The sequence below is a fragment of the Phragmites australis genome, chromosome 8 (assembly GCF_958298935.1).
Source record: "Phragmites australis chromosome 8, lpPhrAust1.1, whole genome shotgun sequence".
Lineage (NCBI taxonomy): Eukaryota > Viridiplantae > Streptophyta > Magnoliopsida > Poales > Poaceae > Phragmites > Phragmites australis.
Genome location: NC_084928.1, coordinates 24,251,624 through 24,323,712, shown reverse-complemented (window position 1 = coordinate 24,323,712; position 72,089 = coordinate 24,251,624). Strand labels below are relative to the sequence as shown.

Sequence of the window (72,089 nt, the reverse complement as noted above, 5' to 3'; positions counted from 1 at the left end):
GTGGTATTAGTGGCACATAAGTCACGTCTAATACACGTTAGATCCCCACAGAGGATATGCGCCTGGTCGCTAAGTCTTTTCCGATCACGGTTCTTAAGTTACGAAGTCACAAAGATAAGGCCTCAAGCTCGATGAGCCACCAAGCCACTAAAACGAGGTCTCACCACTAACCTCTTTTCCGGTCACTTGTACGTTGTCTTCACTTCGTAGCTTTAGTCACCAAGACAAGGGCATCCGTGTCACCGTATAATCTTCTTGCCGCTGCTCCACACCAAATCGAAGGGTCAACAAGCTTCACTACTACAAAACTATTTTTAGAGGTAGGTCATAACTCATTTGCACAGGCGTTTAGCCAACCCACCTGCGATCAAAGGCCTATGAAAATGGATGATTTCCACATGCGCAAAAGAGACCGCCTGTGAAAACTTATTATCACAGATGGTTCACTTAAGAAACTGTCTGTGATAATCTGTTTACACAGACGGTTCTCTTAAGTAACCGTCTGTGTAAATTAATTATCACAGGCAATTTCTTAAATGAACCGTCTATGAAAATAGCTTTTCACAGGCGGTTCTCTTAAGTAACCACCTGTAGATAGGTAGATTTACATAGGCGGGCGATATAGGGATCATATATTTTATTCTCTCTAGATTTCAATACATTTTCAAGGCAAATTCCAAATAACAAATTTCAATAACATTTGAATCAACACAAGTCTAATATTCAACATAAATACAAAATTATTGACAATTACAATATTTTTACATTACAAGCCAAATATTCAACACAAGTATTTTTTCATCTCCCACTCACAAAGCCTCGGATGGCTAGCCAATTCACCCCTGAGATCAAAGAATCTTCCACTCTTGTGGATGACTTCATGCATGATGAACCGGCACATATCACGTTGGACGTTTTGAGTATCTTCGTCTTTGATAGAGGTGTGGGTAGGTTCGATCATCCGTGTCTGAAATGAAAACACAACTTATAGAGCTAAAATACTACGGCGGAACGAAGCGTGCATGTCCTTAAAATCCACCATGAGATAGGAGCCTGCGCTTAGGAAAATGTTAGCGGAGATAGAAGCAGTTATTATGAAGAACCCTGCGCGACATTCCCTCATGTATCATTTGTGGAATCTCCTCATCTCCCATGGATCTTCTTGGAGTTGAAAACAATGGCATAAATGGCTTGCCATTCTCATATTTCTCAGGAACATCTAGTGTAGGTAAGAAATCCAACTGATGGGTACTTAATATTTTACCGGTCTCTTTCGCGAGATTTCCCTTTGATGGAGATTCCGGAGCGAATGATGCCTTTTCTTTGGAGGACAGAAGCCACCTCTCCGTCGGAGATGTTAGAGTCTTTTCATATGGGGTAACCATGATAGGGACTATCCGGTGAGATCATCATTTATCTCTTCTGAGGTAAAGCACTCTGGTGTGTACAATCTGGTTTCAACTCAAATTTCCTTTCTCCTGAAAAATGCTCTAGTGTCTTCTTCATGTATTACATCTATGGGACCTACTAACATATATTCTTGACAAAGATGTTAGTCCAATTAATTATGTTTTCATTAATCACTAAAATCACATATATAATCTAATCTACGGACGGCGAGGCTGTTGCGAGGGACTTTTCCACGGTGATGGTGAAGATGGGGAACATACCTCCGCCACCGTGGATGCCAATGGAGGTGAGGCTCCACTTCAGTATGGTCAACTATTGATGATATGATGGCAAATGCAATCGAATCGTGTTGGCTTCAGTTAATACATGTGTAATGCCATTTACGTAAATTAAAAAGTTGTCCAAAATTAATTTTTGTTATCAAATTATTTCGTTCTTCTATGTGTTTCTTTGCCCATGTTGTACATTTGCTATTCAATTTGTAATTGTTGGGGGAATGATACCACATCGGTCCCTGTTCGTTGACTTCGATGACAACAATCAATCATAAAGGCAAAGTAATAAGGCTAACGTCAACATAGAAATGTTTTCCCTTATGCTCTGTAGGAGTTAAGCTCGAGAGGGTACAACAAAGCCAAGAGGGCGAAGCCCGAACATGTGGAACGAACAGCGGAAGCCATAGTGAAAGAAATGAAGCCCGAAGGTAAGGATTAAATGACGAAGGGACGCGACGAGACCTGAAGGACAAAGGGTACGATGAATCCTTGAGGATATAGGGAGATGTCACAAGGAAACTCAGCGGTAAAGCGAAGACTCCTGGGAAGGAGCCAATGAGTTAGCCAAAACCCGACAAAGAGGTAGCTAGAGGGAGACCGCTAGCAGCCCCAACAGAGGGATCGTTGTCGTCCCTTCAGGACACGTGTCAGTATTAGGTTGCATAGGGCACCATAGGTGGGAAATGATTGTAATACCCTAGGAATATTCCAGGATATTCCTTATTGTTAAAAGGAATATTCCTGTGGATAACTGGTACAAATGTAATGATAATAGGAATGGTTGACGTATGTCTATAAATATCTCTATTTACCCGATGTAACAAAGAGATGAACAATTATTATAGTTACAATTACGAGTATTATTTAGTGTGTTGTGATTACGACCCCAACATTTAGCGTCGTCTGTGGGGATCAAACCCATGACCATGTGGTGATCTCATGCCACCAAAGACTAGAATAAAAGCACAAGGATCTGCAGATGCTGATGGAGACTCGAGGCACCCTTGCAGCTAGGAGGAGCCATGGTGACTGAGGGAGCCAGGGCTTTGATCGAGGCCCCTGGGGTCAATATACCTCGGGTCGGTATGGCTATCAAAGTCGGAACAGGGGCGTCTCGGGTGATCACTCAGGGCACCCAGGAGGGACGGATAGCTACGTCGGATGTCCCAGAGCATCACCAGGTTCCACCGCACGCCCTAGAGGACCATGGAGCAGGAACTCATGAAGGAAACACTGTGCAATACAAGAATCAAGTGGACAAGGCCAACTAGCAAATCCAAGAGCTATGTGGGGAACACAGGTCCTTCCGTCAGTCCATTGGTGAAGCTGAACATATGGAACGAAGGGCGGAAGCGATAGTGAAAGAAATGAAGCCCGAAGGTAAGGATTGAAGGACGAAGGGACATGACAAGAGCTGAAGGACAAAGGGTACGATGAAGCCTTGAGGACAGAAGGCGACATCACAAGGAAACTCAGCTGTAAAGAGAAGACTCCTGGGAAGGAGCCAATGGGTTAGCCAAAACCCGACCAAGAGGTAGTCGGAGGGAGACCGCTAGCAGCCCCAACAGAGGGCTCGTTGTGGTCCCTTGAAGAGACATGTCAGGATTAGGTTGCATAGGGCACCATAGGTGGGAAATGGTTGTAATACCCTAGGAATATTTTAGGATATTCCTTATTGTTGAAAGGAATATTCCTGTGGATAACTGGTACAAATGTAATGATAATTGGAGTGGTTGTGGTATGTCTATTGTTGGGATCGAAGTCCCGGACAAGGTGGGCCTTCGAATGCGGAGATATTGAAGGTTCCTCAAAGTGACACGTGCTGGAGGCGAAACAGTTTCGATTACCCCTTCCGGTTACACTGTGGCTCTATTTATAGCCTGTACCCGACGACCACGGGTTCCGTTTACATATCTTACCCCCTAACCTGCTACATTCCCGGAATATCTGGGGGCATTATGGTACAAATGAGCATGATCGCATAATTACAGCAGTACACAGGACGACCGTAGTCGGGCCCACTGTGTCGATCTGGGTCATCCCTTCGAAGGGCGCTGAAGCCTTCTTCTCCCGGGCGCATGCTGGGCAGCCCTCGCCTCCCGGTGAAGGTCAGCTCACACCTTCGCCTGCTCCAAAAGATGTGGGATGCGAACCAGGGCTTCGCCCGCCAGTTGAAGGTCGTGAGCCTTCGTCTTCACCGGTTCGGGAACTTGAAGATGCAAGGGCGCCTGCACCCTTCGACCAACTTCGCTCTATGATTTCCGCGGCTGACAGACGAACTCCTGCAACAGAAGCACGATAGCTATCACGCAACATCTCTAGTAGACTTCGCAGTTCCCTTCGAGTTAGGGGTGGCGGGAGATGATCCCCAACAGTAGCCCCCTACTGGCAAGGTTTATCTTCGATAGGCCGAGCCTATAGCCTTCAAGATATCTCAATGCCATCCCCCTTCGGCCTGTCGAAGTATACTGGATTCAATGCACGCCATTAATTTTAGCTGTTGTATATCATATTAATTTTTTTTTTCAAACTGCTCCTTAGTAGCTACCTAACGATCTCTATAACTGCCTGCATTTAATGTTCTTGGTGGATGCCTAAGCATGGTTTTCGGTGCCGGTTCAATTTTTGATGCGGGAAATTGTAACCGCCGCCGCCTCGCCCTATAAATATCGGGCCGCTGTCAAATTTTTTTTTACCGTGCCCTTGCTAAAGCTGTCGCTCTCGCACGAAGTCGAGTATAGTTTTTTGAACGCCTTAGACAAAGCCCCCAGTTGTCATCCTGCTGTTGAAGGCATTCCTTGGACTAGATGGCCCCGAAGCTTAGATCCTCCCGACCGAAGACCTACTGGATTGGCCAATCCAAAGTGGACGGCGAAGTTCTGGCCGGTCTTGTCAGAGAAGGTTTAATCAGCGATGTTTCGAAGGTCCGGCTTCCCGGCCAACAAGAGATACCGGAACCAGCTGATGATGAGGTTGTTGTGTTTGTGCACTATTTCGGTCCGGCCTTCGCCTTCCTTGCGACGAGATGGTGATTAAAGTATTAAAACTGTTCGAAGTCTATTTGCATCAATTGACCCCTAACGCCATAGTGAGAATGGGTCTCTTCGCCTGGGCCACTCGCTCGGAGGGTGTTAAGGCGTCCACCAGGGCCTTCGCCGCCGCGCACCGACTGCACCACCAACCGAAGCTGGTCTTTGCTCGCGGAGTGCAGAGCGAGGCCCACTATTGGTGCTTGAACTTCGCATATCGCGCTGGCTTGTCTACACCCGTCGTGGTGTACAAGAAAAAGTGGTCTAGCGACTAGACCAAGTGGTGGTTCTACCACAAAGTGGAGGCCGAAGAATATCTTGTATCTAGATGCGAAGAAGTTAGGGGAAACCGCACGCCAGATGTGCGGCTGAAATCATCGTAGCAAACGGCCCTTGAGGCCTTCGTCAGGTGCGTGAAGTATCTTTTGACTCGTGACTTGGTAGAGGAGTTCGTAGCTGCCGGAGTCTGGCCCTTGAGCCGTGGCTGGGTTATTCCAGAATTTGGGGACAAAAGGCCCGAGGGGCTCTGCCGGCTCCATCCTACTGTCCGCGGCTTCGCAGGTACTCCCTTGTCCGTACATTTTTACATAATTTGAATGTCCTTGCCTAACGGTTATGATTTTTTCCAGATTTGTCAGTGGCTGAGGTAGAGGCCAAGGCTATAATGTTGGTCGGCAAGATCACACCGGGCGAAGCGTAGCTCTGTGCCGACCAGGGCCTTACCTAAAGACTGAATAGAGTCTTCGAGTATCGAGGTCTATCATATTCTGAACGACCAAAGGTCACCGCCGTGCTGCAAAGTGGAGCGGGGGGCTCCCCAGCAGCAGACACGAGCGAAGAGGCCACCGCTGGCCCTTCGACGAAGAGGAAGCACTCCGAGCTATCGCCGAAGGGAGGCCGGACTAAGAAAGCTGTTGCCCTCTGGAAAAGGCCGCACAAAGCCACACCTGAGGTTTTTCACACAGAAACATCTCTGGAGGGTTCTGCTGCCTCGTGCGACATGGCCCGGTGGGAGAGTTCTGAAGGCGCGCAGGAGGGCCAGGCGCCAAAATCATTGTTTTGCTCTCGCGTCGATCTCCCAACATTAATACTGAGCGATGACGAGGAGTTGACAGAGGCGGGGGCGATACCCGAGGCCGCCACTCAGGAGGAGCCCGAAACCGAGGGTGCCGACAACATAGAAGTACTCATCGCCCTCATCGCCTTCGAGCTCATCTTCTGAGACCAAAGAGTCGACGCCGAGTGTGCCCCGCCGCGGCGGGAAGGGTTTGATGGGCCTCGGCGGGCTGCTTGATGCGAAGGCCATTGCGCCTGAGGCGTTGCGGCCTGCCGCTTTTGAGCCAAGTGCTGGGGAGGTTAGTGATGCGAAGAAGATGTTTTGTACCTTCGTCCTCCCCGAACTCAAAATTCCGCTCGCCCAAAAGTCCACAAACGAGTTGCTCGATGCCTCTGATGTGGCTATTGCGAAGGTATATCATTTATTTTCTTACATTATTATACTTGGTATTTTGCTGACTTGTATTCGACACTGCAGGTTTTGCTTCTATCGCGGGCTCAGCGCAAGCAGGATGAGAAATCCGAAGCCCGGGCCCGAAGCGCACACGCGCAGATTGACTTGCTGCAAAAACGGGTAGAGAAAGCTGAAGGCCAAAAACGTGAGCTGTCGTGGTGAGCGAAGGATGCAGAATTGCGACTGGAACAACTTGAAAGGGAGCTTAGCACCCTTCGCTCGGAGAAGCAGATTGCCGATAGCGAAGTAAGCTGCCTTCGCCAGAACCTACAGTCCACCGAGGCGCAAGTGTGCGACTTGCAGGCACTTTACGCGTCAGAGAAGGAGAAAGCGCAGCGGCTGCAATCTGAATTAAGCGAGGCGAAGGCTTTTTAACGATGATGCCCTTAATGTCATTAGGGAGCTTGAGCCGAAGGCGGTCGCCACGTGCGAAGCAATCAGTCATACCTTCGAAGGTATTGGCACCTCGGCGACTCCCCCATCAATAGAACTTGTTGGGCTGGGGGGACTTATAAGTTGGATCAACGAAACCAGTGGAAGCCTCCTTCCTGCCGCGCAACTTTACGGCGACTTCTGCGTGATGGTTTGTGCCCGAAGTCTCATGCAGTCTGTCGAGATGACGGGTTGTGACCATCATACTGCTCTCCAGAGGCCTTCCTTCAGTACCTGGCGGATCTGTCGACTTCGGCCGTTACGAAGGCGTCGAAGAGCCCGCTCGATCATTCACCACCAATTATTGGTGCAAGCACGGCCGTGAGCTCGCTCTTCAAGAAGCCGAAATGAATCGACAAAGGGTACGCTGAGTTAACTTTTGCTTTATCTGGTCGAAGATTATAAATAAATTATGTGTAATAATAATAATTTTTTTCAGGCCAAGGCGAGGGATGACCCCTCGTCGAAACCAACAACCACGATAGCCGAAGATACTGGGAAGGTGGGCTGACTCAGCGCGAAGGGTCGTCTTGTTTTTTTTTTCGCTTTTATGATTGACGATGTAACACATTGGTTGTGTAATATATTTTATGTTTATATTGAACGGAATCTGCGCCGTGTAGCGAGGGGAGACGTCGAAGGCACATCGGCGCTCCTTGAGCCAAAGATTGAGCCTCAGGACGAAGAGCCAGTTTTGCACCGACCGCAATTTTGCTATCGCCGTGGTCCCTCTTCGCAAGTAGTGAGGTGCAATGGTGGTGATGACGATATCCCTATGTCACCGTCATATTGTACTCAAGTTGGGGCCCATCCGGCCCCAACGACGCATTTTCATGCCAGCGAAGGCATTGCTTTTCAATTTTCTCTCAGTCATTGGTATAAGGATTTTGCTGATCCAGATGTTGATGACGATGTGGAATAAATTGGTTTTGTATTATGACTTGTTCTTTTGTTACACTTTTAGTGACATGGCACCCAAAGCGTTTTCTGCGATTCGAGACGTTCCGAATCTTGTTGGTAGGGTCTTCAGATTGGACGTACTGAGCAACGCCACTGCCCCGACTTTCGCCGTAGTTTCCTACGATTGCGTAGGACTTTTATGTTATTTTATTTATTTATTTATTTTTTTAAAACGCCGTCCCCCCCCCCCCCCCGCCCCCTGACTTTTAGTCGCAGGTAACTTCGGCCTGTAGGGATTTGGTTCCTTTTGAGTTCGCCGCGGGGGCAGGCACTCTTAGCCCCCGACTTTTAGTTTCAAAGGTTTGATTTTCCTTCATCTCGGGGGCGGGCGCTCTTTACCCCCGAGTTTTTCGCGAAGTGCACTGCCGTTTCGTTGGTCAGGCGATACCTTGTTTTTCCTCCCGAAGGTATGTTTTTCCTTCAGTGCGGGGGCAAGCACTCTTAGCCCCCAACTTTTCGCGAAGTGCGCTGCCGTTTCGTCGGTTCAGTGACACTTTGTTTTTTCTCCCAAAGGTATTTTTTTCCTTCGGTGCGGGGGCAGGCACTCTTAGTCCCCGACTTTTCGCGAAGTGCGCTGCCGTTTCGTCGATCCAACGACACTTTGTTTTTACTCCCGAAGGTATGTTTTTCCTTCGGTGCGGGGGCAGGCACTCTTAGCCCCCGACTTTTCGCGAAGTGCGCTGCCGTTTCGTCGGTTCAGCGACACTTCATTTTTTCTCCCGAAGGTATTTTTTTCCTTCGGTGCGGGGGCAAGCACTCTTAGCCCCTGGCTTTTCGCGAAGTGCGCTGCCGTTTTGTCGGTCCAATGACACTTCATTTTTACTCCCGAAGGTATGTTTTTCCTTCGGTGCGGGGGCAGGCACTCTTAGCCCCTGACTTTTCGCGAAGTGCACTGCCGTTTCGTCGGTTCAGCGACACTTCGTTTTTTCTCCTGAATGTAGTTTTTCCTTCGGTGCGGGGGCAGGCACTCTTAGCCCCCGACTTTTCGCGAAGTGCGCTGCCGTTTCGTCGGTCCAACGACACTTCGTTTTTACTCCCGAAGGTATGTTTTCCCTTCGGTGCGGGGGTAGGCACTCTTAGCCCCCGACTTTCTCGCGAAGTGCGCTGCCATTTCGTCGGTCCAGCGACAGTTCATTTTTCCTCCTGAAGGTATGTTTTTCCTTCGGTGTGGGGGCAGGCACTCTTAGCCCCCGAGTGGTTTTTGTAATCTCGTAAAGGTCGCAAGTGTACGTCTGTTTTCTTACACTTCGCACTGTGTTCTCGTCGTCCATTGGTGCACCAATCTATCTCTAGGTTAGCGCACTTCAACGATAAACTACTAGTACTCGAGACAAGCAACATTTTTTGGGGGTGCTACTATCAATGTTTACATGGGTTCCTACCTCGTTAAAAACCTCACCCCCTAGTGAAGGGGTCCCTCTGTGAGGAAAAGAGTGCAGTACCCTTACAATGTGATTACAAGAAATACTACGAAAGAAAAATTACATTGGAGTCTCAGACTTAGTTGCCGACTTTGAGGAGTAGAACTTGCGAAGATTTTCTGCGTTCCAAGTGTGTGGAAGCTCCTCACCTTCTATATTAGCTAGATGATATGAGCCAGGTCTCAAAGATCTTTTAACTATGAAAGGGCCATCCCATTTACTCTGAAGTTTTCCAATTGATGTTGTTGTACCGAACCTTCGCAGCACCAAGTCTCCGGGGGCGAAGGTCTTTTCGGATATATTTCTATCTCTCCATTTTCTTATCTCTTGTTGATAACTGGCCAGATTTTCTACGGCTTGCAATCTTACTTCTTCAAGGGCATCTTTCGATGATAGTTCTTCGCATTGCTCTGGTTCTTTCCTGACCCTGAATGATTTGGTTTTGCATTCCTCTGGAGTCATGGCCTCTTCGCCGAAGAGAAGGCGAAATGGCGTGTATCCAGTTGGTCTTGCAACCGTTGTTCTTAATGACCATAGTACCTTGGGCAGTTCTTCAACCCACTTTCCTTTTGGCAATCTGTGAAGACGCTTCGCGACCCCCGCGAAGATGATGCCATTTGCTCTCTTAACTGCCCCATTAGATTGTGGGTGGTATACTGATGCAAAAATTTCTTTTATCCCCAGACCATTGCAGGAATCCCTAAAACCCGCACTATCAAACTGAGTGCCATTGTCCATGGTTACTTCGCTTGGGACCCCGAAGAGGCATACAATATTTTGCCATAGGAATTTCTGTATGTTTCTTGGTGTTATGCTCACAAGTGGCATTGCCTCTACCCATTTTGAGAAGTACTCTACTGCCACCACCGCATACCGCAAATTCCCTGGAGCTGGCAGCAGCTGCCCAACAATGTCAATTCCCCATCGCCGTAATGGCCAGATCGGCAGAATGAGTTGTGTCTTCGTCGTCGGTCTATTTGATCCCTTCACCCAGAATTGACATTGTTGGCAACTTCGGACCAGTTGATCCGCATCGTTTACAGCAGTTGGCCAATAGAAGCCCTGCCTGTATGCTTTTCCGACCAAAGCCCTTGTTCTGATATGAGAACTGCATAACCCGATGTGAATTTCTCTTAACAGTTTTTGGCCTTCTTTCTGAGATATGCATCGCAAGAATGGTGCACAGACCCCTGCTTTGTACAAATTGTCTTCCATAACTTTGTAATTTCTGACCCTCTGAGCCATGCGCTTTGCTCCGACCTAATCTTCGATGTCTCTCTAACCGCGAAGATATGCCAGTATTGGAGAACGCCAGTCTTCGCTTTCGACTGTCACAACCAGTCACATTTGGTTCAAATTGTCTTCAAGGGCCGGTTCAGTCAGCTTCTGATAGAAAACATCCAGAGGCATAGGCAAGTTCTGCGAAGCCGCTTTCTCTAGCTCATCTGCTTCGGTGTTATCATTTCTTGATACACTCTTGACTGTGAATCCGAGGAAGTATTTTTCCATTCTTTGCACCACTGCTTTGTACTTAATCAGCTCTGGTTCCTTTGCCTGGAATGTTTTTTCAATTTGACTTGCTACGACCTTCGAGTCTGTTTTGACAAGTAGTCTCCGGGCCTCCAAAGCCTTCGCCTTGCGAAGTACCAGGAGGACTGCTTCGTATTCCTCCGTATTGTTTGTGGAGCAGACTCTAACCTGGCGGCGTATCGTAGCTTCGTTCCCGAAGGTGAAAACATTATTGCCGAAACTCCTGCTCCTGTAGCTTCCCAAGCTCCATCATAATACGCAGTCCAGACAAGTTCTGGTGGTTCATCATCTCAGGCCTCGGTTAAGGGTGTCCATTCCGCCACGAAGTCTGCCAGTACTTGCGATTTTAATGATGTTTGTGCCACAAAAACGATCATGAATGGAGTGATCTCTGTTGCCCACTTCGCTATTCTTCCAATGGCTTCTTTGTTTTTGAACATGTCACGAAGGGGTAAGGAAGTTGGTACTGTAATCTTGTGAGATGTGACATAGTGGCGAAGCTTGCGGGATGCCATTACTAGTGCATACGCTACTTTTTCCAACTCTATGTATTAATTTTTTGGGGCTGCTAGGGCTTCGGATACATAATATACCGGTGCTTGGCGCAGCCTATTGTCTTCGAGTTTTTCCTGTACAAGTACAGTGCTGACTGTCGAGGGGGATGCCGCTATGTATAACAGCAAATCTGCACTGGATCCAGGCTGGTCAGTGCTGTAAGCTTCGTCAAGTAGATTTTTAACTCATCGAAGGCTGCTTGCTGCTCCGCACCCCATTTGAAAGGGTCAGAACTTTTTAACACCTTGAAGAATGGTAAACTTCGCTCGGCGGACTTTGCAATGAACCTGTTCAATGCTGCTAGCCTTCCTGCCAAGCGTTGGACTTGCTTTCTGTTCTATGGCGGTTTCATATCTAAAATTTCTTGTATCTTCTAAGGATCCACTTCGATGCTTCTTTTCGACACTAAAAACCCTAGGAGTCTTCCGGATTGCACTCCGAAGACACATTTTTCTGGGTTTAACTTTAAACCTGCTCTTCGCAGATTGTCGAAGGTTTCCCGGAGGTCTTCGATGTGTTGGCTCCTCCTGGTACTCTTTACCACTATGTCATGAACGTAGGCCAATACATTTTTTCCCAGCTACGGCTTTAATACAGCCTGCACCAACCTCGTGAAGGTTGCTCCAGCGTTTCGGAGTCCAAAAGGCATCCTTATGAAGCAGTATGTTCCAAAGGAGGTTCTGAAACTCGTTTTGTCTTCGTCTTCCTTCGCCATCCATATCTGATGGTACCCTGCATAAGCATCTAGGAAGCTTAGTATCTCGCAACCGGCCGCAGAGTCTACCAGCTGGTCAATTCTAGGCAGTGGGAAGTCATCCTTGGGACAAGCTTTATTTAAGTCTATGAAGTCGATGCACATTCTCCACTTTCCATTGCCTTTTCTTACTAACACAGGGTTGGCTAGCCACTCTGAGTGCATTACTTCGCGTATGACTCCGGCATCGAGCAGTTTTTCTACTTCAGCCTTCGCTGCTTCCTCTCTTTCGCCCGAAGCTATTCTAAGCTTCTGCTTCCTTGGCTTCACTTTGGGGTCCACATTTAGGTTGTGCTGAATGATTTTCCAACTTACTCCTTGCAGGTCCCTGGGAGACCAAGCGAAGACGTCGTTGTTGTCGCGAAGGAACATTACAAGTTGTTGCTGATCCTCTGCCGGAGCCTCTGCTCCTATAGTGACCTTTTTATCTTCTTTTTCATGATTTAGCTGTACTATTCTGGTAGCCCCTTCTGGTGCAGCCTTCGCTGCTTTCCCTATCTTTGGCTGGTTGCGGCTTGCTTCGCGACCCATCGAAGGGTCTGTTATGTTGTGGACATTTCTTCTTCCTGGAGCTATTCCCACTTCGATTCGCCTAGCCACTCGCTGATCTCCCAACACCTTTATGACTCCTTCCGGGCCAGGCATCTTCATGCACAAATATGTGACTGAGGGAGCCAGGGCTTTGATCGATGCCCCTAGGGTCAATATACCTCGGGTCGGTATGGCTATCGAAGGCGGAACAGGGGGTCTGGGGTGAATGCTCTGGGAACCCAGGATAGACGGATAGCTACGCCGGATGTCCCAGAGCATAACCAGGTTCCACCGCACGCCCCAGAGGACCATGGAGCAGGAACTCATGAAGGCAACATTGTGCAGTACAAGAATCAGGTGGACGAGGCCAACAAGCAAATCCAAGAGGTACGTGGGCAACATAGGTCCCTCCGTCAGTCCATCTCCTAATAGGGGCCATTGGAGGGACTCAGCAATAGCAGGGACCCGAGGCTAGCTGATGACCGAGGGTCGGAGGAACCTCATCGGCTGCAGATGGTAGATCAAGCTTCTCCGCTATCCACGAGCTTGCAAATACGATTGTGGCCCCCGGGGTTCAAGATGCCCCGGCTGCACCTGTACAGCAGTGAGACTGACCCCAAGGAGTTCATGATGAGTTTTTAGGCCGCGATAGAGTCCATGGGAAGAGAAAATGCCACTATATCTAAGGCTTTTGTTGTATCCATTAAGGGAATTGCATTTTCGTGGTACACCTCTCTCGGGGCGAGGATGATGTTTTCCTAGGAGCTTCTTTAGGAGGCACTTTTCTCTCACTTCCAGGGCAACAACGAGGCCTTGGTCACCATCGGAGATCCGTTTGCAGTAAAACAGAAGGAGGGCGAGAGATTGAAGGAATTCACTTGGCGTTTTGTTCGAGTGAAGTGCCAAGCGAAGGGCCTTAGTGACGATAAAGAAAAAGATGTCACACGACAAGGCCCTTCAGCTAGGGGCCTTGGCCTCAAGCCTGGCGCGGAAGCCGGTCAAGGATGCGGATGAGCTATTCACTAAGATGGAAGAATATTCGAGGGCCGAAGAGGACGAGCTTCGGAGGCATGCCGATAGGTTGGCCTCTAAGACCCGAAGCTACAGGACAAGCGACGAGGAAGCATATCATGGGAAGGGTAATGTAGGGCATTTGAGGGAAACCCACTGGTCCTTAGACAAGCATAAGGCTCATCACCATCACTTTCATCTGCCAAGGGGCCACTAGCTGGGGGTGCTCAACATCGAGGAGAGCTAGGAGAGAAACAGGCAAAGAGGCAGGGGCTCAATGAGGATTTGGGGCTACGGTTTTGGGCGCCCCCACCGCTATACTGCACGGTACATGGCAAAGACGCGGGCTACACAACCAAGTTGTGCCCTCATGTACGGTCCCAAGATTATTAAAGTACACCCCCACTTGTAATTTTTAATAGCTAGTTTGCCCAATTAATCCTTCCTTCCTCTGCCTTCCTCGTGACCTCATTAGCGTTCCCTCCAAGAGGCACAAGCAAGCAATGCATGCAGACTAGAGACCATGTCAACAACAGTCGCATGATTCGATCGCGTGTGCATGCGCACAGAAGCGGCAGGTACGCGCACGAATGCGTCCGGGGAAGCCAGCAGTGCCCGCGCACACGCACACACACAACGGCACAAGCTAGCTATATATAAGCATGCTTCCATTCCATGCTTCATCAAACTCATCGATCCACTACAACTTATCGCGCGCCCTTCCCTGTTTCCAATGACCCGTTGCTACACTACCCGTTCAACGGGCATTGCAGTGCTCCAGGGCAAACACAATGCACACGTATCTTGTAATGATAACCTACATTGGCCGTCTAGGTTGGCATGGGACTATTTGATGGGCTCAGATGTAAGACTCCTTTCCTCCTGGGCTATAAGTGGAAGGGAGTCCGCCTTGAGTCCGCCTTGGGAGAGAAGGCCAAAAACACAAAGAAGAAACCATACTCAATGAGAAGAGTACAAAGGATGTAGGGCTTTTACACCAAGGGGGGCTTGAACTTGGATAAACTCTGGTGTTCTTAGATTGGCACAAGTATATCCCCCAGAACACAGATCACGCACCTGTCGTCTGATACACCCGAAATCACTATTAGGGATTAACCCCTGATACCTGAGTTATTGTTTTATTTTTGCATCAGCTAGCTCATGATATTTGTTGCCCTAAATTATACATATTTGTTAAAATTGATATTTTTGGCCCCTAAATACACATTTTAGCAGAAGGAACATCTACTTTTCTTTTGTCATGGTACGCATTTTTGTTTGTTCTGGGAGTTGAAATGTTTTGTTGTGACATTTTTCAAGCTGTTCACTTGAGTAAGAAATGAAAATGTTAGTTGCTTTGTAATACACATTTTTATCCTTCGCAATATGTATTTCTTTTATTTGTTGTAGTTGTTCTTTAGATTTGTTGCATAAATTTGTTGTTGCTTGTTGTGCACAATTTTTCCTATCAATTGCATTTCTATTTTGATGATTAGTGATCATTTTTTATACTAGGCGATTGACTACAATTTTATTAGTAAGTATTTGTAATGTGTGACTGCTTACATAAAATTGGTAGAAATTAGGACAGTTTTGGCTGTTTGTGTAAATATTTAAGAATTTGCATACAACCAACATGACAACGTTTAAAACATGTTAAAGATTATTAAAGTACACCCCCGCTTGAAATTTTTAATAGCTAGTTTGTCCAATTAATCCTTCCTCTGTCTTCCTTGTGACATCGTCAGTGTTCCTAAGCCAGCCATGGTGGTGGACCGTATCGCCGACCACTCCATGGGCAAAGCTCTTGTTCACCCAGGACCCAAGTGGTACGACCATATCCGACCACGTCCTTATAAAAATAGCTCAGATCACCATATCCGCGAGGGAGCTTGGGGGCTACTGTTGATGTAAAGAAAATAGGGGTCTCTCATCAGGGCAGCCCGCAACGGCCGGTTTTTCCATTATCCACTTTCGTTCTCCGGCCCAAGCCCACCGCGCGACTAGTCAACGCCAGCACGACCATGACACTGGCCTTCGCTAGATTTCCCGCGACTAGCTCTTACTGGTCACGGGGCAGGTACCCTTCTAAGCCAGTCAAATCTTATTTAATATCGCTACTCACGTCGTTTTCCTACTCCAGGCAGTTCACCCCGGCTAAGGCAGCATGGTCGGCGTAGGGATACCATGTCTCGTCCTCAACATTAATTGCTGTGGGACGGGCTCGCAGACACAACAGGGGGCGTGACAGGCGCACATGGGAAATCGGCGATGGGACTGTGCAGGCCGGATGACCTGAGAGTGACAAGCGAAGATGTGTCCGATGGATGGGACAGGCATTGCAGTGCTCCAGGGCAGGCACAATGCAAACGTATTATGTAATGATAACCTACATTGGTCGTCTAGGTAGGCATGGGAATATTTGATGGGCTCACGTATAAGACTCCTTTCCTCCTAGGCTATAAGGGGAAGGGGGTCCGCCTTGGGAGAGAAGGCCAAAAAACACAATGAAGAAACCATACTCAATATGAAGAATGCACAAAATGTAGGGTTATTACTCTAAGGGGGGCCTGAACCTAGATAAACTCTGGTGTTCTTAGATTAGCATAGGCACATCCCCCAGAATATCGATCATGCACCTGTTGTCCGATACACCCCGGAATCACTGTCAGGGATTAACCCCCGACACTTGAGTTACTGTTTTATTTTTGCATTCGCTTTCTCGTTATATTTGTTGCCCTAAATATACATATTCGTTGAAATTGATATTTTTGGCCCCTAAAATACACATTTTAGCGGTAGGAACATGTACTTTTCTTTTGTCATGGTACGCGTTTTTGTTTGTTTTGGGAGTTGAAGTGTTTTGTTGTGATATTTTTCAAGCTGTTCACTTGAGTAAGAAATGAAAATGTTAGTTGCTTTGTAATAGACATTTTTATCCATTGCAATATGTACTTCTTTTATTTTTTGTAGTTGTTCTTTAGATTTGTTGCATAAATTTTGTTGTTGCTAGTTGTGCACAATTTGTCCTATCAATTGCATTTATATTTTGATGATTACTAATCGTTTTTTATACTAGGCGATTGACTACAATTTTATTAGTAAGTATTTGTAATGTGTGACTGCTTATAGAAAATGTTAGCGGGGATATAAGCAGTGATTATGAAGAACCCCACGCGACATGCCCTTATGTATCATTTGTGGAATCTTCTCATCTCCCATGGATCTTCTTGGAGTTGAAAACAATGGTATAAATGGTTTGCCATTCTCATAGGCGGGTGGAAAAGCCTTTTCATAGGCGTTTGGCGCACCCGCCTGTGACAGAAGGCTAACGATTTCCACAGGCGCAAAAGTGACCGCCTGTGGAAATGGATTTCCACAGGCGGTTCCTAATGTCAACCGCCTGTGGAAATAGATTTCCACAGGCGGTTCGTTAAGACAACCTCCTGTGAAAATGGATTTCCACAGGCGGTTCGTTAAGAGAACCGCCTGTGAAAATGGATTTCCACAGGGTGTTCTCTTAACGAACCGCCTGTGGAAATCCATTTCCATAGGCGGGGTCCACATTAGCTGCCACCTGTGATATAAAGATTTGCACAGGCGGTTCCGTAGGAGAACCGCCTGTGGTATGTATTTATTTCAAAAAAAATAAATAGAATATATTTTATTCCATCCAGATTTCACACAGTTTCAACAACAATATGAATAACATCACATATTTCAACATTTAACACAAGTACAGTAATATTTACAAAACAGTATTTACAACATCACAAGCCTATATAGCTAAGAGTCGCTGTCCCACACACAAAGTCTCGGATGGCTAGCTAATTCGCCTCCGCGATCAAAGAATCTACCGTTCTTGTGGATGACTTCGTGCATAATAAACCGGCACATGTCACGTTGGACGTTTTGAATTTCTTTATCGGTGAGAGCTTGGTTCGCACATTGAATCATCCTTGCCTGGTTTGAAAACACACTAAAAGAGTTAAAACACTACTAACAACGGAAACATAACCAAATAAGAATGTGCAGGCGCAATGGTGACTTACGTCCTCAGGGTTCGTTGTGTACCTCCCGTTTATCCTAAGAAATTCGCAAACATAGTATCCACAAAGAACGGTATTGAAACCTTACTTGTGGCACTTAAAAAAAAACACAACGTATTCGTTAGTTCAATAAAACTATTCGTCATTAATAGTGGAATATAAGAATTAGAAGTTGTGTTAGTACCAGAAAATGTGTACGGACTGTCATCGCATCCGGCCTGTCCGTATCGTGTATCCCACCTTTCATTACGTACCACTTGTAGGCCCTATTCGAATACCAACAAGTAATTATCAATTCATAAATAATGTATAAGAATTTTAAGTATGGGAGACTTCCTTTACCTCTGTATAATATCAATGAAATCTTGGTAGGATTTTTGTTGGAAATCGGCAGAGTCAAGGACCACGAGTCTGCTCGACTTCGGCATCAGCATTATACAAATGTAGTGATCGCTACATGAATACTTCTGTTAGATTCTTGATCGATCAACTAAGTTGAACACTTATGTTAGATTCATAACGTATGAAACTTACTTAAAGTTGTAGGGAGCAAAGATGCAGTCCTTGTCCTGCATTTCGAGCATAGCCCTTCCTATATAGGTTGACATTTTGAACCTTTTTGTTTTGGTTGCTTCTCTTATAACCCGTGCTGTATCCTTTTTACTCTTCCCCTTAATCCTAGGGTCATCAGTCCTTATGTTCACGATCATGTTTGGCTGGGAAATTCGTTGCGGATCAAGGAATCCGACAGGCCTCTTTAACTTGTCTGCATTGTTAAATTGCATCCTACAGAACAAATCAATAGTCATTAGCTTCTACAACATATATTGGTACATATATGAACGTAGAGGTAGATTGTTAGCACTTACAGGCACCACACGCTTATGAGATTGACGTCAAGTTTGTCGAGGCGGAACACAGCGTGCATGTCCTTGAAATCCAACATGAGGTAGCTGTCTCCGCTTAGATAAACGTTAGCGGGGATAGAAGCAGTGATTATGGAGAGGCCCGCGCGACATGCCCTCATGTACCATTCGTGGAATTTCCGCATCTCCCACGGACCTTCCTGGAGTTGAAATGATGGCAGAAATGGCTTGCCATGCTCATATTTTTCGGGAACATCCAGTGTAGGCACGAAATCTATTTGTGACGTACTTAATGCTTTGACGATCTCTTTCGTGAGATTGCCCTTCGCTGGAGATTCCTGTCCGGATAATGCTTTTGGTTTTGACGAGGACAGAAGCCACCTCTTCATCGGATCAGGTAGCTCAATCTTCTCATATGGGGTAATCATTGTATGAACTCTCCGATGCTCAGGTGATGGATGTGCAGGAGGCGGAGACGCCAGAGTCAGAGACGCTGGAGGCGGAGGTGCCTGACATGTAGACGGTGAAGCACGATGCGAAGTTGCCTGCGGCGGAGATACCAGGCGCGGGGGCGAAGGTGCCTGAGGCGGAGTGGGTTGGCACGGGGGCTGAGGTGCCTGAGGCGGAGTGGGTTGGCTCTGGGGTTGAGGTGCCTGAGGCGGAGTGGGTTGGCTCTGGGGCAGCGGTGCCTGAGGCAGAGATGCAGGGCCCTAGGATAGGCAGGACGCTGGCGATTGTGACTTCTGTCAGCTTACTATGATATCCCGTCTGGGCCACAAAATGAAGTTTCCAACAGCCTCATCGAGAATCTCAATACCCTCAGGTGCGCTGATTTCGAGCTTGTACTTCCTGAAAATCGGCTGCACCGAGTCCACTTGTACCTTGGCATAACCGGCCGGAATATCTTGACTGTGAAACACACGGCCTGGAATGGCCTGGCCAGTGGCAGCCTCGACAGTGAAGTCTCCCTTGCCGACCGGAACATGAAGAATGCAAGGGGTAGCCTCTTTGATTTCATCCACAGGATATCTCTGGCTATCGAAATGTGTGGACCCGACGCTGCTCCGAAATCCTGGGCTGGTTGGTTGCTCTATCAGCATTAATGCCGCCCTTTCCTTCTCCTTTTCATTCCACATCTTCATGCATTCGACCTTAACCTGTTCTTGTATCTGTTCCTCTAGGGTCTTCTTATATCTAGTTCGTGTCTTGTACTGGCCCGCATCGTTTGGGAACCCATGCTTCCAGCCCACTTTTGATCCGATGCCTCGAGTGCGACCCGAGTGTTCCTTGTTCCTCAGGGCTTTGGTAAGCAGGTCATTCTCCCTTTCAGCCTCTATAGACCCTTCGTTAGCAAGCCCTTGGATGGTCTGGGTCACCTCCATGGTCTCGGGGCTATTGAAGGCTAAGTCCCCAGACTCGGTTCGTTGTGATCGAGTATAGACCCAGTTCCTACTTCGCTCATCACAATTTTCTAAAGGGTTGAGTTTCCCAACCTTGGCAGCCTCTTCCTCTTGCCTCCTCCACTCAGGAATTTTGGGGGCATACCCAGAAGTGCCCAGGTGATGGTGGTGCTTATTCTTCTTCGCAATTTGCTTGAACGATTCACCCAGTTTGATGGCATCAGGTGTGGTCTTCTGCCTAACAAACTCTGCCCATTGCTCTGGTGTAATTTTTCCGTATTTATTAAAGGGTACCAGATTCTTCTTCACGAATTCCTTGTTGAGCTCACTCTTCCAACCCCGGAGGCTTTTTCCCATAGTTTTCAATGCATTCTGTTTGGCTGCTTCCTCTGTTCCCGAGGGGAATCGGATGGTTCTCTGCAATGTTTCCCATAGAAAATCCTTCGTCTCATCCGACACCAATCGCCAATCAGTTACAGTGATTGGGACGTACTCCTTGACAAGGAATCCACAACCGTTGCGGAATTTGGCGCAGGCCTCACAAGGTGCAATAGGCTCCCCTTCAACTCCGACCTGTGTTATTGTAAAAATGCCGGATGGCAACTTGTTCCTGCTACGCTCGCCCCTTCTTCGTTTCAGCGTCGGCCCAGAGGGACCCGCAGTTTCGGGCACAGATGTAGCGGTGGGTTGTGGCGCAGAATGTTGTGGCGTAGATGATCGACGTGAAGATCTTGGCACCCTCACCCTCTAGAGAGAAAATAAATGAGAGTTGACATCAACAGAAGATATTCCTCCATTTAACAAGTATGAAATGCATTGACTCAACTAAATACCTCTTCGGCGGTATCGTACTCGTTGTCACTTTCCCGACGGCGGATCTCCCGCTCGCACGGAACAGGGCTCGGGTTGTGATACGAGCCCGAGCTTTTGCTGCTGTCGAAGGAGGACGGTTGGTGTTGGCTTGGATCCCTATCCGACCTCTGTGCCGGGGAGACCTCTGTTGCAACATCCGACATCCTAGTTGCTTCTGGTTTCTTCGGGGTTACTGTCCTCTTCTACCCCATAGTACTGAATCGACCTCTGGATTATTGTTGTCCAGAAAAAGCTAACAAGTATGCTAGTACGAAAAAAAGGGGAATTTAGTAGTAGTGTAAAATGCATTATATACAAATGACCAAATGATCAAGGGGGAGTGTTATGATGCAAATCCAATGATCAATTGGACAGCCATTGGAAAGAGATGTCTTCTCAAGAGGACACCTATTGAAGAGGAATGCATCCCCGAAGGGACATGAACTTGTCCCTTCATCTTGTATAAATCTAATATATGTGCAATGAAAGAAACAAGAGTTCATTCTCTACTTCCATGTGGCACTGTGATAGTTCCTGTATTGTATGTATGCATATGTACTATATATATATATATATATATGTACTATATATATATATATATATATGTCAATTGGCCTAACCTAGCTAGAAAGAATAACTAACCACACAATTCTAACTTGCTAACTCTATTGATACATAGGGCAGCCGTAGCTAGTCTAAGGGCTCCATTCTAAAAATTTATCAACTTAAGGAGGTCCTAGAATTAAATCTCAAATCTCAACGAGTAGAAATCACGTATCATGTGTCCTAATTTGACAAACAAATTACAATGCCATTTCTTTTCTCTCATGACCATTGAATCAATGAAAATTTCTCGTGATGATATTAGATCGATGGGACGGTCATGGAAAGAGCAAAAGAAAAAAAAAGAACTAGAAGTTTGACAATGTTTTTATTTGTTACCTTATACATGACAGAGAATCCATTTCCTCAATAATTAGCCTTTTGTTCAAGAAGAGTTTATGCAAAGAAGAATGGCGGGTAAATGGATGGGTCTACGCAAATTGTGCCTAGGGAAGGCGGGTAAATGGATGGGTCTACGCAAATTGTGCCTAGGGAAGATAGGGGTTTAGGTTCCTAAGATTTCAAGTGATGACTTGAAATGCCATGCATGTTCCAAAAGCTGGAATCGAATCTCGCCTACCGCAGGTTGTTTTGATCCCCTTATCCAGAATAATTGGTGGTCTAATACTAGCTATGGAGAACAATTCTAAAATGCTATATATTTAGGGCATGCGGTGGCATCAGCACAAGAAAAGTTAGCAAAATAATAAGATCAATAATGCACGACTTTTCACTTTATTAGCAACATTTGGAACAATGTTCCTACAAAGAAACAAAAAATTAACACCGAGACATTTAAGCGTGTGGCAGCAAGGTTCCACTAATTACATCTCAAAGATCCAAATTTACTTGACAAATCTGACAAGGCATGCATATTGATCCTGGACTAAAATCAAGGGAGAATCATTATGGACAAATCTCTACATGATCTAGGGAGCAGGTAGCCCAGAGTATATACCCAGCGTTAAGCCCTCTCGAGCATTCCATCGAACAGCTTATTGGCATCACAGAGAAGGGGGGGGGGGGACCCGGCCGGCCGGAGAACAGACTACGACGGCGCGGCTGGGAGGGGGAACAGGAGGTACTCACCGGCGGCGCTGCACCACGGCACGATGGCCGGCATCACAGAGAAGGGGGGGTGACACACACGACCGGTCGGAGAACCGACTACGACGGCTCGGCCGGGAGGGGGACATGGAAGTACTCACCGGCGGCGGTGGCTCCTCCTCGGCGCTGTGGACCTCAGCGGCGGAGGCGACGGTTCCACCTCGACGCTGTCGAACTCGGCGGCAGCGGCGGCGGCGACGGCTCCTCTTCGGCGCTATGGACCTCGGCGGCGGCGGTGACGGCTCCTCCTCGGCATAGTCGGCCCTCCACCGGCGGCGGCAGCAGCGGAAACAAAGAGCGCGGTAGGGCGACGGAAGAACAGCCTGACGGCGAGGTCGAGGTTTTCTGAAAGCACTAGGGTTTTCGGGGCCGTGCGCAGTTATATAAGTAGGGACAATTTCCACAGGCGGTTGACTTAAGGAACTGCCTGTGGAAATCATTTTCACAGGCGGTTCCTTCGGTGAACCGCTTGTGGAAATGGATTTTCACAGGCGGTTCCTGAACCGCCTGTGGAAATGGATCATTTTCACAGGCGGTTCACCTAAGGAACCGCCTGTGGAAATGATCCATTTCCACAGGCGGTTCCTTAGGTGAACCGCCTGTGAAAATCCATTTCCACAGGCGGTTGACTTAAGAAACCGCATGTGGAAACCTGTTGAATGTTTTTTTTGCTAGTTTGGGAAATACTATTCTATTACATATTAAAGCATCTTAAATGTTCTATTACGTACTAAAGCATCTTAAATAATCTATTACATATTGAAACATCTTAAATGCATACAAGTCCATAATACAAATTAAAGCTTATCCTAATTGTATACAAATTTCAGGGTTCTATCACATTAGAAAAATAAGTCGCGTAACATTGCACTATTTTCCTTGAACTGTTTTCCCTACACCATCCAGACGCATGTACGGCATCACAGATCTATCGAGGGTTGCTTCTACAAGTTTGATCTTTTCTGGATCTCCAAAAGGCGGCACGTCGTCGAACTGATTGTATTCTTCCGCATCCTCCACATTCTCGACTCCGACAATTCTTTGTTTTCCGGCAACAACTACGTGCTTCTTTTCATTTGCGGGGTCGATTATATAGAAAACTTGTGCGACGTGATCAGCGAGTACCCACGGGTCATCTTTGTGGCCTACAATGCTGAGGTCGACAATTCTGAAGCCGTAGTTGTCCACCGCCACGCCATTTGGGTGTTTGACCCATTTGCACCGAAAGATGGGAATCTGCAGATTCACTCCATAGTCGAGTTCCCAGATTTCTTCTACGAACCCATAGTAGGTGACCTTTTCCCCTGTTGTGTCATAGGCTTCTGTTCGAACTCCGTTGTTTTGGGTCGTGCTCTTCTTGTCTTTTGCTTTGGTATAAAACGTGTACCCATTAATGTCATACGCTTGCCATGACGTAACTAAACTTGATGGGCCACAGGCCAACATTTTAACATTTTTTTTTATCTAGAGATTCACCGTCCGGAAGGTTTTGGTTCTTGAACCATGTGGTGAAGCGACGCTTGTGCTCTTTCAAGATCCAATCATACGAGCGGCCTTGATTTTTTGTGTACAGCTCCTTTAGGTGTTGCTCGACGTACGGCGCCACTAACTGGATCTGTTGCAATATGGTGAAATGTGCTTCTTCCACTGCTTTGTAATCATGATCGATGAATCTTTTCTTTCCTTTGGTCCCTCTCCCAGACAACCTCCCCTCATGTCGAGATACAGGTACACCAATGGGATTAGAATCTTTTATGTAATCGATGCAACACTCAACTACTTCCTCGGTACTATAGCCCTCGATCATTGAACCCTCTGGGTGAGCACGATTCCGTACAAAGCCCTTCAGAATGCCCATGTACCGCTCAAACGCATACATCTGATGTAAGAATACAGGGCCCAGCGTAATTATCTCATTCACGATGTGAACCAAGAGGTGTACCATGATATCGAAAAAGGATGGAGGGAAGCACATCTCAAGTTGGCACAAAGTCTCTACCAACGAACTATGTAGAGCACCCAGTTTTTCAGCATCGATCACCTTTTGAGCAATTGCGTTGAAGAAGTGACACAACCGTGTGATGACCACCTTTATGTATCTCGGCTTGATACCCCTTATTGCAATAGGGAGCATCTGCGTCATCATCACATGACAATCGTGAGACTTCATGCCGATTAGCTTCAAATCTTTCATCGAGACTAGGTTCTTAATGTTGGATGAGTAGTCAGTCGGGACTCTTACCCCACGTAAGCACTTGCACAGTGCCTTTTTCTCCTCAGGTGTCAGAGAGTAGCTAGCCGGTGGAAGATAATGTTTCCCATTTGGTCTGTCTTCAGGGTGTAGCTCTGGCCTAATTTCAAAATGCACCAAGTCCTTACGTGACTTGATTCCATCCTTTGTCTTGCCTGGTATGTCCAATAAGAGGCCAATGATGCTATCACACACATTCTTCTCAACGTGCATCACATCGATGCTATGACGGACGTCCAAGTCCTTCCAGTAGGGCAAATACTTAAAGAAAATTGGCATCTTCTTCTACAGCGTGCTGGTCGGCGTCTCACTTTTCTTCTTCGTTGTACCCTTCGGCGGCTTCCCAAAAACAACCTTGATGCTATTGACCATTTCAAACACTCGTGCCCCGCTGCGAGGTTTCAGACCAGTATCTTCCTCAACCGTGTTGTCAAAATGTTTCTTCATATTGCGGTATCTGTGAGTTCTGAGTATGAACCGTCGGTGGCAGGTGTACACTACCTTCTGTGAGTACGGAAGGTACATAGATGCGGTTTCATCCAAGCACACTGCACATCCTTGCTTCCCTTTAACCTGTCCAGATAGGTTAAAAAGGGCGGGATAATCATTGATGGTAACAAAAATCATTGCTTTCAGCGTGAAGTACTGTCGTCGGAATTCATCCCATACCCGGACCCCCTCGTTCCACAGTTTCGCCATATCTTTCATCAACGATTATCCCGCCCTTTTTAACCTAACTTAGCCTTAAATCTAAATTTAAACTTCAAAAAAATGCAAGCTAGGGATGAGATATACATACCTTATTTGGCTCCTCCAAGGAAATCAAAAACAAAACCTTCCCCCCCCCCCTATTTTCCAAATCGGCCGCCACAGTAAATGCTTATTGTTTCGAACGGTAAGGGCCACAGTAAATGCTTACTGTTTCGAACGGTAAGTCTGTCTGAATGGAGCTGGCCGAGAAGAAGCAGTATTTATGAAGTATTTTCACAGGCGGTCGACTTTAATAAACCGCCTGTGAAAAGTAATTTCCACAGGCGGTTTCTTACGTGGACCGCCTGTGGAAATTACTTTTCACAGGCGGAAATGGATCCATTTCCACAGGCGGTCCACGTAAGAAACCGCCTGTGGAAATTACTTTTCACAGGCGGTCCTCGACCGCACGGGGCCGCAGCCACTTTCTCAAGCGGTTTTTCCTACGAACCGCCTGTACAAATCAATCCTAGGTGTCTCGAAAAATAGGTTTTGTAGTAGTGATATGCATTGCAAAAGAGGTATACTCTTGTAGTGTCACTAACTATCAGTGTCAGTTCTGGAACCAACACTGAAAGCCAGTCGTGAATCAACATTTTTTAGGGCCAAAAAATTAGTAAAAAAATTCTAACACCTGCCAAGCTAGCCCCACACATGTGCGCAAGTCATAAGTCACGCGATTTTTCGCGCGAAATACGCGCATGGTCTAGGATTCGAACCCATAACTTCTCACCTCGCGCGACCCTTCCTTACCATCCCACCACGCACTCACTTCTCATAGCAATAGAATAAACTTTCCTTTTGAACTGTCGTGCACTCTCAGTGCCGGTTTGTGGTTAGGACTGGCACTGATAGTGGGTTACGAACCAGCACTAATCGTGGTTCGGGCGCAAGATGTTATGAACCGGTACTGATTCCCCATCAATGCCGATTCGGCTAAAACCGGCACTAATGAGCTGCTGCCTATAGCCAGTTTTGTAGTAGTGCGATGCCATCTTTGTGCTGGCCACTGGAATAGAACAATATATATCATTTTTTGTATGTCATGGGGAACGTTCCAAACACCAGGGAAAATATAGATTTCTAGTATTGTATCTCCATATTGTTTGGCACTAAAGGTTTAAATGCACACCCTTGTCAATTGGTAATGGAGTATATAATTTAAATTTTGGAAAACAAAATATGGAACTGGTGTATTATGCCAATTGAACAATAAGTGTTATAAAATAAATTCGAGCACAAACCGTCACTCTTGCAAATTACGTGTAAAATACAACCCCAATCATGAGGCCCAATGAGTGCCAAAGTTGACATTCATGTGTGTACTACATGAATCCATGAATTCACAATGAGAATTCTGAAGTGGTCAAACATGAACATGTAGGACCTACATAGGCATCTTTCAAAATATGTTAGTCGTCCAACTAATCCAGTCTATATATGACAATAAGATGAGCCATGTTGAAGTTCCCACTGCATTTAGACTATAATTGACAGGATTAATAACTGGAAATCATTGTCGTCAACCTATGTCATAAGTTTGATGAAAACAAAAGTTCGCCATGGATGGGCCCTTTCTTGTTTTGGTTTATATGGCCTTAGTTTTGCTCAGGTGGAAGGGATAATTAGTAAGGGTTATTTCTATAGTAGTGATTGGAGACCTAGTTGATCTCGATCAAGCAAATGTACGGTCCCAAGATTTTTAAAGTACACCTCCACTTGAAATTTTTAATAGCTAGTTTGCCCAATTAATCCTTCCTCTGTCTTCCTTGTGACATCGTCAGCGTTTCCGCCAAGAAACACGAGCCAGCAATGCAGACCATGTCAACAACAGTCGCACGGTTCGATCGCGCGTGCACGCGCATAGAAGGGGCATGTAGCGCACGAATGCGGCCGGGGAAGCCAGCAGCGCCCGCGCACACGCACACACACAACGGCACAAGCTAGCTATATATAAGCATGCTTCCGTTCCATGTTCCATCAAACTCATCGATCCACTGCAACTTTCATCGCGCGCCCCTGCCTGTTTCCGATCACCCGTTGCTTCACTACACCGTGTTCCTTGCTATCAGCGGCGCCGGTGTGTCGGCATTGGGCAAATCGACAGCCATGCTGCCCTCCCGGAGCTCTTCATCGCTGCCTGCACTTGCACCGCTGATCCTCTATGCGCTTCTCGCGTACACCGCATTCGGTGACCATCTTTCGGTCAGTTACTACGACAAGACCTGTCCCAGCGTGCAGGACATCGTGCAGTCCGTGCTGGCGTCGAAGGTCGCCGCCGATCAGGCAATGGCCCCCGCCGTGCTTCGCCTCTTCTTCCACGATTGCTTTGTCAACGTAAGTAATCTGCACCCAATTTTTCCATTACCTATTCCTTCAAATTATGAATTACACGTTAATTTTGTTGTTCGCGAATGACACGACAGGGGTGTGACGGCTCCGTCCTCCTGGACAGCTCGCCCTTCTTCGAAAGCGAGAAGGACGCGACGCCCAACGTCGACTCCCTCCGCGGCTTCGATGTGATCGACGAGATCAAGTCCCACCTCGAGCACGCCTGCCCAGCCACCGTCTCCTGTGCGGACATCCTCGCCCTCGCATCTCGCGACGCCGTCGCCCTGCTAGGGGGGCCGAACTGGAACGTGCCGCTCGGCCGCAAGGACTCGCGCAAAGCCGACAAGGACGCCGCCGATTACGGCCTCCCCAGACCGAACGACACCGTCACCGCGCTCATCGACACGTTCGGAAAATACGGCCTCGACGCGCGGGACATGGCAGCGCTCTCCGGCGCGCACACCGTCGGCATGGCGCAGTGCATCAACTACAGGGACCGCGTCTACGGCTACAATGGCGAGGGCGGCGCTGACGTTGACCCCAGGTTTGCGGAGCTCCGCAGGCAGACGTGCCAGGCCGGTGACGACGCCAAGGCGCCGTTCGACGAGCAGACCCCGATGAGGTTCGACAACGCCTACTACAAGGACCTGGTCGCGCGCCGGGGCCTCCTCACTTCTGACCAGGCGCTGTACGGCTGCGGCGGGCCGCTGGACCATCTTGTGGAGATGTACAGCACGGACGGCGAGGCTTTTGCGAGGGACTTTGCCAGGGCGATGGTGAAGATGGGGAACATACCCCCGCCGCCGTGGATGCCGGTGGAGGTGAGGCTCCACTGCAGTATGGTCAACTATTGATCATACGATGGCAAATGCAATCGAATCGTGTTGGCTTCAATTAACACATGTGTAACTCCATTTAACTAAATTAAAAAGTTGTCAAAAATAAATTGTAATCTAATTATTTCGTACCTCTATATGTTTGTTTGCCCATACATTTGTTATTTAATTTGTTATGTTGCGGGGTCGGGATCGGAGTTGGTGTGAGGAACGGTGATATCGAGGAATGAATTAGGATATTTAAAGTTATTTGGTTTCAAGAACTTCGCAAGGCAAATTTATATCAATTTCTATTTAAATATACTCTAGATTTATCCAGTATACCTACTCTATCGTTCAAAAGGATTGCAAATATGTAAATATGGAAATATAAATAAGGTACAGAGAGCGCACAAGTGATTTTTATCCTGTCGTTTCGGTGGCACATAAGTCACGTCTAATCCACGCTAGATCTTCACAAAGGATATGCTCTTGGTCGCTAAGTCTCTTCCGATCACGGCTTTTGAGCTACCAAGTCACTAAGATAAGACCTCAAGCACGATAAGCCAGCAAACCACTAAGACGAGATCTCACCACTAACCTTTTTTCCGATCACATGTATGCTATTTTCACTTCGGAGCTTTAGTCACCAAGACCAGAGCCTTCGTATCACCATACAATTTTCTTGCCGCCGCTCCACACCAAGTCGCAGGGTCAACAAGCTTCACTACTAAAAAACTATTTTTAGAGGTGGGTCATAACCCATTTGCACAGGTGTTTAGCAATGGAGGATTTCCACATGCGCAAAAGAGATTGCCTGTGGAAATCTATTATTACAGGTGGTTCACTTAAGAAACCGCATGTGATAATCGATTTACACAGACGGTTCTATTAAGTAACTGTATGCATAAATTGATTATCACAGGTGATTTCTTAAGTGAACCGCCTGTGAAAATAGCTTTTCATATGCGGTTCTCTTAAGTTACCGTCTGTAAATAGGTAGATTTAAACATGCGGGCAACATAAGCACCCGCCTATGGTATGTATTTCATTCAAAAAATAATAAAGAGCATATATTTTATTCTCTCCAGATTTCAACATATTTTCAAGACAGATTCTAAATCACAGATTTCAACAGCATTTGAATCAACACAAGTCTAATATTTAACACAAATTCAAAATTATTCACAAGTACAATATTTTTACATCACAAGCCAAATATTCAACACGAGTATTCTTTCATCTCCCACTCACAAAGCTTCGGATGGCTAGCCAATTCGCCTCCAAGATCGAAGAATCTACCACTCTTGTGGATGACTTCGTGCATGATAAACCGGCACATGTCACATTGGACATTTTGGATATCATGGTTCTTGAGCTACCAAGTCACAAAGTTAAAGCCTCAAGCTCGATGAGCCACCAAGCCACTAAAACGAGGTCTCACCACTAACCTCTTTTCCGGTCACTTGTACGTTATCTTCACTTCGCAACTTTAGTCACCAAGAGGGCATCCGTGTCACCATACAATCTTCTTGCCGCCGCTCCACACCAAGTCAGAGGGTCAACAAGCTTGAGACTCCAATGCCCAAATTACCGGCAAGTCACTAAGACTCCAAGGCGCAAGTGTACCTCTCGGTACAAGGTTGGATCACTCCTTAATCCACTCTCTAGGTTGCAGCATCTAGCAACACTTCTCTCTAGGCCTATTAGCACTAATCACTCTACAATCTCGTGCTTAGTCTCCCTGAATGATTGCTTTTAGCACTTTGATAGTTTGGATGTCTTCTCAAGTGTATGTGAGCTTCTCTGTACTCCAGCACCTTCAAATGACTGAGTGAAGGGGTATTTATAGCCTCAACCCCGCGGACAAGCCGTTATTCCAATAGCTCAACTTTACTATGAATACCGGATGGTCCGGTGCAAATAGTTGTACCAACACCGGACCATCCGGTGTGTACACTAGTGGAACCTAGCCGTTGGAACTCCACTCAAACTTCTTCTGAACACCGTAGTGTCCGGTGTAACCTTCATCTCCATCACCGGATTATCCGGTGTGTATACTTGAGCCTGACCGGGCCAACTTCTTCACTGTGCATTAGTCCGATGTGTAAACCTTCTAATCACCGGACTTTCCGGTGTGTTGATCTTCATCTTCTGAGAAAATGCACATGTTCTGTTAAATGCTCCGGTGTGTATATTGCTCCTTCGCTAAAATATCCGGTACCTTGATCTTCGGTCTTCAACAATGCAACCTTCTCTAGAACAAATGTTTTGGTGTATACAACCCTTGAACACCAGACTATTCGGTCAGACCTTCATTTATCTCTTCTGAGGTAAAACACTCCGGTGTATACAATCTGGTTTCAACTCAATTTTCCATCCTCTTGGAAAATGCTCTGGTGTCTTCTTCATGTATTACATCCATGAGACCTACTAACATATATTCTTGACAAAGATGTTAGTCTCATTAATTATGTTTTCATTTAAAATCATATATATAATCTAATATATGGACGACGAGGCTTTTGCGAGGGACTTTGCCACGGTGATGGTGAAGATGGGGAATATACCCCCGCTGCTGTGGATGCCGATGGAGGTGAGGCTCCACTGCAGTGTGGTCAACAACTATTGATGATACGACGACAAATGCAATCGAATCGTGTTGGCTTCAATTAATACATGTGTAACACCAATTAAGTAAATTAAAAAGTTGTCCAAAATTAATTTTTGTAATCGAATTATTTCATTCTTCTATGTGTTTCTTTGCCCAAGTTGTACATTTTCTATTCAATTTGTAATTGTTGGGAGAATGATACCACATATGTCCCTGTTCGTTGACTTCGGTGACAACAGTCAATCTTAAAGGCAAAGTAATAAGGCTAACTTTAAGATAGAAATGTTTTCCCTTATGCTCTACAGGAGTTAAGCTCGAGAGGGTACAACGAAGCCCAGAGGGTGAAGCCCGAACATGTGGAACAAAGGGTGGAAGCGATAGTGAAAGAAACGAAGCCTGAAGGTAAGGATTGAAGGATGAAGGGATGTGACGAGACCTGAAGGACAAAAGGTACGATGAAGCCTTGAGGACAGAAGGAGACATCGCAAGGAAATTCAGCGGTAAAGCATAGGATATTCGTTCTTGTTAAAAAGAATATTCCTGTGGATAACTAGTACAAATGTAATGATAATAGGAGTGGTTGAGGTATGTCTATAAATATCTCTATTAACCCGATGTAACAAAGAGATAAACAATTATTATAGTTACAATTACGAGTAATATTCAGTGTGTTGTGATTACAATCACAACATTTGGCATCGTCTGTGGGGATTGAACCCATGACCACGTGGTGATCTCATACCACCAAAGACTAGGAAAAAAAGCACAAGCATCTGCAGATGCTGAGGGAGACTCAAGGCACCCTCGCAGCTAGGAGGAGCCATGGTGACTGAGGGAGCCAGGGCTTTGATCGAGGCCCCTAGGGTCAATATACCTCGGGTCAGTATGGCTATCGAAGGCAGAATAGGGGGGCCTGGGGTGATCGCTCAGGGCACCCAGGAGGGATGGATAGCTACGCTGGATGTCCCAGAGCATCACCAGGTTCCACCACACGCCCTAGAGGACCATGGAGCAGGAACTCATGAAGGCAACACTTTGCAGTACAAGAATCAGGTGGACGAGGCCAACAAGCAAATCCAAGAGCTACGTGGGGAACACAGGTCCCTCCGTCAGTCCTTCTCCTAGTAGGGGCCATTGAGGGGACTTAGCAACAGCAAGGACCTGGAGCTAGCTCATCACCGAGGGTCGGAGGAACCTCATCGGCTGCAGATGGTAGATCAAGCTTCTCCGCTATCCGCGAGCTTGCAAATACGATTGTGGCCCCCGGGGTTCAAGATGCCCCGGCTGTACCTGTACAGCAGTGAGACTGACCCCAAGGAGTTCATGATGAGTTTTTAGGCCGTGATAGAGTCCATGGGAAGAGAAAATGCCACTATAGCTAAGGCTTTGGTCGTATCCATTAAGGGAATTGCGTTTTCGTGGTACACCTCTCTCGCGGCGAGGATGATATTTTCCTTGGAGCTTCTTCGGGAGGCGCTTTTCTCTCACTTCCAGGGCAACTACAAGGCCTTGGTCACCATCGGAGATCTGTTTGTAGTACAACAGAAGGAGGGCGAGAGATTGAAGGAATTCACTTGGCGTTTCATTTGAGTGAAGTGCCAAGCGAAGGGCCTTAGTGACGATAAAGAAAAAGATACCACACGACAAGGCTTCCGGCTAGGGGCCTTGGCCTCAAGCCTAGCGCGGAAGCCGGTCAAGGATGCGGTGAGCTATTCACTAAGATGGAAGAATATTCGAGGACCGAAAAGGACGAGCTTTGAAAGCATGCTGATAGGTTCACCTCTAAGACCCGAAGCTACAGGACAAGTGACAAGAAAGCATATCGTGGGAAGGATAATGTAGGGCATTTGAGGGAAACCCACTGGTCCTCAGACAAGCACAAGGCTCATCACCATCACTTTCACCTGCCAAGGGGCCACAAGCTGGGGGTGCTCAACATCAAGGAGAGCTAGGAGAGAAACAGGCAAAGAGGCAGGGGCTCAACGAGGATTCGGGGCTACGATTTTGGGCGGCCCCCACTGCTATACTTCACGGTACATGGCGAAGATGCGGGCCACACGACCAAGTTGTGCCCTCATGTACGGTCCCAAGATTATTAAAGTACACCTCACTTGTAATTTTTAATAACTAGTTTGCCCAATTAATCCTTCCTTCCTCTGTCTTCCTCGTGACATCATTAGCGTTCCCGCCAAGAAGCACGAGCAAGCAATGCATGCAGACCAGTGACCATGTCAATAACAGTCGCATGATTTGATCACGCGTGCACGCGCATAGAAGCGGTAGGTACGCGCACGAATGCAGCAGGGAAGCCAGTAGTGCCCGCGCGCGCACACACACAATGGCACAAGCTAGCTATATATAAGCATGCTTCCGTTCCATGTTTCATCAAACTCATCGATCCACTGCAACTCATCACGCGACCTTGCCTGTTTCCGATCACCCGTTGCTTCACTACCCGTTGGAGCACTGCAATGCTCCAGGGCAGACACAATGCATACGTATCCTGTAATGATAACCTACATTGGCCGTCTAGGTAGGCATGGGACTATTTGATGGGCTCACATGTAAGACTCCTTTCCTCCTAGGCTATAAGTGGAAGGTAGTCCGTCTTTGGAGAGAAGGCCAAAAACACAAAGAATAAACCATACTCAATGAGAAGAGTATATAGGATGTAGGGATATTACACCAAGGGGGGCTTGAACCTGGATAAACTCTGGTGTTCTTAGATTAGCACAGTTACATCCCCCAGAACACAGATCACGCACCCATCGTCCGATACACCCGAAATCATTGTTAGGGATTAACCCCCGACACTTGAGTTATTGTTTTATTTTTGCATCAGCTAGCTCATGATATTTGTTGCCCTAAATTATACATATTTGTTAAAATTGATATTTTTGGCCCCTAAAATACACATTTTAGCAGAAGGAACATCTACTTTTCTTTTGTCACGGTACGCATTTTTGTTTGTTCTGGGAGTTGAAGTGTTTTGTTGTGACATTTTTCAAGCTGTTCACTTGAGTAAGCAATGAAAATGTTAGTTGCTTTGTAATACACATTTTTATCCTTTGCAATATGTATTTATTTTATTTGTTGTAGTTGTTCTTTAGATTTGTTGCATAAATTTTGTTATTGCTTGTTGTGCACAATTTTTCCTATCAATTGCATTTATATTTTAATGATTAGTGATCATTTTTTATACTAGGTGATTGACTACAATTTTATTAGTAAGTATTTGTAATGTGTGACTGCTTACATAAAATTGGTAGAAATTAGGACAGTTTTGGCTGTTTATGTAAATATTTAAGAATTTGCATACAACCAACATGACAACGTTTAAAACATGTTAAAGATTATTAAAGCACACCCCCGCTTGAAATTTTTAATAGCTAGTTTGCCCAATTAATCCTTCCTTCCTCTGTCTTCCTTGTGACATCGTCAGCGTTCCTAAGCCAGCCATGGTGGTGGACCGTGTCACCAACCACTCTGTGGGCAAAGCTCTTGTTCACCTAGGACCCAAGTGGTCTAACCAGGTCTGACCACGTCCTTATAAAAATAGCTCAGATCACCATATCCGCGAGGGAGCTTGGGAGATACTGTCGATGTAAAGAATATAGGGGTCTCTCATTAGGATGGCCCGCAACGGCCGGTTTTTCCATTATCCGCTTTCGTTCTCTTGCCCAGGCCCACCGCGCGACCAGTCAGCGCCAGCACGACCACGACACTGGCCTTCGCGGGATTTCCCGCAACCAGCTCTTACTGGTCGCGGGGCAGGTACCCTTCTAAGCCAGTCAAATCTTATTTAATATCGCTACTCACGTCATTTTCCTTCTCCAGGCAGTTCACCCTGGCTGAGGCGGCATGGTCGACGTAGGGATACCATGTCTCGTCCTCAACATTAATTGTTACAGGACGGGCTCGCAGACGCAACAGGGGGCGTGACAGGCGCGCATGGGAAACCGGCGATGGGACTGTGCAGGCCGGATAATCCGAGCGCTACAAGCGAAGATGTGTCCGATGGATGGGACAGGCATTGCAGTGCTCCAGGGCAGGCACAACGCAAACGTATTCTGTAATGATAACCTACATTGGCCGTCTAGGTAGGCATGGGAATATTTGATGGGCTCACGTGTAAGACTCATTTCCTCCTGGGCTATAAGGGGAAGAGGATCCGCCTTGGGAGAGAAGGCCAAAAAACACAAAGAAGAAACCATACTCAATGTGAAGAATGCACAAAATGTAAGGCTATTACCCTAAGGGGGCATGAACCTGGATAAACTCTGATGTTCTTAGATTAGCACAGGCACATCCCCTAGAATATAGATCATGCACCTGTTGTCCGATAAAACCCGGAATCACTGTTAGGGATTAACCCACGACACCTGAGTTACTGTTTTATTTTTGCATCAGCTTTCTCGTGATATTTGTTGCCCTAAATTATACATATTCGTTGAAATTGATATTTTTGGCCCCTAAAATACACATTTTAGCGGTAGGATCATGTACTTTTCTTTTGTCATGGTACGCGTTTTTGTTTGTTCTGGGAGTTGAAGTGTTTTGTTGTGACATTTTTCAAGCTGTTCACTTGAGTAAGAAATGAAAATGTTAGTTGCTTTGTAATAGACATTTTTATCCATTGCAATATGTACTTCTTTTATTTTTTGTAGTTGTTCTTTAGATTTGTTCCATAAATTTTGTTGTTGCTAGTTATGCACAATTTTTCCTATCAATTGCATTTATATTTTGATGATTACTGATTGTTTTTTATACTAGGCGATTGACTACAATTTTATTAGTAAGTATTTGTAATGTGTGACTGCTTATAGAAAATAGGTAGAAATTAGGACAGTTTTGGCTGTTCATATAAATATTTAAGAATTTGCATACAACCAACATGACAACGTTTAAAATATGTTAAAGTTATGAATATTATTGTACGACTGAGGCTAGTGAATTTTTAGTTTGTTTTGTATTCACGAAGGTATCTGTTAACATCTTACTAGGAGGGATGTTCAATGAACATATATACAAGGTCTTCCATTCTATAGATTTCTACATGCTATGGGGAACGTTGCTGGCTGCTGGAAAAGAACCATATATATATTTTTTGTCGTATGCCATGGGGAACGTTGCAAACACCAGAGAAACTATAGATTTCTGTATTGTGCATGTCTGCATATTGTTTGGCACTAAAGGTTGAAAATGCACACCCTTGTCAATTGGTAATGGAGTATACATTTTTTGGAAACAAAATGTGGAACTGGTGTATTTTACCAATTGAACATACTAAGTGTTATAAAATAAATTCGAGCACAAACCTTCACTCTTGCATATTACGTGTGAATACAACCCTAATCATGAGACCCAATGCGTGCCAAAGTTGACATTCATGCGTGTAATGAATCCATGAACTCACAATGAGAATTCCGAAGTGGTCAAAACATGAACATATATGACCTACATAGACATCTTTCAAAATATATTAGTTGTCCAACTAATCCAGTCTATATATGACAATATGATGAGCCATGCTGAAGTTCCCACTGCCATTAGACTATTATTGACAGGATTAACAACTGGAAATCACTGTCGTCGACCTATGTCATAAGTCGACCAAGATTGTAAGCTAAAACTAATAACATGTCCGCTAGTTAATTCTCACACGTGTTTCGGCGCGTTAGTACGTAAATGTAGCTAGTGTTGCTTGAAAATTTATAGAGCCTTGCCTGTTATATCATTTACCGGAAAAAATCTATTTCTATGATTTCCTGTTACATGCTTTTCATTTAGTCATTATATCCAAAGTTAAGGTGAAGATACGGTCCCAAGATTATTAAACTACACCCCCCACTTGTAATTTTTAATAGCTAGTTTGCCCAATTAATCCCTCCTTCCTGTGTCTTCCTCGTGACATCGTCAGCGTTCCCGCCAAGAAGCACGAGCGAGCAATGCATGCAGACCAGAGACCATGTCAACGACAGTCGCACGATTCAATCGCGCGTGCACGCGCATAGAAGCGGCAGGTACGCTCGCGCACACGCACACACACAACGGCACAAGCTAGCTATATATAAGCATGCTTCCGTTCCATGTTCCATCAAACTCATCGATCCACTGCAACTCATCGCACGCCCTTGCCTGTTTCCGATCACCCGTTGCTTCGCTACACCGTGTTCCTTGCTATCAGCGGCGCCGGTGTGTCGGCATTCGGCAAGTCGACAGCCATGCTGCCCTCCTGGAGCTCTTCATCGCTGCCTGCACTTGCACCGCTGATCCTCTTTGCGCTTCTCGCGTGCACCGCACACGGTGACCATCTTTCGGTCAGTTACTACGACAAGACCTGTCCCAGCGTGCAGGACATCGTGCAGTCCGTGCTGGCGTCGAAGGTCGCCGCCGATCAGGCAATGGCCCCCGCCGTGCTTCGCCTCTTCTTCCACGATTGCTTTGTCAACGTAAGTAATCTGCACCCATTTTTTCCATTACCTAGTCCTTCAAATTATGAATTACACGTTAATTTTGTTGTTCGCGAATGACACGACAGGGGTGTGACGGCTCCGTCCTCCTGGACAGCTCGCCCTTCTTCGAAAGCGAGAAGGACGCGACGCCCAACGTCAACTCCCTCCGCGGCTTCAACGTGATCGACGAGATCAAGTCCCACCTCGAGCACGCCTGCCCAGCCACCGTCTCCTGTGCGGACATCCTCGCCCTCGCATCTCGTGACGCCGTCGCCCTGCTCGGGGGGCCGAACTGGAACGTGCCGCTCGGCCGCAAGGACTCACGCAAAGCCGACAAGGACGCCGCCGATTACGGCCTCCCCAGACCGAACGACACCGTCACCGCGCTCATCGACACGTTCGGAAAATACGGCCTCGACGCGCGGGACATGGCAGCGCTCTCCGGCGCGCACACCGTCGGCATGGCGCAGTGCATCAACTACAGGGACCGCGTCTACGGCTACAATGGCGAGGGCGGCGCTGACGTTGACCCCAGGTTTGCGGAGCTCCGCAGGCAGACGTGCCAGGCCGGTGACGACGCCAAGGCGCCGTTCGACGAGCAGACCCCGATGAGGTTCGACAACGCCTACTACAAGGACCTGGTCGCGCGCCGGGGCCTCCTCACTTCTGACCAGGCGCTGTACGGCTGCGGCGGGCCGCTGGACCATCTTGTGGAGATGTACAGCACGGACGGCGAGGCTTTTGCGAGGGACTTTGCCAGGGCGATGGTGAAGATGGGGAACATACCCCCGCCGCCGTGGATGCCGGTGGAGGTGAGGCTCCACTGCAGTATGGTCAACAATTGATGATACGATGGCAAATGCAATCGACTCGTTGTTCCTCTACGTGTTTCTTTGCCCATGGTGTACATTTGTTATTTAATTTGTAATGTTGCAACCAACAGTTGTGAACTGCAGGTCAATTTAATTTGGTAACAGTTTTTCCCTTTTTGGCATGTTGGTCTTTGGTGATTTTATATGAGATAATTCCTTATATGCAACTGTGATAAATTCATTTCTCTTCCATGCCACTATAAAATGAAATTCATTTCTCTTCCATGCCACTACAAAATGAAATTCATTATCTTCCATGCCACTGCCATCACATTTGTTTTGTTTGACCGTCAGTCAGACAATGTAATGCCAAGACCAGAACACTACTGCGGCGAGTGCGAGCGAGACGGGCGGACTCAGTGAAAATTGGATTGATTTCTTGCCTTTTTTTTTTGGCAGATCAAGAATTAAATTAACTTCATCCCAATGGTATATAAGCAATTGCCCGTTCTACATTTTATATCTGCAAGGAAAAGGAATTCACGGCACTATAATCACGGACATGCATCTAGCCTGCCAATGGAAGTGACAAAAGGGCTGACATATTTTGAGTTGACGGTTTCACCACCCAAGAGGAGATAAAAAGTATAAAATATGGTCTGTCTATTTGTAAGAGGTAAATATTTTTCTTAAGGACAAATCATCCCTTTAGTGCCTTTTTTATAAGCAGGATCAGGCCCATCGAAACAATTTTCAATGCCTAGAAATAGGAAATGCTCCAACCCAAAAGAAAGTGTTTGGTTGGGCCGGAACCGGATGCCATAATAGGCCACAAAAGGTTATCTTGGAGATGTAGGCCACGAGCAGAAGCGAAAGTGTTACAGTCGTACTATGTCGACGAGCTCGGTGAAGAGGAAGGGGACCGCCACACCCTGTCATCACGAAATTGTGTTGTTGTGTTGCTGGGGAAGAGGGCTGCCACTAGAAGAGCTTGGAATCACGTATTAGGGTCAGTAATAAAACATTTAGTAATTTAGTACTGAGACATTCGATTAAAAGTATGCACAACACGAGTATTCCTATTAAGAAAATTAGTATTAGCTTTTGTCGTGTTACGAGCAACAAAAGATGATGACCGTTTTACCTGAGGCTTCAATTAATACATGTGTAAGAGCCTGGACCAAGTGTTATCTAATTCCGTGAAAATCGACTTCCAATTCTACTCTAGGGACATCAAAACAACTGAATTAACAAAACACAATTCCAATTCTGATTATGAGGTCCCAATTCTAGGATCCAAACCGTGGGGTAATAGTTATTTCCCTTTTTGGCACGTTGGTCTTTGGTGATTTTATATGAGATAATTCCTTATATGCAACTATGATAAACTCTTATCCCTGATCTGTCATTATAAAATGAAATTCATTTCTCTTCCATTCCATGCCACTACAAAATGAAATTCATTTATCTGCCATGCCACTGCCATCACATTTGTTTTGTTTTACCATCAGTCTGACTTTGTAATGCCAGCACTACCATTCCTCCGTTCTGTTCTTCTCTTTTCCCTCACACAAGAGCAGAACACTACCGCCATCTCTCTTCAGAGCAAATCCACCACCCCCATCTGTCTTCAGGGCAAATCCACCAGAGGCACAAACTAACGACGGCCATCTCCCTCAACCTAGCCAAGTAGCACTACAGAGCCACCCCTCTCTTCCCCTTTTCTCACACCCGAGCACCACCCATTCAAGCAGCAAGGATCCATCTTCTTCTTCCTCTCAGATCCAAGGCGGTCAAGTGGTCCGTTCTCGCCATGCACGACAGCGTCAAGCACCAAGGCAGCACGGAGCAAGATCAACTTGGTGGTGCGGCAATGGATTTGAGCGCTGGGGCAGCAATCTTGACCCGGTGGCACCGCGTGGAGAAGGGATAAACCTAGACTCAAACCTATGCTGTTGGGCAGAGAAATCATCCTATTTTAATAGAACTATGTGATTCGGTCACGTGAGACTCATTGAGCTCGAGCCCACATGTGACAGTGCGGGTGCAACAATGGCCCCGCACAGGCACCAAGGCTAGCCAAGGAGGGTCGCTGCTGAGAGGACCATCTCCCAGACGGCACCCATGCCGTTGGCTGTTCGGGTTTGCCAAGGTGGTTGTATTCTCACAAGAACACGGCTAGGAGGCGGCTGTCGATGGAGGTCGCGCTCCTATGTCAAGATTGGTTCAAGGAAAATATCAATCTCACCTATATGCTGAACCTATGAATCAATTCTAATATATAGTGACTTCATAGATCAATATCATTACAATATCTCACTTAACTATCATTAAACATCTTAGAAAAGTGACCTTCATGGGCCTACATCCAAATAAAATTGTAGTATAGCAACATACACTCTAATCCTTCACAATGATTCCATAGGCACGATCGACATAGAAAGTATCTTAGAATGATCCATCCTCAGTGAATTCTTCAATTTCTTCTCCAACTGGGTATTTGGTGATAGCAAGAGTGAACACATGTCGTACTCAGCAAGTTGTGAGGTAATAATATGCATATGAAGGCTTGATAACAATATGGCAATGTGACTCTTTTGCATAAAACAACATTTAAGTACGAAACATTTGAATAGCAGTAGTAATTGAGTGAATAATTGTAAATAAACAACCACCTTAAGATTTCAACTATCTTGTCTTAACCAACTTTTCAACACCTCAACCAAGGTTTCCATCACCACGTTGACCAACACCTCAATCATAGTTCCCACCACTATAATTGATCAAACCAACCAAACCATCAAATTCTAATCATGTGAGGTTTTCTTGTCACTCGTAACTGTGAGTATGGCTGATTAACTAGTTTTACACTCTATAGAGGTAGTACATTTTACCCACAAGTCATGATCATACTGTGTTGTTGGTACCTGTCGGTGACATGGGAACCAGGGGTCCCCGAGTCCCGAGACCAGCACAGCAGAGTACCACGTGGTGCCCTCCCTCGGGGGTTATCTCCCCGAGGTCCGAGAAGACCAAATCCCGGGAGAGGGTGCTCAGGGCCATGAACAGTGGTCCCCGAGTACCCGGGTTCCCCGATGACCCGAGAAGGCCAAGTTTCGGGAGAGGGCGCTCGGGGTCATGAACAGTGGCCCCCGAGCACCCGAGCTCCCCGATGACAAGAAAAGTGTTCCGGGAGAGAGTGCTCGGGGCCGTGAACAGTGGCTCCCGAGCACCTGAGTTCCCCAAGGACCCGAGTAGTCAAGTCCGAGAGAGAGTGCTCGGGGCCATGAACAGTGGTCCCCGAGCAACCGGTTCCCCGAGGACCAAGAGAGGGCATATCCAGGAGAGAGTGCTCGGGGCGGCGACCAGTAGCCCCCGAGCACTCACAGTTCCCCGAGGGTCTGAAAAATCCTTGCCGATGGTCCCCACAGGGGCTCAGCGGTGAGGTGTCAACTGGTGAGAGGCCCGATGCTGCATTTAAGAGGGCGCGTGTCCTGTCACTTCCAACCACTCCCCCCACGCCTGCTGTCAGTCCCTGCCACAGTCTGGCAGGGAGGCGTGGGGATATTTAATGCACGGGTCCCATCGCGCATCATCAGGCGCGCATCGGGATAACGTCGCAGGGCTCGAGGCACAACGCCTGCCGCCCTGCTGTGTCAGGCTCGCTCTGACCGGGCGGGCATGCGGGGCTGCTCGGTGGCTGCCCGGTGGGCCCTCCCCGCAGCTCTCGCCGAAAAGTAGAATGATGACGAACAAGACCGGACGAGGGCGCGTTTTCAACCCTCCCCGTCACCTCGCGCAGCAGCTCATGATGGTTGCTTTCCATTTATGGCGCCTTGGAACTTGCGCCATCCTTTCTGGGCACGCTACCGCCCCGACGGGTATAAAAGAAGGGCGGGCTCCCCGGAGAAGAGGGGCCTGAATCTGATACAAGACAGAGGGGACGAAGGACCGAGACTTAGAGAGACAAAACACACAAGACAGAGTCTTGGATCACCCGAAGAACAAGGAGCATGAAGCTCTAGACTTAGACAAATATTCTTGTAACACAGCAGATCCTGAGAGAGACATTCTCAGAACATTTATAGCATACACATAGGAGTAGGGTGTTATACTTAGTGCGGCCTGAACCTGTCTAAAAATCCCCTGAGCATTTACTTCCTTCTGCATCCGATCATTCCACCCCACCTGCATCTCATTTACTCCCATTTATTTCACCTACGAAGTGGATTCAGAATCATCCCCCGACCGAATCTCAAAGGGGGTCCCTCCGGATCCCCGCTTGAGGAGTTCACCCTCCGACAGTACCCATCACATATTTTCGAGGTGTGCGCCGAGTTGACCACTACAAAGCCTTTACAATGCCCCTCTCAGCACATGCATACCCGCTAAGGTTTCACCGTCGCATGACTACACCTCATCAACAGAAGCCCACTCTTGCACTAATGGAACACCTGGAAGTATACCCTTCTGTTCCTTACAACCGGATGATCTACACAATACTGAGAGTATGCAAATTAATTGGCTAGACCTATCCCGTTGCAAGCTTGTGGTTGTACTATTAACTTGGAAAGATCACTTCACAAACCGATCCTTAGATTTAAGCAAAACTACCACATCCCAACCATACATCCTATACCAGCCTCATCAAACCATTGCTCAAATCCCTATATCATGTTGCTACAAAAATTATACCATAATCTTTTATCATTGTTGCATAGAACCATTAACATATTTCGTAGATTCATTATCATGATCGTTATCCCAAAAGCAAAGATAAGCATCATCTAACCTTCCATAACCCAAACCATAGTAAAGGCTACAAGGATGATAAGAGAAAACTAGGTTAAAGCCTAATTCTTGAGATTCCCAATAAATTATTAGGATGCATGTTTGTAAAATAGAACATCTTAAAAACTGGGATAAACATATTCCATAACATACCTTCACTGTACTCAATTGGGTCTTCAAAGTCTTGATCCTACAGTTTGAGCTCCTCCGAAACATTAACGTCTACGTGCAGATATAAGTGAAAAGGCAACACATAAACACCAAGATAAAAAAAAAACTAAATATCACACAACAAACATCATCACACATAAGATCACACTTTTCTGGACAATCCGGCGAAAGAACGGGTCAAAACGGAACCATGATTAACAAGTTATGGTTTCCTAAAGATTAAAATATGACCAAATAGATTATCTACTGGTGAAATTATGTTGCTAAGAAATTTCTAGGATTTTTCCAGAGTTATCTATGATTTTTTGGGATTTTTTAGGATTTTTGATTCTTGTAGCACTTATTTGAATTATAAAACTATATAAAAACAAAAACAAAGAATTAAATAAAACTATTAAAACATTATTAAAATTATTCTCTAAATTATTCCTATTTTTAGAATTCTTTTAGTACTAACAAGTTATGGTTTCCTAAAGATTAAAATATGACCAAATAGATTATCTACTGGTGAAATTATGTTGCTAAGAAATTTCTAGGATTTGTCGAGAGTTATCTATGATTTTTTGGGATTTTTTAGGATTTTTTATTCTTGTAGCACTTATTTGAATTATAAAACTATATAAAAACAAAAAAAGAATTAAATAAAACTATTAAAACATTATTAAAATTATTCTCTAAATTATTCCTATTTTTAGAATTCTTTTAGTACTAAAAACTAATTATTGCACAATATATATGAATTATGATGCCAACAGAGGATAAATCAAATAAAATGAAAACAAAAGCTGACTAGGCTTGCTGACTTGACTTCTCATGCCGATGTGGCCTGACACATCAACGACTTTGCTGATGTGGCTTGCTGACTTAGCTAGTTGGAGTGTGATTAACCACATCAGTGCCCTATGGAAGGCACCAAAATTTGGCGCATCGATTCCTGATCACATGGCCGGGATCTAACTGACAAATCGATAAGCCCTAGATCTAATCTTGACCACACTACGACGATCTAATGGCTCGCCTTGTTCGGCTCTGCTCTCGGCGTGAAGAACGGCGGCTTAGAGACGGTGGAACAGAACCACTTGCTCATGACAAACACGTTTCATCATGATGTAACCTCCTCTTACAAGAGCTAGGGCAAGGTTGGCTCTAGCATAGGCTCTTGGTGTAGCACCCTCGAGTCCTGGTGTTGGTGTTCTTTGAAGGGAATTCATATTAGTACCTGGTAGTTTTGTACAAAATTATTCTATGAGATGTGGATCTAATTATTAAACGAAGGGTCGTTGCCCACGTATGGGCTCGACACCTCTAGGAATCGAGCGAGCCTAAGGGCCCTGAAGGCCGATGTCTATGGACTAGCCCATGTTAAACAGAGGGTCGCCACTCAAAATATTGGCTTGACACCCCAAAAGCCAGGCAAACCCGAGGGTCCCAGAGGGCTAGCACCTAAGAACCTGCCAATAGAAACGAAGGGTCTTGGTCCAGATACGGACTGGTCATGCCAAAAGCTAGCGAGCTTGAGGGTTGTGAAGGACAAACACCTAGGGACTCACCCGCATTAACAAGGGGGCGTAGTCCGATGATTCTCTTGTCTAGGGCTATCAAAGTACCCTGCGGTGCCGCTTCACTCAGAAATAGAGAAATTGAACTAAGCAAAAATAAAGGCTGTGAAGCCTAGTGCCATAATGACGGATGGCACATTACTGACTGCGATTGGAAAGTTTTTTGTAACTAAATGGCTCATTTCAAACCGAGCAATTGAGCAAGACAAACTACAAAGCAAATTGCCAATGCCTTATTACAACAGATAATGTTACAAGATTACAAAGAAGCTAGGGGATCGATCGAAGATCTCGAAGGATCACCTGGGAAATCTCCTTGTATCTACGGCTGAGTGTCAGATGGATGGCAAAGCCATGCCTAGCATCAAAAGAAACTTTTGGGTCCATTTCCTTGTCGGACCAATGCTCGGAGCAAAAGGACTCAGAGGACAAAACCCCGACAAACGTGCCAAGTGCAGTTGACCTGTCCTCTTAAACAGGCTCCTCCTTAGGGATCAGGATCTCTGCCACTATAAAAGGTTGCGCACCCCTGCATTTCCTTTGGGCTTCTAAGACTGAATTGTCAAAATTCACCCAGAACTCTCAAGCCTCCATGTTATAGGCATCTTGGATAGCCCTTCGCTCACAGTTATAATATTGAAAATCCCCATGGGGATGCTGAAGGAGAAATCTTCGCCTTGTTGCGAGACGCATATAAAGACCTTTGTACTCCATGTTCAAAGGCATTACATCTAATACAATCCTCTTTTGTTTGGGGCCTTATGTCTAGGTCTTCTCCCACCTAAAAATAGGTCAAGGGCCGCTACCGGTAGTGCATTTGTAATGCACAAAGAGCAAAGAGAAAACATAAGAAATATGGCTAACAAAAGCTTGTTTCATTACCAAAAGCATGCCTTACAAAAACTTTGGTCAATAGGTGTCGAGGTATGAGATGGGTACAAGCAAGAGTACTTCAGTCTACATGCCATGTTGTTTTGCATAATCAATGATTTGCTGGCCCTTGGTAATTTGTTGTTACAAACTATATAAGGAAGCAAAGTCTGCCCCTAATGCTTAGATGCTACCAAGAGTATGTGACTCAGCAACTCATGAAAAATAGTGTATATGCGACATTGATGGTTTCTGCCCAAGTCGCATCCATATAGGAATATGAAGAAAGAATTTGATGGCATGAGAGAGAATTTGTTAGCTCCTAGGCATTTTAGCGAGCAAAAGGTCCATGATCAGGTGAAGAACATCAATATTGTTCTTTGAAAGAGAAAGCACTCTAGTAGTGATGAAAATGTCATGTGGAAAAAGAAATTGATATTTTGGGAGCTACCTTACTAGCCGCACCTAGAAGTTTGTCACTATCTCAATGCCATGCACATAAAAAAGAATGCTTGTGACAGTCTCATTGGCACCTTGTGCAGTATCCTTGAGAAAACAAAGAAAGGTTTGAAGGCACGAAATGACCTGACCAATTTGAACATATGGCCAGAGCTTCATCCCCCAAAAGATGATAAAGGCATAGTGCACATCCCCCAGGTGTGAGATATTGGCACCTTTCAAAGGAGGAGAAATAAGAATTTTTTGAGTTCCTGCACAGTGTGAAAGTTCCTTCCGTATACCCCACCAACATCAAAAAACTTATTTCTATGACTGATTTGAAACTTATTGGCATGAAGTTCCATGCGCCATATGATATTGACACAAATGCTTCCTATTGCAATTAGGAACATATTGCCAGACACAATCAGAGAGTCTATTATGAGCCTGCATTTTTTCTTCAATGAAATTGCTTAGAAGGTCATCAATCTAACAACACTAGATGCCCTAGAAAGAAATATGGTGAAGACTTTATGTTAGCTTGAGATAAATTTCCCACCTTCATTCTTTGATATTATAGTCCATGTCATTGTGCACCTTGTAAACGAGATAAAGTACCTCGGTCTAGTATTTCTACATTAGATGTATCCATATGAGAGATACATGGGATTCTGAAATTATATGTAAGGAACCGATCTCAACTAGAGGGCTGCATAATTGAAGGCTATATTTCTAAGGAGGTTGTTGAGTGGTTTGTCGATTTCATTGATTCATTGAGTTCTATTGGTGTGTCCATATCTTGGCATGAGGGCGGCTGGTAGGTAAAGGAACTATTGAAAAAAGGCAATAACTCCTAACCAAAAGTCTTATGCTCAGGCCCACTTCCTCATTTTGCAACAAATGGATGAAGTGTTAAAATATATCAACGAGCACAAGACATTGCTAATTTGAGAAAATTCAAAAAGGACCGATGTATGGATAATTAGAGAGTATAACAAAAGGTTCAACACTTAGTTCCAAGATCGAATCCAAGCGAGTTCATGCACAGGTTAGGTAATTAAGAAATTGGCAAAAGGGTCGATCTTTACCATTGTGACATGGCAAGGATATGACATTAATGGGTACACATTTTACATGGCCACATGGGATGAGAAATGTACAAATCGGAATAGTGGTGTGCACATAGATGCTTATGAAAACAATATGCATAAGACCACTTACTATGGGCAGATAGAGGAAAAATGGGAGCTCGACTATATAGGTATCAAGACATCCTAGTTTCAATGCCATTGGATTCAAGGTCCAATGGGCATGAAGGTGGACAAGTACGATATCACTACTGTTGACCTATGACTTGTCGGATATAAGGAAGAACCATTCGTTCTTGCTAAGCATGTTACCCAAGTGTTTTATGTGTGTGATACATCACAAAAGAACCAACATGTAGTTCTCAACGGGAAAAAGGTGGATCATTGGAGTTGAAAATGTCGTTGACGAGGAGTAGTGCAATCAATTTGATGAAGCTCTCCCTTTTGCTGATGTTAGACCATTTTTATAAATTGCACACCATATTGATGAAGCAATGTAAATATGTGTTAATGCTACATTGTATATGTTAAAATTAATTTATATCATGTATGTGAAATTACAGTGTTGAAATGCCTATGTTCAAATTTATATCATATTTGTGTTCAAATTTATATCCTCTCTGACAACATATGATAGTTAGAAGACACAGAAGGAAATGAAGCAAAAAACGTTTGTGTTCGTACGACATAGACGAACATTACGAACAAACTATCTATGAGTATTGGCTCTGGTTTGGCAGTCTGTGTCCATGGTCACAGACGAACATTAAGTATAAACTGCTTGTGACTATTAGTGTAGCCCCACAGGCCATAGGAGTGGGCATAGATGAACATTAAGAGAAACCGCTTGTGATGTGGTGAGACATAGACAAATCTTAAGAAAACCATTTGTGCTATGTATTTTAATCTAGAAGCGTATTTGATTGTTCATTCACTCAAACAGATCGTGGGCACACTTCGTATTCTCTTCTTCATCCTCCCCACTGCAGCGGTGCTCGGTCCCTCTTCCTCCTCCTCTCCACTATGGTGGTGCTCGGGCCCTCGTCCTCCTCTCCACTGCGGCGGTGCTCGAGCCCTCCTCCTCATCGTCGTCCTCTCCACCAGCCACGGCGCTCAAGTCCTCCTCTACCACTGTGTCAGCAATCCATCCCTCCTCCTTCTCCCTTATGGTGAAGAACTTCACGGGGCTACCTACAACCCCCTTATAGTGAAGAACTGTTTTCGACGCATTTGTGGCCTCATTGCTATAGAGAGGGTGCCATTGGTCCTTAAGAAGTGAAAGCTTCTCGATCATTCATAGGTGGAGGCACTATTTGTGTGCCTTGAGAATTATTTGCAGATACCATGGAATATGAGGGAGCTTGTGATGAGGAAAGCTTTGTGACTGATAAACAAGGCTTGTAGGATATTCTAGAGCCAACTTGTTAGGGAGTGCATTGATTGCAATCGGGAGCCGTTTCAGGACTATAAGTTCATAATGCAGGAGGGTTAGGATGCCTTTGTGGAATTGAAGAGTTCAGAGGAGTTCAAGTAGAAAGTAGCAAACACAAGGATATTTGGGCTTGCAACAAGCACAACCATAGGTTGGGCACATGTGGCCATGTGGGGAAAATCCTTCAATGGTAGAAGGAGGAAAAGAAAGCTGAGAAGTAAGGTCACTCGATGCCATTTTCTGACATTCCTGAGGGCCATGCCATGAACTAGTTGTGAGGTAGGGCAATTATGGCACCTAGCGGACAGATTAGCTTCAAGAGCAGCGAGACCAAAGAGGTCCCTGAAAAAATCAGAGAGAAGCAGCTAGAAGCTAGACAAGGGTCCTTCATCAGTGTTAGGGAGAAGGACACCCTCTCCACTGCCCTAAAAAACCCTAAGCATCCTAGATAGGTTCGAGAACTTTCTATTTATGAGGGTTGGAAGCATGCATGGCCCGTTGTATAGGAAGAGCATGAGAAACAAGCCCGTGGACATTGAGTAGCTTTCTCAGAGGATTCAGGCAGAAGTCACTAAGGATGTCTTGGTCCATGTGACCACCTTGCTGTAGGCACAGAGATTTTAGATTGTATCAGTCAGTGGAAGCCATGTTGTTCTGAGAAATATTAGTTGTGCATCCATGGAGGTCGAGCAGAGCTACCACACCATGCACCCTCATCACTACCAAATGTGCAGCAACAGGATGTCCAACAACAGGTCATCCAAAGCAACTGGATGTCTAGCACATAAAAGTGGCCTAGGAAGGGCCTCGTGTGCCAGCCACGGAACATTGTGCGAAGTAAAAATTCAAGTATGGCCAACCGATCCTTTCCGCCAATGAACTGTCAAAGGCAGGTTCTGCATGTACTGGTCTCCATAATTTTTACATGGACTAATGCAAGAATAAAAGGTCAAAAATCTTCGTCAAATTTGACCGGAACCATTTCTACCATGGCGAAGCCTACTTCCCTATCGGCTTCAATGGTTTGTTTGACTTCTTTACCCTTGATACACTGGACATGTCACTCCTGAGGGCCTTCACATTGTAAGGACCTTCAAACACACCTTTCAATCATTCATACCATTGTATATATGACATCTAACATGTTTGTTATGTTCATATAGGCACATGATACCAAAAAAATAGGGTGAAGAAACAACCCGTCTCATATCTTGACCTCGGTATTCTTTCCATACAAAGCATTAATTAAGATGGAAAAATGGTCGCTAAACACCTTGTACATCAATTCTCACATTTCAAGGACAAGGAATACTTTATGTTTCCCTATAACCTAGGTAATCATTGGGTTTTAGTAGTCATAATTCCTAAAGTCAACAAAGTGTGGTACATGAATTTCATAATGGCGCAGCCACGTAACTATGCTATAATGCAAAATGTTATTGACACGTAAGTTCTGTTAGACTATACTCATTCATTTGAGGTTGTTTTCAAATTGTATCACTTAAATTTATATTGTTGTTCCATTCATGTAGAGCTTTTGATGCATACGTCTGCCTCATAGGTGGTGCACAGATGAAAGGTTAAACCAAACTGCACCATTCCTTCAAATTCCCAATATAGTAAACAAATTTAAATACACTCTTATTGATACTATTTATGTAACCCATGTTACACAAATATATTTTTATGCTTTCCAGTGCTACCAACAACTATCAGGCAACTCATGTGACTTTTATGTTGCCCATCACATGCAACTCATCACTGAAATGAGCAGTCGTAAGGATCCAAAGGTTGGTACATCATCACTTTTAGTTCAATCTTGATTTACACATGCTCATTACTTACTTTTTTTCCCTACTGATAGACTTACATATTGCCAACAACTCAACTACCAACTAAACTTGCTGAAATTCGAGGATGCCTCTCCCTTTTTTTACTTTCTCAAGTAATAAAAAAGAAAGGGGAGTTTCATTCAGATTGGTGATGCATGTCAGAGTTTGAACTATGAAATGTGTATGGACAATATTGTATCTGATGTATGTGATTGCTACATTGTGCAACTTTGGTAGTGAGTTTTGTACATGTGGTCTTGTGTTGTTATACATGGTGTAACTTTGATAATGAGTTCTGTTTAATTTTCTGCTCTATGATTGTCATGTGTCTGTTATATTAATTGCCTATATATGTGGTTCATAATGTTTTGAGACTGTAGTATGTCTAGATGGCCGCCTGGAAGCAAAATTGGTGTTGGGGGGGGGGGTAGTGATACACGGACGGTTTTTACACAATACATCTAAAATATACACACAGATGGTTCTTAAAGTAACACATCTATAAAATTTGATCTGAAAGGCAGTCTATCACATGACACAGATGGTTTCTTAAGAACTCTATCGAAATTATAAGATAGCCACAGACGGTTTCTAAAATCTCTGTTTGAAACTATCTGATAGACACAGACAGTTTTGCAAAGAAGTCCTCTATGACACTACATACACATAGATGGTTAATAAAATAAATCCATCTGTGAGACTTACGAAATTGAAAGTTGTGCAGCCATATTATAGATGTAGTTGTTAATCAGACCCGTCTATGTGTAGCTATATTATAAACGGAGTGATACCCATCTATGACAAGCATGAAAACACATACAATTTTGCATGAACAGCAACCAAACCTGTTTGTGATAGGGTTTAACAACCGTCCGTGATAACCCATTCTACATTAGAATCATGCAACTTTAATACAAGAAATGAGCAATTAGACAAGAAGTTGAATCAAGCAAATCAAAAGTTGAACAACTAGCATCTTTAGTTTGTTTGCTATTCAACACAATAATTTTCTCATTCTTCTCAATTTCCTCTTAAAGTTTCTCCAGATTAGAAGCATGAACATCTCTAAGAGAAGTAAGCTTAGAATAAATTAAGTTACATAATTTGCAAGAATCATCATTGGGAATCAAAATTTTAAATCTTGCAATTTCATAATTAAGCGATTCAATCAAAATCATATTTCTTAATTTTCTTATTTCCTTTCTCTAAGAGTGTACAAAGACGAATAATATCATTAAATAAATTATCATAAGTAGGTAATGCCTAGTTATCGTCGCTGTCAAATTCATCCTCGGTGGCGCTTTCCTTGTTGATTGCCATGAGACGCAACCCCATCAAATCACACACTATCTTGTCCATGGATGTTGTGTCATCTTCTCTGCTCTCCGGATCTACATCGCTCAAGTTGACTTGATCATGTGCCGAAAGAATTCGATGCACCACCTTGCAGTTTAGAAAGTTCTTTTTCTTCTTGTTCTTGTCATTGAAAGGACACTTCTTTTTCTACATCTCATCACTTCTTGTACCTACAAGCTTAGGATAATATAATTTTCTATGATTAATCTCACCACATTCAAAACATCACGGAGGTTCTCTTCTCTCTATCTTCCTCACTCTCAAATTCTGCAAAGCTTCGTTAAAACGATTATTAGAGAGTAGCATCAAATCCCCTTCAGAAATTTTCTCAAGCTGATCATCAGTTAGTGAAGATAAAAATGATTAAATAGCGTTTGATGAGGAAGACTTAGAGGTAGATATGTTACGTTGGGGAAAAAAGTAGATTTATTAGGATTCTTTCTAGAAAAAACATCTAATTCATGAGTATTTAATTTAGAATAAAGAACATCTAATGCGAGTGTACTAATGACACTAGATTCTCTAATATATATAACTTTCATCTCTCATACTGACATATCTAAATCTCCTAGTAATTGATGTGAATTCTTAGTATCCATATATGTAACATTAATAGAACGTAAATTACTAAGAATTTTCTTAAAGCGAGAAAAGAATCATCAAGCAATTCACTAGGTTTCATCTGAAATTTTATGTAATCTTTTTATATAAATCTTGACGTACTTTTTTTTATAGTAGATGAATCTTCATGATAATCACAAAGTCCTTTTCATACCTCATGCATAGACTTAAGATGTACAACTCGATCGAAGTTGCTCCTTCCTAAGCCTTGAATGATCAGGTTCCTTGCTTTGTTGTTCGCTTTGACATGTGGCATGTTCTATCTTGTCACTTCATTATTCTTCAGAACCTCGTACAGCTTGTAGATCTTCTCTCAAATAGCAAAGCCATGTGCTTGAATGTAAGTCTCTATTTTCACCTTCTAGAACTGAAATCAACAACCTATCTGATGCCATATTGCTAATTACCAATTAAGATCAATTAGATAGATGACCGGCTTTGGTACCACTTGTATTACATGCAAATTAAAAGGGGTGGATAATTGTGGGAGCTAATTTAAAACTTTAATTCACCCTAATAAAATATTCAATTTGAACTCGTAATGCGTTCCGAACATACTGCTATCACATCACTAAAAGCAATGCCTAGAAAAAATCGAACCATTGGATTGCCCTAAATTTTTTTAGGGTAGAACTAGACAAACATGCAAAATTATTCCAACAAGAACAAACATGCAAAACTATTCCAACAAGAACCAAGTCAATCAGATCTCTGGATCTAAAGATATAAAATTCACAAGCAGACTGCGACGACTACGACGAAAATAATTCAAACCTAAATATTGCAAGAATTATAAAAATTTTGACCGACCAAATTTTTTAGGTATTACCTTGCTTGAGGATGATTTTGAATGGCTCAAACCAATACAAATTGCAACGATCGAACTATCCACCGAAAAGTAAAGAATAAGGAGGAAAACTTATGAAAATTAATCTAGAATGCATGAATAAATTCACAAGATGCACGTCAAAGTATCCTAAAAGATTTTTCTTGAAACTCTAACTTTTTATCATCTAATCCTCTATTATTCTCTGGTGGCTGTAGTGTTCCTCGTCACTAATCGGCACAGTCCCTCAGCCACCTTTTATGGGCTACAACATAGGACCGATTCCAAAACAGATGCACGACTGGGCCATCGCCCACGTCGGCCTGCTGCGCACCCGCGGCCAGCCTGGCCAAGATGCCTCACACCGGCCCCACAGACGCATGACCGTCGGCCTCTCACGCCAGGACCTCACATCGCGCTGCTGACCACCTGGCCAGCCCGACTGGGCCACAGCCTCCCTGCGCATGGGCTCCACAGACCGGCAGCTCGGTCGACCTCCCACACATGCACAGTAGCCTAGCTCTTGGGCCATCCAAGCTAAGAATTTTTTATAACTTCTTATATTTGTAAAATAACACGGCCGTTTTAAAATTTTACAATAATAGATTATCATCGTCCATTCATCGGGTGAGAGTAAGATCTCGCCATATGAACGAGTGATACCTTGTGGGCCATGTCGATCAAAAATAAATATTGGTGGTGACGTGGCACGTGTCGCCCGTTGACCGGGTAAGACCTTGCTATCATCGGGTGTCGCCCAATGAACAAGTGATACCTTGCGGTGGCCGAATTTAATGTTACTTGAGGTACAATAGGCGTCCATACATCGCAATTTTTTGTTGTGGATTTGTCAAGTGCCATTAGCTGTTTGTGCGAAATTTTAGATAACTGGACTTGATGAAAACGGAAAGTTGGATATGATGATTTTAATGGGAAATGTGACATACACTGTGACATGTACGGTACATAATTATTCTAACCTAAACCAGTACAATGTCTAAACTTGACATGCCTTAGAAAATGTCAACAACGTACAACATCTAGTCTACTGAGTATAACGTGGTACTTTCCCTTCCTCACCGCTTTTGGTCATGCCTCAAATGTCTTATGTGCACTCTCACGCTTCCTCTCCCTCTCTGCCTCACGGACCTCCGCCGTCATAAAGTTACACTCCTCCCTCATCTTCTATTGTTCCTGCTGAATGCGTTTCCGTGTAGTCTCCCTCCTCTCATCGGCTTCCATCTCATGGAAGCGTCTCAACGTGGCGTGGTGCTCAATATGAAGGAGGAACACATCCGCTTTCGACTACACAGTATCCAGCCACTGTAAGAAGTCACGTAGTGGTGGCGGCGATTGCAATGAAGACCAAAATGCTAAGTAGTAATCTTAGTTGTTTTTAGAATAGTTTGGCTAGAAGTTATTAACTAGCAGCGGGAGCTAATATTGGTACTTCCTTGGGGTGGATCGTACACGTAGTTATAGCATATGAAGAATCTCCTTCCATAGGTGTAGGAGAACTCGGAGGACTTCATCACCGTACAAAGGTCTTGAAAGTGCATCTAAGCTTCCTATGTAGGTTTTGATGATTCATGATAAATGATTAAGGGACTAATGTATTCAATGAGTATTTGAATAGATAAAAGTCCTATTGTTTGAATCAACACGACATTAACGACCCTAAAAATTAAACAAAGAAGATGACGAACGATTTACTCTTTTAAATACTCTTTTCCTTTAGAAATTGAGTATATGATTGACGTACTATAAAGAAAAGTGCAACGCTGTGATTTGGTTTAATCTTAGTGCTCAAAAGATCTGCTGTGATGGTGTCTGGACCCCCGAGGTGCAGCAGGAGGAGCGGAGCCCAGAGCCCCAGAATGCCAGGAGCTGCTGCTCTCGTGACCTGCTGCTGAGGGACATGTGCCCAAGGGCGTATATTGCTACAGAGTCGGCCATCTGGTATGCAAACCAGAGGACGGCCCTCAACGCCATGGGGACTCTGCGCCGACGGATCTCAGCAAAAACGAGGAGGATAACTTGTAGGATGAAGCTGAGGAGCACCAGGATTTGGATGTCCCATCATTCCCAAAGGTGTATAAGGAGACCTCCGTCCATTGCACAACTGAAACGGATAGCACATGTAAATTGAAAAATAATTGAACTGGCTACCATCAATGATCATCCTCTATATCGAGATGTTTGTGCAAAGGAGTTTTTTAAGGTACTCCTAAATTGTTTTGGACCATAAATCTAAATTGATCCAAAGTCCACGGTGAACTATTACCTCCTATGAGGTAATAGGTCATAATGAGTTGCATTTCCTCTTTTATTTGGAATCTTAGAATAAAGGGTAACAACATATTTGGAATGTACTCATTATTGATATAGAAGTCATTTGATTTTACATAATTGTACGCTACTTAGGATTCTAAAGAAAAGCTGCAGCTTAAAAAAAATTGTGGAATGCCCATGATGAACGTGCCATTGGCAAATTCATTACATCATATGCACGATCACTCTTTTTTCCTAGAAGTATATCTTTTCTCTTTTTATTTACGTACCTCACTACTTCATGCCGAACTTAATAAACATGGGCATCTGCCGGTTCTAGGCATTTTGCACCACTAACTTATGCATAAAGTAATACTTAATTGGATCAAGGCCTAGCAAGAATCCAAAAGTTAATTAGCTCGACTCTAACTCGATCACGATGTCTAATGTGTTTTCTAAGTGGAGAAGATCCATGTCTTATTCATTGACCGAGACGAGACGTACCAAGCTGAAAGTTCAAATCTAAATATCACAGATGTCTAAATTTAAAAATGACATCTCCTACAGAGTGTTGGCATGTCATTGATGGGCCCATGTGTCAACCACAGTACGCTGGATGGTATCACCGATTTTTTTTAAAAAATATTCAAACATAGCAATTAGTATCATCCAACTATCATGCAAAAAAAGTCAAATTGATCTATACTTAACCCTTATAAATCAAATGGCTTACTTTGCTCAAATGTCATCGCACCCAACCCTGTCAATTAGGAAACATCCAATCAACTTAAGTGAATGATTCTCGCTCTCCTTATATGGTTTCATTAAAAGTAATTCCTTTTTTTCCTTGGTGATTAATGATTTTCAACCCAATAGATATCACGCCCAATTGCGCAAGCCATTCTGCATATCAATTTATCTAACTACTCATATGTTCCTAATGATCCTTCCCTACCTGTTGGTGGAAGAGAAGATGTCTTCTATGAACAAAGTACGGCGAGAGTCTCCTTGAGAGAGGACTCAATAAGCTTGGAAAAGAAGTAGAGAGGAGGGGGAACCAAAATCGTGTTGATAGTCAAAAAGATTGGGTACCCTGGTTTAGTGGTCAAGTGTCTATATTTATAGTACCATTTAGAGTGTAAATATACAGGTATGCCCTTATAGAGATAGTGGTATAAGCTATGGTAAATACACTAGTGCAAGTGGCCTTAGAGACGCGGTACCCAACCGGTCGTTATTTGTGGCACCGCACTGTCCCAGGTGTCATAGTGTCCTCCACTTGCATCGGGAGGTCAGGTTGGCCACCACTTGTACCGGTATTAACTGTCAGTCACTTCATGATAGGCCAATTGCCTTTGGTATTATGTTTTTTTAATATTCTCTTCGGATTAGTTTCTTCCCCTATCTTGCGAGGCTATGGCCTGAGGGGTTCACGACTTCCAGAAGCCTTAGCTTCTGTAGGGAGTCCGGAGCCCAAGAGCTTTGGAGAAGCTCTTGACGGTGTCCCCTTAGTACTATCTATTGGTTGGGATATTCCTCCCAACAGTACCCCATCATCTGCTAGCCTCGAGGTGTGGAGGAGTGAGCAGATATAGAAGGAACTAGCTTCAACCTAGCCTCATAGTTAGGATATCCTATTATAACTTCTACCCATTGAAGATCCTCTCGGTGATGAAGCTAGATGGAGATGGCGTAACCTAGAGGAAATGCATGGTCCAGAGCCCAATGATGAGAGAGAGATATCAACATAGTTTATCTAAAGCTCGGTGGGGATGATACAGTCTGGAACCCGATGAGGGTCACCCACGGTAGAGCTGATGTCAGAGCCAAGGGTTGTGGGGGTTTGCTAGGATCTACGTGCATCGGAGCCCATGCTGAGGTCGAAGGCGTAGTAGACATTGGAGCCTAAGGCCGTCGGAGTTCGAATGGAGGCAATGCGCTCCGGAGCCCATGCTGAAGCTGGAGGCGTAGAGGCGTTGGAGCCAAAAGCCATCAAGGTTCGAACAGAGGCAATGCACTTTGGAGCCCATGCTGAGGCCGGAGGCGTTGGAGTCAAAGGCCGTCGGAGTTCGAACAGAGTCAACGCACTCTGGGGCCCATGCTGAGGCTACAAGCACAAAGGTGTCGGAGCCGATGGTCGTAGAGGTTGAAACAGAGGCAATGTGCTTAGGAGCCCATGCTAAGGATGGAGGCATAGAGGCGTTGGAGCTGAAGGCCGTTTGAAGCCTTGCGATGATTAGAGCAAGCACTTCAGCTTCTTTGATGGTGAGCCTTTTCACCATTTGAACCATCATAATGGAGATCTTATGTAGAGGCAAGATATTCTTCCAGTTTTTTGGCACAAATACTTAATGATGCGTGGTAACATTAGTGCATCTGACAGGGTAATGAGCTGGTTCTCCTGGATCTTGTGCCGGTTACCCTTTCATGCGTCGAAAGGGATTCAACTAATAAATGTGAAGGGATGTGAATGCAAAAAACTAGGGTGCTGCTACAGGGAGTTGTCGCGTGTGTGCAAATTTGACCAAGATGTGGCCATGACCCCTCAGAATAATAATTAGGAAGGCCACAGGATGGCACCCGTGATGGTTCTATTTCATTTTCTAGGCGTACGCAAACGATTGGCCTTGCTATAAAAGCTAGGGTCTACCCAGCTGATCCTTCATTACTATTTAGGGAAGCAATTCTTCTTTGGCTTGATCATGGCATCCTCCTCCTCCTCATCGTCACAGATGTTGATGATTTCAACTGGCTTGACTAGGGTAGTGTAACCTCTAGTGCCGGCGCTATTTCTGCTTGCCGTGGTGCCTCCAGGGGCGAGCGGTCCCACGGGCTTGCTTGCAAGGTTGGAGCCTGCAACCATCGTGCTTCCATATTTGCAGAGAGAGCCACCCCCTACCACTCCATCTCAATTTTCAGTCCGATGGGTCACTCTAATTGAGATTATCGATATCTCTGATGATGGAGAGGAGGTCGACTAGGATCTTTTGGAGAAGCAGATCGACGAGGAAGAGAAGGCGGAAGGGAAGAAGGAGGCAACCCAGGCAGAGAAGAAGAAGGCCAAGGAGGAGGGAAAGAAGGCTGTGGAGGAGTCCTCTTCATCCTCGTCCTCGTCCGCTAACAGTGTGGGGCTGGCTACTGTATCAGCTTCCGCAGTGGTAGGCCACAGATGTAGCGCATACGCCGCTTCATTCGCCGTTGTTAGGGCTTGTAGTTTTCTTTCCCATCCTTTGTCAGTGCTTTTGGTCCTAAGTAGTCCAGATACTAGGAACTCGAGAAAGCATGTAAGCATTTTTTTGGATGTGAAATTTATTAATATAACTAAGTCCTTGGGTCCGCTTAGTGTTTTTTCTTTCTTTGATCGAAGTGTACGGCGATCCTCCAGGCATGCAGCCAGACATTTTTTTGTGTGCACTTAAGCTCCAGTGCCTCACCTTCCCTGGCCCCCTCGCACGCAGCGGTTGTTAGCGACCGAAGAGTGTGATTGTAGGTTTTTTTTTTAGTGTTTTAGGGGCGACTAGAGCAACAAAGTCTTACACAGGTTTAGGCCTCAATGCAACTGAGGTAGATGTCATCAACGTGCGGAGTGTTTGGACCCTAACACCTTTGGCGGGGGATATTGACCTCATCGTTCCTGGTGGAGGAGGTGTAGCTGATAGTGGGGCCATGAGACGAGTTCTTTGACGGAGGCGAGGTAGTTTCAGAGCCTAGTGGCAGTGGATGGAGGCGAAGGCGATGATTAAGGCCCAGGGGGCAGTTTGCGACCCCCTCAGCCCTAGCCGCCACTAGGTTCCAACATGATACAAACATTCTTCTACCTAATGCTGGTACTGACTCCTCTCCAAATTTGTTCTAGATTTTTGACTCAAAGCAATATATTAGGAACCCGGTGGCAGTTGGAGGAGGTGCAACCGATGGCTAGGCCGAGGGAGGTAGTCCACAACCCCCTCATCCCATAGACAAGGCGAGGCTCCGGAGTCAGGGCCATCTGGAGCCCAGTAGGAGTTGCCAAATGTGAAGCCGATAGCTAGGCCGAGGGAGGCAATCCGCGACCCCCTCGGCCCTTAGCCGTGATGAGGCTCTGGAGGCAGGGCCATCCAAAGCTTAGCGGTGGTTGCAGAAGGTGAAGCCAATGGTTTGGCCGAGGGTGGTAGTCCACGACCCCCTCGGCCCTTAGTTGTGGCGATGTTCTAGAGGCAAGGTCATCCGGAGCCCACCAATGGTTGCTAGAGGTGAAGCCGATAGCTAGGCTGAGGGAGGCAGTCCGTGACCCCCTCGACCTTTAGCCGTGGCAAGGCTATGAAGTTAGGGCCATCCGAGGCCCAACGGCGGTTGCCGGAGGTGAAACCAATGGCTAGACCGAGGGAGGTAGTCCGCAACCCCCTCGACCCTTAGCTGTTGCGAGGCTCCAAAGGTAGGGCCATCCTGAGCCCATCAGTGGTTGCTAGAGGTGATGCCGATGGCTAGACTGAGGGAGGCAATCCACAACTCCCTCAGCCCTTAACCATAGCGTGGCTCCAGATGTAGGGCCCTTAGGAGCCAGGTGAAAATTTTGTCAGAGCTGAAACCGATGGTGAGGTTGAGGCGACCTTTTCGGTACTTGGCCAGCGCCTTCGAGTTACCAAAAGGTTTAGTGCCTCTATGACATCAATGCTATTCCTTCAACTTACTAGAGGGTTTTCTGTACCTCTATGGCATCGGGGCTTACGCCTTCTACCTACTGGAGGGTTTCTTTGTACTTCTACGATATCATGGCTTACACCTACGGCCTGTCAGAGGGGTTTTAGTACCTCTACAACATCAGGGCTTACACCTACGACCTGTAAAAGGGTTTTCAATACCTCTACGGCACTGAGTCTTTCACCTACGACCTGTCAGAGAGTTTTTAGTATCTCTACAATATCGGGGCTTACACCTATGACCTGTCAAAGGGTTTCCAGTACCTCTACGGCATCGGGGCTTTCACTTATGACTTGGCGAAGGGTTTTTTTTGTACTTCTACGACATCGGGGCTTATACCTACAACCTGTCGGAGGGTTGTCAAAAACAATTTTATTTCTACATAGCCATAACGATCAATAAAAAGCGGCTGCTACAACCAGTATATAAGCTTTCATTTTTTGACTCAGGTCACATAGCCATTCGTGTATAATTCTTAAGAATAAGTTTCCTAGGGAATTTTGTTATATAGCAACTAGATAATGAAGGAGAAGGTATAAACTACGTCTGGTCTTTAGACTATTCCGTTTCCTGTGTAAGTATTTCTTCTCTTACCTCTTGAACTCTAATCGGTTGAGCTATGCAAGAACACGATACCTTCTCTTACCTCTTGAACATTTAGTTTGCATTTTAGAGACCCTGTAAGTTGTTGGTTTAACAGTACAAACTAGAGAATTAGGGATCTCAATTGTTATCTACATTCTCCAGCATTTTGTTAAAAAAATATATCTCTAACATTCTCATAGAGAAGATGTCATGTTGAATGCAACTGGGCAGGCTATGAACAATATTTCCTGTTTATTAATAGCTGGTTTTGCGTAGTTCTGCAACTAAGTTTCTAGTTCGACTAAAAATTGATTTCGTTCGCAGTGTTGTTTGGCATATATCTATGAACATATCCATATATTGTTTTAGTGTAGGATCAAGATTGGTGACTAGAGGAGAGTGAATAGACATCTTAATAAATTTCTTATAAAATCGATGGTCTTCTCCTATTTTGATTACCTAATGCATCTCAAAAATCAAACAGAAGAAAAAAAAGAGAGAAGTTTGAACAAGATAAAATCAAGGCAACATAACTCCACGTATGATATATGAACCATATGTTCCATTTAAGATCAATTCATGTGTCTTAGCACTCGAAAGATCATAACTTGCAAAGAAACAATAAAAGATGAACACTGAGCAACGAAAATCTTCAAGTTGATTATCTAGATGCAAGTAAATTCAAGATCTCATCATATAAGCATGTGTATACGAATTTTATGCCTCTAGCAACAAGAAGAATGACCTCACAGGGTGCTAAAATTTCAGTCAAAAAACAAAACGAAAATCAAATCCAAAAACTAAAATCTTGCAAACTTGTAAAGGAACCAATAGAGGGAAACTAGAAGGAGGTGAGCACAATAACATAAAGAAAAATAAACTTCATGCAGTAGAGGTCGGCTCTATTTTAGGCATATTATAAAGATTGTTTCTCGTAAAGATCTCACCTAATACATAGGCTAAGCATTCCTCTTACTCTCCTCTAAACTCTAGCACAAAGCTCTCATATGGATGACACAAGGGGCTTAAAATGGCTAGTTCGTCTTCTCCCATAGCCTTACCTCTTATAAGTCTAAAAAACTTGACCCCTAAGTTTTCTAACTTTTTTCCAAATACCCCTTTCTTGTGGTACATTCCTACCTACTATTAAGGGTATTTTAGTCTATTTTCTTCTCGATTCATCAGATAGCCGTGACGCCTTCATGACTTAGCTTCGTCTCGACGCAAGCTTCGCAATAGTGTCAGGTACACCTCCAGTCCTCCCACGGTATTGAGGCTAAACCGCGAAACCCTAGTACGATTCTCAAAGCGTGACTCTCCACTTGCTTACACTTTAAGCAAGAACTCCAATGTCAACGTGTGTACTCCGTCTTGCGATCCTGACCGCCGACAGGTCTCTCCCGCTCTCGATCCTTTGGGCGCCTTGTCACTTACACCAGTATCCCCTTCGCTTGACTTTATCAACACACTGTTTTCATCCGCCTTATATGCTTTGCTTGACCTCTATGTATTCAGCTAGGATCACCCTTAACTCAGCCCGACCTCCTTGATCGTCCGACACCAAGCACTCCGCTTGGCCCTGATCATCTCACCGCCGATCACCAAGTTGCATCCATCACCTGCACACCATGAGACAAGCCAATACATATCTCCAACTCCAATTCCAATTAGTCCATAATCAATATGCTCAAGTGAAATCCCAAATTAATTCAAATCACAACTAAGCTCATGCAAAACCGAAGATCATCAAACCAAATAAATATCAATGTCAATCACTCATCATAAGTAAACCAAGACATATTTCAACTTAGTTTCTCAATCTCCCCCTTAATGAGTACATTGACAATCCTCGAAACACAATGGTTTGAAGAAATTAAAACAAGATAAGCTCATCCAAGTGACAAAAACTCGAGAAAGAGCAAAATATGTTACTTGGCATAAGAAAGGTTGCAAAAGCGCTAAAAGAGGCAAAGATGAGCCAAAAACCTCAAAAGAGCAAGAAAAACTTAGAAACCCAAAAGCACATGCTCCTCCTTGATGATTGCACATTTTTTCATTTCCCCTGTTTCATTTCTAGATAATGCAATTTTCTACCCCTTTGTTGAATATTTGTGCATTAATGTTTGGGCATATTTTCTCCCACTTTGGAAATGCAAACATCAAGTATACAAGACAATGACAAAGATATGCAAATGAAATGCAATCCTACAAAGCTACACATATAGATCACAAAGCACTTAAAAGGACTAGAGATGTCAAAGCATAAGTCTCTAAGTGAATTCATGTCACAAGCACTGGGAGTGAAATAAGTTTTGATCATGTTGTTTAATTATCCAAAAGATGTCATCATAAAAACATCCACAGTTTCATGATCAGTGCAAATATTAGAGAAACTAGTGCTCTATCAAGTTAAAACTAGGCAACCAAGTTCAACCCGATGCGCTATGCAAACACCCACTTATCAATCTAAACCTTAGTTTAACAATATGAAAAAGAACATTCTAGCAGATTAAAAAGCACAAGTTAACTTTCTCATTTGATCATTTAACAATCCTCAAGTGAGATTTAAGGAATCATGGATTTACTTCTTTGGCAAACCATATGAAGCCTTAAGGCCATCTCCAATAAAGGCCGTATTGGCCGGCCGCTTCCCTGTTCTGCGCGTTTTGCCGATTGCCCCCGCCTATATCCTGCTCCAACAGCTACTCCAAAGTTGCTTTTTCGCTACTACAGGGAAACAGGCTGCAAATTGAGATCGGCAAAATTGCGGCTGGAAAAGGGAGCCTGTATCACTGTGCACTAAGTATGCGTGTGGGTCTGAGAGGAGGAGAGGAGTAATGAAAGGTAAGAAATAGGGTAGTTGTTGGAGATGAAAAAAATAAGAGATGTTGTAATAGTGTTAGGGTATACTATAATAGTGTTATAGAAGATGAATTTTTAGAGTATCTGCTATAGATGGCCTAAGCCACCATATTGGATCCTATTTTACCTCAAAACTTGATCATTTATTTTATTAACTTAACATAGGATTCAAGATATGCAATTTTTCACAAAGCCAAAACAATTTATGCCTTTATGACATAAAAGAGCAAATGCTCTCCCAAGGGTTAATCATAAGCTAAATATTTACATAGACAAAGGTCAAAGACTATCAATTCACTGAAATGAACAAAGCGGCCTAGCCCAAGCTTGTTACAGAACTAGCTCTAATTTAAACATTGATCAAGCTAAAGCAAATACTTAAGGGTGACAAGAAATTATATTCACATTTCAATTTCATTCTTAAAAAAGACAAGTTTGCTGAACAGAGTTTATGTCATGTTTTAATAAGAGCCTAAGCTTGCACAAATTGTTATACATCCACTACACTTAGCACAAATTCACAACTAGTATAAGAAAGTGCTAAGAACATATAAGCTTACAAAATGCTATACAAGTGCAATAAAAGTAAGATAAAGTATGTACAAAGGCAACTCTTCAGAACCTTATTGCATCTAGAGGCTTGTTAAAGATGTCAGCTAGCTGGTGTTAGGTATCTATATAGCTCAACTCAATATCTCCCTTCTTATTGTGGTCTCTTAAGAAGTGAAATCTCACATCTATGTGTTTGGTTCTGAAGTGTTGAACTGGATTATTGGCTAAGCTTATGGCACTGGTGTTGTCACACAAAAGCGGCAAACTCCTGAAATGTAACCCAAAATCCCTCTAAGTAGCAACCATCCACAAAATCTATGAGAAACAGCTAATAGCAGCTACATATTCAGCTTCAACAGTAGACTACATAATACTAGACTGCTTGCAAGAAGACCAACACACAAGAGAAGTACCCAAGAAATGACAAGTACTAGAGGTACTCTACCTATCAATTCTACAACCAGCAAAATTCACATCTGAAAAGCCATGAAGAGAAAGTGAAGAGGATGCAAAAAACCATAGGCCATACTCGAGAGTGTGCTTCAGATACCTCGGAATGCGTTTCATTGCTTGGCGGTGAGACGTCCTCGATGAAGCCCCAAAGTGACCACACAAGCATACGACGAAGTGGATATCGGGTCTTGTCCCCGTCAGGTACAGGAGGGAGCTGATCATGCTCATGTACTCCCGCTGGTCCACCTCATCGACATTTCATCCGGATCAAGTATGGTCAAGGTGGCCATCGGTGTCGCCAATGGCTTTGCATCACTTACGTCGAACTTCTTCAATAGATCTTTGGCGTACTTCGCCTGGTGGACGAAGGTGCCTTGCTTGCACTACTTGATTTGAAGTTCAAGGAAGAAGTTGAGCTCGCACATTATCAACATCTCAAACTCCCTGCTTATAGTTTCTACAAACTTGGCCACAAGTTCATGAGAAAAGCCACCAAAAATGATATCATCCATATAAATCTGAACAAGAAATCATTGCCATGCCTAAGAGTGAACAAAGTTTTATCAACTGGCCCCATCGCATACACATGTCATAGCAAGAAAGACCTAAGCCTATCGTACCAAGCCCTAGGTGTCTACTTAAACCCATACAAAGTTTTCTGAAGCTTGTATACTCTATGAGGGTATTTGGGATGTTTAAAGCCTGAGGGTTGCTTGACATAGACTTCTTCCTCGATAAAACCATTGAGGAAAGCACTCTTGACATCCATTTGATACAACTTGAAACCTCAGGATGCCACAAATGCAAGAAGGATCCTAATGGCTTCTAGCCTAGCGACTGGAGAAAAGGTCTCTCCAAAGCCTATCCCCTCTACCTAAGTGAAACCTTGAGCTACCAGTCTAGCCTTATTTCTTAATATAGACCCATCCTCTCCTATTTGTTTTTGAAAACCTATTTGGCACCTATAGTGCGAACATTTGGGGTGGCTCTACAAGGACCCAAACTTGTTTTTTCTCAATGTTTTCTAGCTCTTCATGCATATCATTAACACAACTCGAATCAGATGAAGTATGTCCAACATCATAGGGCTCAAAGAAAGCAACAAATACAGAATTAGTAAAATGAGCATAATGAGTAGATCTGGACCTCGTTACCCTTTCATTGATGTCACCGATCATCATCTGTGGAGAGTGTCACTGCTGAATGTGTTAAGGAGCTTCGTGCTGCGAGATCATCTCCCCTTCAAACACATGCTCGAAAGTAGCTGAAGTGGAAGTAGAGGCTATGAGACCCTCTACCGGTATAGAAGAGGCAGGAACCAGCTTAGGAGCAAGTGTGGTAGTAGGAAGTAGTGGATCATCCTCATCATCCTTGAAAGTTGAAAGGTCATCATCTACAAAGATGCTTTCGCTCATCTCCTGGTCACCTGTATACTTAAAGACTGGGCTAGCACAAGGGGTTGATTTATCAAAGGTTACATCATAGGACTCCATGATGGTGTTAGTGTCAAGATTAAAGACCCTGTAAGAATGACCATGAAGAGAATACCCTAAGAAAATTTCATCGGAAGAACGCAACTCGAACTTGTCAAGATTGCCACGCTTTAGGATGAAGCACCGACACCCAAAAACTCTCAAATGCAAAACCTTTGGCATTCTCCCAAAATACAAGTCATAAGAAGTCAAATTCAAGATCGAGCGCAAAAAAATTCGATTAGGGATATAGCACTCCATGCTAATGGCATCAGCCCAAAACTTCCTAGGAGTCCTATGCTCATCAAGCATCATCCTAGCCATCTTCACCAAAGTTCGATTCTTCCTCTCAACCATGTCATTCTGCTAAGGAACGCATGTGGCAAAAAATTGATGCTCAATACCATGCTCAAGACAGAAAGCATCAAAGAGATAGTTCATGAACTCGGTGTCATTATTACTGTGAATTGCTTTCAATACACCAGGAAGTTGTTTGAACAATCTCAAAGCCAAGCTCTGAAAGTGTGAAAACATTTCATCCTTGCTCACAAAAAAGAAGACCCAAGAGTAGAGAGAGAAGTCATTAACAATGATAAGAACATACCACTTCCCGCCAGTTGAACAAACCTGGGAAAGACTAACAATTTTCATATGGAGAAGTCCTCCTAGTCGTTCAGTCATCACCAGATTGACTGATGGGTGAGGAGTGACAACCATCTTGCCATACCGATAAGGAGCACAAACAAGGTTCTTCTCAAACTTGAGCTTGGGCAATCCTCGGATCAAACCTAGAGCATTCAAACGAGTAAGCAAATCAAAGCTCATGTACCCTAGTCTCCTATGCCACATCCAAAGCTCAAAAAAAGGATGCGCAATCAAACAATGAGAGGAACCAAGAGACTCAGAAAAATCAGCTCCAAAAACTCTTCCAACTCTGGAAATTCAACAAATCAAAGCGTTAGAAGAATCAAAAACTTGAGAACTATCGCGTTTGAAACGCACTTACAAGTTCTCATCTAGCAACTGAGATACAGAGAGAAGATTGTATCCCAGATGCTCCACCAAAGTCACATCTTCAAGAGTGAAACTCTCATTCACCCTTACCGCACTTTTGGCCTTCACTCTTCCTTTCCGTTCATCCCTGAAAGTGATGTACTCGTTCCGCTTCATTGCGATGAGGTTGGAGAACCATGATGCATCTCTGGTCATATGTCACGAACAATCGGAGTAGATGAGCCACTTGTTCTCCAGGCCTCGACCTGCCACCTACATATGAGAAGAATAGTAGGTGGATGACTCAGTACTAGGGTTAGATAAAAATCCCTTGGGAATCCAGTATTGGATCATCCGCCCTGAAGCAATGAAAGCAAGTGAATGCAGATCAACACTAGCACATTGGTGGTTAGAACCACGGCGAGAAAAACATGGCCCGCCAAAGTCTTGGGACTCAAGCCTCTTACACGTGGACCAAAACCATATAAGTCATGGTAAAATCCACACCGGGCAACACCTCTAGGAGAGAAATGAAAAGCACCAGAAACACATGGGAGAGAGTGAGGAAAAGGATAATGTACACCAACAGAGGGGCGGTACATGTCCCATGTACTCCAATCCCACTCACGCCGCTCATCTCTCCTACGGCGAAAGAAAAACCCAACCAAGTGACCCTCTCTCTGGCAGTAGGTGCAATGCTAGCATCTCTCGAGAACTCGACTGTCACATGTGCTCTCATCTTATGCTGTGAAGCTCTCTTTGGTTGTGGTGTTAGTTTCTTCTTTGTGGGTTGTGGAGTAGGTTTCTCGATGAGTTATGGTGTGGCATTGATTGTAGATTTCGAGGCTTCTAGAATAGTAGGTAAAGTGAAAATAGCCTTGCCATCCCTATTATAAGCCACCCTCTCAAAACCCAACCCAAGAGCCAAACTGGCCTTATCAGCACACATCTTGGTCTTGGCCAAAATCACATTCATTTTCCCTATACTCTCTGAGCATTTCTCCACTAGAGAAATGAGATACTCATTCTCAATCAAGAGCTTTTGAAGTTGCCCTCTAACCTAGCTGAGCTTGTCCTAAAAGACTATGCGGATAGAACAGTTCGGTTGCACACCCTTTGAACACCTAGCACTCTCCAATCTAGATTCTAGCTCCTTAAGGTGCTTGTCTTTCAGTTTAACATCCTTTGCAAGCAAATGACAATTCTTGCAAACACTTAAGAGAGTAGACATAGATTCCTCCTCAAGGAGCTTCTTCTCAGCACTCGCAAGCCGACTAGTGACTTGAGCATGCATTTTCGAAGCTTAGCAAGTATAGAAAAACAACTCTCACACTCCTCAATATCAGATCTAGACCTAAGCAATACAAGTTTAGTAGACACAAACTCTGTTGGTAATATGCCCTAGAGGCGATCAAGTTTGCGGATTGGATCTGCTAATGGGCTTTAATGTTGATTAAAGGACCATTAGGGTTTAGAGTCATAATGGGCTTTAATGTTGATTAAAGGCCCATTAGCGTGCTCTATATAAGAATAGGCAGGGGCCAAGGCGCATGGTGTTCTTCAGAAACCCTAGCCGCCTCCTATTCCCGAACTCCCTTCGAAACCCTAGCCGGGCGCGCGGTGCTAGCACACCGGCGCACGGCGATTCCATCCTTGTACGTGTGGATACCGTGGAGGCGCTGCTACTATTGGGGTGCTGATCTGCTCGGGAGTACTCGGGACGTACCCGCGAGTACTCGGAAGGTGCTCGGGACGTGCTCGGGACGAGGTTGACGATCGACTACTTGACGCGCACGACGTTGGATTGGTCTGCTCCAACTCTTCTTCCGCTGCACTGCTCGTCAAGTGGTAACGATTCATGATCCCCTACTCGCATGGCTTCTTGGTTGAATGCGGTAGAGAAAATTTATTTTATGCTAGCGTAGCCTACCCGCAACCCTTTAGTGGTATCAGAGCCATCCTGCGTAGTTTTCGATCTGGATCAGTCACATATAGAAGATATGTGATAGAAATAGATTAGATCTATTGTTTTTGATCAGTTCATATGATGGATTGATCAATGCACGGTTGGTTAGGTGAATTAGAGATCGGATGAGATGCCAGTCGATGAAACCACATAGCCAAAAAGATTAGCTCGATCTCCCACCTGTTTTTGCGTGCGACTTGCCCCTACCGGCTGGAATCACCATCGGGGCTAACTGCGTGCATCGCGACATGGTCGGGAGAACAGCAGATCGAGGTCGTGTGTGCTATCATCGTTTCTGGAAAAACCTCACGCGATGATCAATGGGATTGATCTAATGGAAATTGAGGCATTATGAATGACTCGGAATTGGCTCGATACGATCGATCCGATGAGATTTTCATAGCGATTTCATAGATGCGATCCTATGTATTTCCGAGAGGTTTCATAGATGCGATCCTATGTATTTCATAGATGGGACCGCCGTCGCATACACGCATAGATTGTTGTAATAACATGATCCCATCACGACATTAGAATTCGATTCTACGCTTAACTCGTTTTTGCAGAGAATGTTGTGACTGGTATGGCCTTGTGATATGTGATGCATATGTGTAATTTTTCATGGCCTGCGAGTCATGGTTAATTGCAGCCCAAGGCTGTCATGTTATTGTATAACGGCCTGCGTGTCGACTTGTGATGCTTCTTCTCATGTAATTTATCTAGTGCTATTAGGTGTAATAGACTAGAACAAGATCATGGAGATTTGAAGCATGATGACCCGGAGGACAGGAACCGTGGCGATGGAGATCACCATGTGAAGGGGCCATACTATGTCACAGTTAATATGATTGCCTGTGATGTTTTTATGTTCCTGTCATACTATTCTTTCATGTTTTATATGTGGTAGATATGATTTTCATGATTGAGTAGTTTCCCTCAGAAAAATCAAGAGTAATTGATGCCCTTCCAATAGCTGCACCTACAAAGGTTTTGATCATTGTGTGGTAGGTCTGCCAAAGCAGGGTGCCATCATTTATCTTAACCAGTTAGAGTGGATGTCGGACATCCACACGCATAGTATTGGTTTACTTGATAAAGCTATCAAAACGGTTTTGGGCTTTGGGGCATGGTGTTGGGCGCCGGGGCATTCGATGCCACCCAACAAACAAGAGTCACATATGGATGTGATTAGCAAGGCGTTGCTTACCTATGTCACTAAGTTTCTAGCAGTGATGCCAAAGCTCACTAGAACTTAGTTGAATATGGATCTTGATCCTCTATATGTTGTTAGAGGGAAAACACATATAGTGGAGTATCTTTTGTTAAATTGTTTAATAGAAGATTCACATAGGCATAGTGCTGAACCTGCATTTTCTGTTGTAGATCATGGCACCGGCCGCTAGTAACACTTCCAGTTTTAATTTGCGATCGATTCTTGAAAAAGAGAAGCTTTCTGGAACAAACTTTATTGATTGGTATAGAAATCTGAGAATTGTTCTCAAACAAGAGAAAAAGGAATATGTTCTAGAGGTCCCCTATCCTGATGAACCAGCTGATAATGCTCCTACCGCGGATCGGAGGGCTTATGAGAAGCACACCAACGATTCACTGGATGTTAGCTGCCTCATGCTTGCCTGTATGTCCTCTGAGCTTCAGAAGCAATATGAGAACAGGGATGCCCATGATATGATTGTGGGACTCCGAGGCATGTTTGAGAACCAAGCTCGGGCCGAGAGGTACAACACCTCAAAGTCCTTGTTTGCGTGCAGGTTAACAGAAGGCAGTCCAGTCAGTCCTCATGTGATCAAAATGATTGGTTACATTGAAAGCCTGGAAAAACTTGGTTTTCCCCTTAGCCCTGAGTTGGCTACGGATGTAATTCTCCAGTCGCTCCCTGCGAGCTTCGAGCCATTTATTTTGAACTTTCATATGAACAGCATGGAGAAAAGCATGACTGAATTGCATGGGATGCTAAAAACTGCTGAGGAAAGCATTAAGAAGAGCTCTAGTCATGTGATGATGGTTCAAAAGGATAGCAAGAAGAGAAAGCGCAAGGACAAGGCTAAAACTTCGGATGAGATCTCGAGTTCTAAGCCTAAACCTGTTGGAAAGCCCAAGGCTAGCCTTGCCGCTTCTGACACTTGCCACCACTGCCATAAGACTGGTCATTGGCGGAGGAACTGCAAATTGTACTTGGAAGAACTCAAAAAGAAGAAGGGAAGTAAGACTTCCTCTTCAGGTATAAATGTTATTGAAATTAATCTTGCTACTCATCCTGATGATTCATGGGTATTTGATACCGGATCAATGATTCATACTTGCAAATCGTTGCAGGGACTGAAAAGGACTAGGAAGTGTGCAAGAGGCGAACTGGATGCTCGCGTCGGCAATGGTGCAAAAGTTGCTGCGTTGGCCGTTGGCGTTTACTCCTTATCGCTACCCTCAGGATTAGTTTTGGAATTAAATAATTATTATTATATTCCTGCCTTGGGCAAAAACATTATCTCTTCTTCATGTTTGGAAGAAGATGGTTATGAATTCATAATAAAGAACAAGTGTTGTTCGATATTTTTGAATGGTATGCTCTATGGTAATTGTCCATTAGTAAATGGATTATATATATTGGATCTTGAGGATATAACTATCTATAACATTGATACAAAGAAGCCTCGACTTAATGATTTGAATCCCACTTTTGTTTGGCATTGTCGATTAGGTCATATAAATGAGAAGCGTATGCAGAAGCTCCATAAAGATGGTCTTCTACATTCATTTGATTTCGAATCATTTGATACACGCGAGTCTTGTTTACTTGGCAAGATGACTAAGACGCCTTTCACTGGTCGAAGTGAGAGGACAAATGAATTATTGGCCCTAGTACATACAGATGTATGTGGACCGATGAGTTCTACAGCTAGAGGTGGTTTTCAGTATTTCATTACTTTCAC

The 72,089-nt window shown here is 44.7% G+C and overlaps 2 protein-coding genes across 2 annotated transcripts; both read left to right on the top strand.

Moving 5' to 3' along the window:
* The first annotated feature begins 27,294 nt into the window (after nucleotides 1-27,294).
* On the top strand, nucleotides 27,295-28,662 carry LOC133925893 (peroxidase P7-like). Its single transcript, XM_062371635.1, has 2 exons — nucleotides 27,295-27,633; nucleotides 27,723-28,662. The coding sequence occupies exons 1-2, from the start codon at nucleotides 27,406-27,408 to the stop codon at nucleotides 28,479-28,481; spliced, it is 987 nt and encodes a 328-aa protein (XP_062227619.1). The 5' UTR covers nucleotides 27,295-27,405; the 3' UTR covers nucleotides 28,482-28,662.
* An 8,509-nt stretch (nucleotides 28,663-37,171) lies between these two features.
* Nucleotides 37,172-38,543, top strand: LOC133925892 (peroxidase P7-like). Its single transcript, XM_062371634.1, has 2 exons — nucleotides 37,172-37,508; nucleotides 37,598-38,543. Exons 1-2 carry the CDS (start codon nucleotides 37,281-37,283, stop codon nucleotides 38,354-38,356), a joined length of 987 nt encoding a protein of 328 aa, XP_062227618.1. The 5' UTR covers nucleotides 37,172-37,280; the 3' UTR covers nucleotides 38,357-38,543.
* Nucleotides 38,544-72,089: the final 33,546 nt, after the last annotated feature.

What these genes read in the sequence shown, in the direction of transcription:
- LOC133925893 (XM_062371635.1), top strand. Translation starts at nt 27,406, where the DNA reads ATGCTGCCCTCCCGGAGCTCTTCATCGCTGCCTGCACTTGCACCGCTG. An exon ending in TCCACGATTGCTTTGTCAAC is followed by an intron (nt 27,634 to 27,722) that starts GTAAGTAATCTG and finishes ATGACACGACAG; the next exon opens with GGGTGTGACGGCTCCGTCCT.
- LOC133925892 (XM_062371634.1), top strand. Translation starts at nt 37,281, where the DNA reads ATGCTGCCCTCCTGGAGCTCTTCATCGCTGCCTGCACTTGCACCGCTG. An exon ending in TCCACGATTGCTTTGTCAAC is followed by an intron (nt 37,509 to 37,597) that starts GTAAGTAATCTG and finishes ATGACACGACAG; the next exon opens with GGGTGTGACGGCTCCGTCCT.